A 72,089-nucleotide genomic window follows, 5' to 3' on the forward strand; every position below is an offset into this window, starting at 1 on the left:
ATTACACGTGTTGACGCTTCATAATATTTTTATTTTTATTTTTTAGTCATTATAATTAGTATGAAAGTGTTTCTGGATTTAATTTTTTAAAAGTGTAATTTTTAATTTTTTTTTATTACAGTGATAGTGATAGTGATAGAGAACGAATTTTTAAATATATCATTTATTAAAAAAATTTATAACTTTCAATTAGAAACTACTTAGCAATGAGGGCAAAGAAAGACTTGTACTGCTTAAATAATAACGCAATGATTTTTTTATTTTTTATTGGTTGACCATGGTATAAAATTTTCTGGAACATCTCATATTCACCATCAAATTTCGGTTCCAAACGCAACTAAGAAGTACTGGCCTAAGGTGACATGATGAAGGTACTTACATTATTATTACATAGACCTCGACGTCATGGAGTCAATATATGAAATGATATATGAAATGGCATTGCCATGTGAAGCCAGAAATCTCTTTAATTTTACAGTCGATTTGGACATGTCAGTTAGGTTGACAGAAAATGCTTAATATGATTCTTGACGACGAAAATAAGGGGAGTGGGAGTGGGAGCCACACCAACATAACCAAGTGGCCTTAGTAAGAATCACGCTAAAACTTATTCTGATTAAGACAATATATTGTACCATTAAACATTTTCTTAATTTCCAAACACTACTCGTAGAAAAAGGTGAACATTATCTCCAACGTATACCACTTTCTATGTCAATATACATTGACTTTCGTGGTCTGCAATAATGGACACGTAGGTATATGGTGTATTATATACTCCATAAGTGTTCTGGTTCTCTACGCTTAATCTTCATGCTAGGTTCTCGTGAAGGGAAACTAAACCGGGTTTTTCCAACAATTTCAAATGCTTGACGTTTGTTGCTTTAGGGGGCAACGAACTAATAATTGACCCAAGATAAGGACTTGAAAATGCTCTACGAACCATCAATTTATTTTAAGATATAACTTTAAAAAAAAAAAAAACTTTTATAACCTATCACCATTTTGCAAACAAAAATCTCTAAACTATTAAATTGGTAAAAGAAAAAATAAATTATTCAAAAAGATTTGTAATGTCAATTGCTATTATACACCAAAAACCAAATGACCCGGAACAACTTCTACTCCCCTCGAAGGGGAGGCAGGGGTTCAATCAGTAGTCATTGGGATGCCTGGTTTCTACTCACCTTCGGAAAAAAAAGACAAAAAAATTGTTGTTAGATTTTCAAAATATAATGAAAATGCTATAATATTATATGGGATAAAATGCAAAAAATCTACTCTAAACTATTAAGTTTTTGCAAATACAGGTCACATCGCAAACAAAAACCATAATTTATAAATAAATAAAAATACTCCATTAACAAATGTTAACTGTGAGACTCGATCCCTCTCTGTTTTGAAGGGGGGAAGATTATACCAATTGAATTATAAGTTGAGTGATATTCTAGAAACACCCATGCTAAAAAAAGAAACTTAATTTTTCAGAATATAGACAAAATATTATTCATTCACCTATATATAAATTTAACATGGTGCTGATTTTATCTTCTCCTATCGTTTTCCATAGCATCCATGGAAGATACTTGAGCCTCGCTGTTGATATTTTGAGTGTCCTAACTAAGGTCTTTTCTCTTCTTTGGAAATATATCATATTTTTCGTTTGGTCCAATGATGCTTAATTATAATTACCCAAACTCCATGTTGAACTAGCTAGGGCCGGGAAAGAATATTCATCATCCAAAATCCAAGTTGGGAGACTCGAGTTTCTGATCATCTATCATTATTTGTTTGATTGCTTAATGAGGTCACCTAGAACTACAAGCAAACAAAGCATAAGAATCCAACTTACTTTAAAAGTATGTTTATTTGCTTTAGAGAGAGAGAGTAGATAAGCAACTAGGTACCTCCAACTTCATAATGAAAATTTTGACAGCATTGCGAAACAGATATTCTCAAATTAGATTGGATACATGTCAGCTCCTCATTAAATATGTATATATATGTGTGTGTGTGTGCGTGTGTGTGCGTGCGTGCGTGTGTATTATCATCATTCATTGGCACCTCTAAGAAGCTTGTTATATGCATCACCATGAACAAAAGACAAATCATCTGCGTGGAATTTTTAACATTAATTATCAACAATTTTATCAAGGCACGGAGACTAAGTTTTATCTCTTTATTGCTTGTTCTTGTTCTCCACAATGACAATGATAGTCCTGCTTAATTACGTAAACTAGTTTTTAACTGCATGCAATCTACATACCTAAGCATGTCATATCAAATTAAATTAGCGACCAATTGACCGCGCGTTCACACACAGAGAGAGGATTAATGAGTTGCTTTTGTCATGAATCAGTGAATCACGATCCTATCATGTGTCATTTTCGCCGTTCAACAGGAGTCACGTAACTAAGGCACAACACAATAATTTTAAATCGTTAATGCAATAATTTTTAATAATAATATAATAATTATATAAATATGTAAGTGACAATATTACGCAATACTACATGAGAATTGTATCGTTAATATAAATATGTTATATGACACTTGTGGATATAAGTTATGCCACGTCATTAAAAGTCAAAGGTGCCAGCTTTAAAAGAAAGTAAGAATAAGGCAAAAGTGGTCAACACTGTGTCGATATATAGCCAATTGAGCAAAAACATTAACAGCCAGTCGATAGGCCCATGATGAGAAACTTGAAAACTGTCTATCAGCGGATCTAAAACCTCAATCCAACCAAGCTACATACGGTTAATCGATAGGCCTAAAACCTCGATCCGACCAGACTGTCGATCGATAAGCCAAGAACCTCGATCTAACTAAGCCCCAGACTGTCAATTGATGAGCCAAGAACCTCGATCTGACCAAACCCCAAACTGTCGATCGATGGCCTAGAATCTCGATCCGACCAAGCCACAGACTATTAATCGATGGGCCTAGAACCTCAATCCGACAGACCACACACTGTCGATCAAGGCGCCTAGACCTCGATCCAACCACGCTACAAACTGTCAATCGATGGGCCTAAAACCTCGATCCGACCAAGCCACTAACTGTCAATCGATAAACCTAGAACCTTGATCCGACCAAGCCACAATCTATTAACCGATAGACCTAGAACCTTGATCCGACCAAGCCACAATCTATTAACCGATAGACCTAGAACCTCGATCCGACCAGGTCAATCGCCGATTGATGGATCTAACAATGAAGAGTAGTGGTAGGACTCTTTAGAGCCATTGGGAATGCTTAAGGGATTTTTGAAAAAGAGGATGGAAGATTAGCTTCGAGTCTTGCGATAGCAGGCCTAACTTAGGGAAAAGCGAAAAGGCGGCTTGGAATAAGTGCAGAGACCCTTACATCACCCTCTAATAGGCCAAACCACACTCAATGAGGGCCACACCTGCTTTTGGCAGTATAGGCACTAAAGGGTGTAAAAAATATACGTCGACCTGGCAACAGGTCCGGAAAAGTCGAAATTAGGGCATCATGACCCACATAGGGACATAGGCCTTGAGTCACTTTATCCATGGGCCGAATGGGTAAAAGGCTAGTGATCTAGGGCTAAAAAAAGGAGGCTGAAGGAATAGAGAAGGCCAGAACAAAGGAGTAGATCATGAGCTCAGGATCTATGGTCGGTCTCCGCCAGATTCTAGTAATCGTTCTTTTCTACCTCCGCTTCAATCCCCAAAGTTGGACTGATTTTTTCTCGCTCAATCCTTTCTTTTGTATTCCTCACATTGTTTAGTGATATTCCCATTTATATATATTCGATCAAGAAAACAAACACCTACAACTGTTACATATTGTTGAAGTGTTTTTCATAATGTTGCCGAGTGAACTTCCCTTGAATAAGATAAGTACTTTGAAAGTCGGATGTATTCGACTGATTTATGTGAGTGTGACGTCATTAAATATATTGATGTCATCATGACGTCATACCTTACGCACATAAATTTAGTTGGATGTGTCAGTGTCAGATTCCCTATCATTACTCTTTTTAATTACCATCTTTGAAGAAAAATGAACCAATAGACTTACACTTTTTTTTTTTATGTGGATAATTCCATCATTTCTTTAACTTCAATTTTTTTTTTTTTTAAAAAAAAAATAATAATTTGAAATATATATATTTGATCCAGAAAACAAATACCTACAACTGTTACATATTGTTGAAGTGTTTCTCATAGTGTTGCCGAGTGAACTTCCCTTGAATAAGATAAGTACTTTTAAAGTCAGATGTATTCGACTGATTTATGTGAGTGTGACGTCATTAAATATATTAATGTCATCATGACGTCATCCCTTACGTACATAAATTTAGTCTGTATCTGAGTGTCAGATTCCCTATCATTGCTCTTTTTAATTACCATCTTGAAGAAAAATGAACCAATAGACATACACATTTTTTGTTATGTGGATAATTGCATCATTTCTTTAGCTTCAAATTTTTATTTTTTATTTTTTATAAAAAAAAAAAAAAAAAATTTCTCTAATAATTTTGAAAATTACATCAATAGATATACAAAGCAAGTGTTTAATTTGGGTGCACTAACATTGACAATAGTGAGGGCATCTTTTTGTTTCAAATGGCAAAAACTCGAGTAACTTCAAGCCATTTATAAATAAAAATAACCACCCTCTTTAATATTTCACCAACCTATTCTGCATTCACATGCATGCACTTCATAATTACACTATAAGAAACGAATTAATGTTGTCTGAAAGCATATAATAAAAAGACACAAAATATATATCCACCAGAGAGAACATGTGCTCATCTTTTTCTTTCTTTCTTTGTTACACATTATGAGTTGTGCCAACATATTCCAACATTATCCCAATCAATCGAAATAGGTGGCCCTTCTCTTGTTCTTAGATTACCAGTAGAGATGTAGGCTTTCATTAAAGTGAAGGAAAAAACAAGTAGCCTCAATCCCTACCATGGTACCTCACTGCCATTCCCACTCAAATGCCCTATATATATATATCCACCATATCTTCTATTATATATGTACCTATATCTATAGGACAAGTGTAATCTACTAAAACAAATATAAGTATCAAGATAATGATCCTATTCTCTTCTTTAAAGCTTTGGGAGATATTTATTTAATCAATTTTTATAATAACAATATTTGAAAACAAAGATAAAGCTGTTTGGAAAATAAGATCAACCAAAAAGCAATTGTAATGGTGGTGGTAACCCACTTCATTTTCAAATAGTTAAGCAGCCAAAAATAACAAAAAACAATCAAATTAAAGTGGTGGTAATCCCACTTTGGCAAAAGTAAATATTGTTTAATTGTGGATGACATTGCGTTTAATATACATAATATAAGTGGAGATGTCACGTAAATTTTAGGTAATTATTCGAATGAAGCCATTTTTTAAAGTTATCCTTGTGATTGATTTATTAAAAACTGTTTGATTCCGTCCTTATGTATTATTAATTAATCAGTTTACATTCATGGTAATGTGAGGGAATGAATATGAAAGGACATAACTCAATTCATGCATCTGAAACAAAGTTGATCGATTATACATGAATATATGCTAATGATTCCATTTTATTTAGTGAAGATCGAACTCATCAAATAAATTAATAGTGAATTCAAACAAGTATGTTTTATTTTAAGATCTGTATGTATGTTGTTTGTTTACTTATGATATATAGCAACTTTACTAGCTATCAAATGTAAGCAATTATATATAGTTTCTTCATTTAAATTTAATTGGTTATTATGAGTTTAATAACATATACTATTTCTGTTTCAAATTAAAAGTTCACCTTTTTATTTTTAATTATTCTAAAATTACCAATTTAACAATCTTTTATATATATGTATATATATTTATGCAATGGTAGTATCACTTTATTTCAACAAATTAAAATTGGTAAAAGTAATTGCAACAGTAGTATCATGTTTGTACGTATGACATGGAAAGGAATATCCTCATGTCCTTGGCGTGTACGTCGGGTGGTGGAAGCTGACAAATTAGTGCACTTTGGGTAGGTGGGACCCCATATCAACACCATCTGGGAACATGTTGCAGGGGTAGGTCCCACGCACTCCGTGACTGTAACTAGCAAAAAACCATACCAGACCTTAAGCGGAGAGAGAGAGGAAGTGGATAGAGTTTGGTTTCTGGTGCTTGCAAACTCTGCTTTGCGTAGTTTGCTAAACTAAAAATATGGTATAAATGGGAGTGGTCATATGATTTATGGGATGCCAGGCTAAAGCTTTATGGGTCCCACTCTTCAACCACTTTTCTTGTGAATGCTTTTATGATTAAACCACCTGATTCTTGCCACACACATAGATACAGTCTATATATATATATATATATATATATATATAATTTTTTTTGTTTTTTATACATATGGCATATATTATTTATTGATTCATGAATGGATCGAATTTACTAATATATATTATATATATATATAGATAATTGTTTGTTAAAATTCCTTATGTCGTGACTGATATCGTGGCTGTAAATTATGGACGAAGGCAAAGTGACGTACACACCTAAATCTAAATGTAAATCTAAGGTTGTAGAGCATATTCCTTTGGATGCATTAACTAAATTAATTTTATATTTTACTAAATTTCAAATATAGAAAAAAGGTATTTAGATTCTAGAACGGACCTTTTTTCTACTATTTTGTCAGTGAAATAATGTATTTTGAAACTGTAAAAGTGTGTGTAACTTCAAAGCAAAAGCAAATAAAGCCCCCATAAAAGTACATGTCACGTGAAGTTCATTTGTAGCTCGAGTGAAAGCCCAAAACTTGCGGCCTTGCCAAATGAAAAAGTTCATTTCAATAAAAACTATTACTCCGTACATGGTTTTGAGACTACTAGTACGGGATTAATCCCTAAGTTAACACGTAAGTAAATAATTAATATTATATTAATTTTATTTAATTTTTTGTTTGCATATCAATAATTTTAAAACTAAGCAATATTTTTTTAAAATTTAGAAGAAACGTGTAGAATAATTCTATCATGAGCAGTGCAAAATTAGTGTTTGAAACAAAATTTGTTAAGAAATTATTAAATGAGCTTAATTCATTTAATACGTAAATTTTTCTTAGACTATTTTAATAAAAAATGACCAAGTTAAAATTTATTTGTAATATATTAATATATTATTTTTAATAATTAATAATACATTTTTATAAGATCAAGTGAGAATAGATTAGAACTATCTACTATTAATAATTTATGTCCGGTCGTCTATCTTTTCTGAAGCTCTTTAAAGATTGTTTTTCTGGCACAAATAACTATGTTTCAGTTGAGGAGCTTCAGAGGATATGCCATTATGATGTGCATGATACCTGATGCACCCTCATCATGTAGAAGATCCATTCTGAAATATATATATATATATATAGAGAGAGAGAGAGAGAGAGAGAGAGAGAGAGAAGGTCCAAACAAACATGGTTGTTTGTTTTTCTGGCACAAATAAATTTTTGTACAGATTTTTAGTTATCAAATTTTAAAAAATAAAAAATTATTCTTATAAATCCAAATCACACACTAATTATAATCTCCATTTCAGGTAACAATTTCCAAAACAAGGTTTTGCCAACTTTCACAAGAAATTAAACTACCAAATTTTTGGATAATGGATTGAAAGCGATCTATTGTAATTCAAGCAATAAAAAAAAACTGCGATTATTAATTATTTTTTCAAGAGATCGAAAACTAACACACATGAAAACAACTCATTTTGAATCTCCAACAACATAACAATGGATGGAAAGTGAACTAATGAGAATAATAAAATATTTAAAAAATAATAAATAAATAAACTGAACAAATATTTTGATTTAATTGGTCTATCGTTGTTGATTACCTACTAATTTCTGGTATAATAGAAACTCTTGTCCTAATACATGGAGCACAGAAAAAGTTAAGGAGAGAGTGTCCCACAAGTTAATGTGGGACCCACTGATTATATCGTCACTATATAAATCATTACATTACCCTACCCTTGTGCTCCTCCTATGTGCGTTTTTACTGTATACCCAGATTTAAACAAAGTGTTGAGGTGGACCCCACTATGACGGCTTAAATTAAAAGATTAAAAAAAAAAAAAACAGAAAAATTTTCTCATCTTTTCTCTCTATAAGTAGCAGCTGAACTTTACAGTCTACTCCACCATCTCTCGTCTTCTTTCCTGTTTCTTTCTCCCTTTCTGTTTTTTAAACATTCCTAATCTAGAAATAAAAATGACGACCACCGAGGCTTTTAACTCGCCGGTACCGACACCGGTGCAACACTCGGCCTGGCACTCGCCGGTCCCCTACCTCTTCGGCGGCCTGGCGGCCATGTTGGGTCTCATAGCGTTCGCTCTCTTGATCCTCGCCTGCTCTTACTGGAAGCTGTCCGGCTACCTCGAGAACGGAAACGGCGATGGCAGCGCTGATCCGGACCTTGAGACCGGCGAAACCAATTCCGATGAGAAGGTGAAACCCCAGCCGGTGTGGGAAGAGAAAATTCTGGTGATAATGGCGGGACAAGCAAAGCCAACCTTCTTGGCCACACCCATTTCGAGCAGAGCATCTTCTTTCGGAAGTAACAGTAGTAGCGGCGAAAAAACAGAGGAAGAGTCCGAAAAGCCGAAACAGGGGAGTGATGATCCGGTACAAGAAAGGAACATGGTGAACCGTGAGACCTCAGATCAGGTCCCTTGATTTGTTTCTTCTTCCTCTCTCTTTTCCCCCCAAGTTATCATCACTTTATGATTAGTTTGGTTCTCCAGAGATCGTATTGCAGGTGTTGCTTAGTGGGCTTTTAACCGTGATTCGGGTGGGCTTTTGTAGGGTAGATTTTTTTTCATTTTTCTTTCTTTCCATTTTTTTTTTGTTTTTTTTAATTCCAAGTTGCGGAAATGTAAATTGTTTTCGGAGAATGAAATGGAAATTTAGCTGTTCTTACTCACAATTTTGTGAATTTCTTCTGTATTTGTGTACTAGGAAGAAAATTAAGGTCCGATTGCCCAAAATTTTGACTGGGTTGGTTTTGGTAAATCCAAGACCAGCTTGAAAATGAAGATGCATCATCAGCATTGAGTTTGACACTCAGTCAGATGAAGAAGTACACGTGTAAGGCATCCACGGTTATGTCTCTTATGCGGCGAGAAGAAGCGGTGCTAGCAAATGTAGTACAGCAGTAATTAAATATATGTTTAACTATATGCTGTACTGTACTGTTTGTGATCCTCTGCCGTAAAGTTTCGTGAGGTTACAACGCTAGATCCGACCCCATTGATAAGTCGGATCAGTTTTGTTCCGTTACGGCATTAGATCCAACCACATTGATAAGTCGGATGTTATGCACTGCCACTATACCATAGAAGGTTTTAACAAAATTAAAATATAGTCTTAACTATTTACTTTTATCCCGAAGTAATAGTGTTGAAATAGTAATAATTCGTGTTCTAACATATTATTTACAAAATTCAGTGTAGTTATGTATATTCAAAGATCGTGTTTAAGTATGACCCTTGTAATGGGATAGCTATAGGATTCTAATTTTTTTTTTTTTTTTAACCCCTTTTCATTTTTTTGTTAACAATTCAAGTACGCACACACATTATTCACGTTGAAGTTCTAACTGCTCCTCTTCTTATTTAAAACTATGAAGGTTATGTCTTCTTTAAAAGTGTGAAGGTTATATCATTTAAACAATGAGTCGTTCATATAACAATATTTAAAAACAAACGAATTGAAATGGCATATTTGGCAATTGTCATTCTATGAACATCTTATTTATTAATAATCAATAATGTTAGCAACTTTAAAGGCAAAAAGCCATTTGAGTAATGAGTATGGTAGAAGTTTTGAGACCTAACTAGGAAACGAAACAAATTTGTGGTGAAATTTGACAGTTTTATCCTTTATAGGAATTCTCTTTGTTTGGGCACACATCGATCAATATCTCACAAGTGGTACACAAAGACAAGCATTGTCGCGCTGAGTGGTATATACATATACACACGTACGACACATACACTCATTTCCTTTATTTTGACGCCTTTACTTTTATTTAAAATTTCTTGTTCTTGGTAGTGCACGTTGGTGTCATCTATCTAAGTTGTTGGAAGCTCCACTAGTGGGATTATTTTAAAAATTATGTAAAAAGCAACAATAATTGAAGGAAGCTAACTGCTCATTATGCTTTCTACGGATTTAAAATTTTATGTAATGGTACTAAATTAATTTAAAATTAAGTTGATACTTTAAAGACAACACGCTAACGTAACATATACTTTAATTTTAATCGAAAATAGAGTTAAGCATAATCAGTTGGATCGATGGGGTGTTACTACTCAAATTCTAACCCTAAAACAACAAAGAAAAAACAAACATCAATAATGAGTCCCCAATTGTGAAATATCTCAATTCAATAGTGTTACAATATAATTTAGATTCAGATTAAACAACAAATCTAATCGCACAAGAAGTGAAGAGATTTGCTATGCGCAGGCAACGAAAGCTCTTGTACTGCACAATCATTTCTTATTTATTTTCTAAATAAAATAAATAAATAAATAAGAGAACCTTGTACGGCCATTAAAGTTTTTAAACATTAATATCAAGTCCACTATTTGTTTACTATATAGGGGAAAACCAATGTATATATGACTAGTGTTTTGGTGTGACATTGCGATTCTAATTTTTGCTTTAAGCAGGTCTCAACTGCCAAGTGTTTTGATAAAACACTGTGATTCTCATTTTTTGCTTTAAGCAGCTCTCAACTGCGCGCCTTCCATTCTTCCCAAGAAGAAGATGCTTCTTCCTTTTCTCTCTTTTGAGAATTTTCCTTGTTTCCTATTCAGGGTTCCACCTTCTTCTTTGCTTTGACTTGCGGTACTGTGATTCTATATTTAAAGCAACCTTTAAAGGTGGTGGTTGTTGATAATTGATTATTTTGAAAGTAAGCCCATGAACTTTTGTGCTGTACGTGTTTTTGTGTGTGTGTTTCGGCTATATATATGACATACGAGAGGCGAAAGGTTAATGGAACCTAAGGTAGAATTAGCGTGCATATATATTAAAGTATGAAAGGGCTCTCTATCCCAATTCTCTCCTCTCCAATGGAGGAAGTGAAGAGTTCGATTCTTACCCAGGAATTATTATGAATAATGAGTGTGTGTTTGCTTTAACTTTTAAAAAAAAATGAAAAAGTACCAACTCTGCAAACAAAGTTTTCTAGCACTATAAGTCGCATTAATTATGATCGTGGCACTACTCATGTCCATATTTCAATCAACAGATGTGGTCATGTTTTCAATCAATAGGATCTCTATGTAGCAATTAAACCTTCATACACATGAATAGCTCAGAGCATGGTGAGGAAGTGCCATTACAGCAACATCCATTAGGGTCTGCATCAAATTAAACACAAATTCCATCATGTTAAATTACTCAACACTCCCCCACACTGGCCTGCTGGAAAATTTCCATAGGCTGCTCCCGCGATGATAGACCTCTTGAATTAACCTCCCGGAAACCAATCCTACTTGCCGCGGAATGGAGGCCTTCGAAGAAATCCAATATCCAGTTTTTGTGGCGTAAAAGACCACTTCATTCATTGGCAAATAAAATATGTGGAATTGATGAAGATGAGGAACAATGATTGTGACCTGCATTATTTGCTTCACGTCAATTTCACAACATTCCAACTATAATAATAAAGGAGCATATATTGATGAAATCTGCAATAATTTCTTCCATAAAAGTTTTGACAGATTACAACTCATAGAAGTATATCTGGCTAGAAATGAACCATTACACCTAGCTACTATCCAGATTTCTTCGACTTCATTGGACAATGGTGATCACTACAACACATAGTGCACACAACATACCCCTAAATTATAATGGACTAGTTTTGAACACGTATAAATCATATATATGCATTCATTTTCTGTTTGGAAATTCAAGAGAGACGTCAAAGGTGACGATTTTTTTTTTTTTTAATCATTCCAAAGTATATCATTGGTCGACATTTAAATGTTTTTTTCAGAACTGTGATGATATTGATATATAATCAGCAAATGAGAAATCGATTATGGAAATCTTTTTCTAACACTAGAGAGCAGCAAATGAAATTCAAGCAATTAATGCCATGCATGTTAGGACACTAGTGGCATGCATAATATACATAGATTAGGTTAGATTCAATAGCATTTGATAATATTTAATAATATTAGCACAAGTTTGGTTTTAACTTATTTCATAATAAGCACGCTTAACTTTAAAATTCTGATGAGTTCATGTCATCACGGCTTTAAAATACGTTATGTTATAGAAAGGTGTTGAACCTTATATATGGCATTTCTCCTTTTTACACTGATATGAAATTGTACACCTATACTTCACCCAATGTGATAACCTACCAATACCTTGCACCCGCTACTTTACATAAGTAGCCACATAAAAGGCCAGTTGTTCAATTCAGAATTATAATCTATAATGTAAATGTAAGAAATAAATAATTGACGAAAGTATAAAATAAATATCTCCATCTGCCAGTAATAAGGTTCTATATAATTGTATGTATGTATAACTATATATATACAGATATATATTTTTCTCCTTTTGTTTTCCTATGCATAATAAAGGTGACAGGAGAAAAATCATCAAATCAAATGGTTGATAATTTAGACACTATACAAAAAATAAGAGGCTACCAAAGCCCAAAGCGGCCCTGCGAAGTGCGAAGCGCCCTCTCTGAGAAATTAAAGATGCAAGCCCAGAGGGCCCACCCCTAATGAGACTACAACAAGGCCACGAAAGCACCTAAACATGAGCAAGAGTGGGTGTGGGCCTCATCCGAAACCAATGTCCAGACCGAAAATTTTACAATCATAGGTAAAGGTGGTTGAGATGTTGAGATAACGTTCAAATCGAGAATTTATTTTGAGTGAGCACCAGCCCAGGCAACAACAGACAAATTCTGGGCCAACCTAGTGCGGATCCAGAAATTGTCAATTGAATGGGTTAATATTTTTTTTGGGTGGACTAATACCAGTAGTAATTTTGGTTTTTTTTTTTTTTTTTTTTTTTTGGCTGTGCTAAAATTAGGTATAGTAAAAAAAAAAAAAAAAAAAAATTTTGGGGGTGGGCTTGAGCACACCCCAGCCCCTGGATCTGCCAGTGGGGCCTACAATATTGAATCTCACAATGGAGTTTTAAACATCTTACGCTAGTGAAAAACAGATTAATAAAAATACAGGAAAACTTATAGTGAAGTGTTTTTTTATCACTTGTATCTCAAACTATCAAACTCTGATAAATTATTGTATGATCCGGGACCATTGGTCCCAACCAATTACATAATGATATGCAAGCAAAAAATGCAATAAGACTGACACAAAGTGAATGTATTTGCTTGTTTGTTACTATGTGATTGGTTTGAAATCATGTAATAATATCTCATAAAGTTCAGAGTTTCACAATGTTCAACTTGGCCCTTAGTGAAGCCCATTTTTTTCTAGGCCTACACTGACTAGGCTGAAACAGGCCCATGTTTACTTTGGATAACCATTCAAGATCATTGTTTGTTTCCAGATGTCCACTTACATTCAACCAAACACAGAATAAGAATTCCTTGTGTTCTCTCCTCCTTTTAGATGCTTATTTGAGATTTCTTGAATTTCAAACCTAAAAGTCTTCCGGTGTGTTTGGAATGCTGGATTTGATGGGATATGGAATTCTTAGTATTTGGAACCAAGAAAATTTAAAATAAAATTGGATTTTATGGGATTTAAAATTCCAAACTTCATAGTGTTTTCTAAACGCATGAAAAATGGTGGAATTTCGGATATAGTAGGAGATGAAATGGAGCATATCTAAAGCGGTATCATGTGAATTCTAATCGAAACCGAAACCATTTTTTTTTTTCTTTTGTCCTTAAAGCACGCGTATCGACCCACATAACACACGCACAATTCAAGTCATAAGTACGATTCAAAAACTTATTTCCCACATCCAATTTGATGTACATGATTCATACACGGCTCATATAACAAAACATAATAATAACATATGCTTGAAACAAGTGAGATATCGAGTAAAACCCGAACATTTAAGAAACTACCCATATACAAATTTGACCAAAATAGTAATGAATATTTCAAAGTAGAATTTGAAATTCGGAATAAAATTCAAATTCAAATACGTTAAAATGGACTATAAGTTGGATCTCTAATCAAACCCACTTGAAATTTTTTTGACTTTGACTAGATTGGCATTGCTATCCTTGACACGTCACACTATCTTCAAAGAAAATTTGAGTGCTTAAGATACTAATGGCATTAATCATTGTTTTTTGTTTTTTTTCTTAATGAGCAAACTACATCAAATTTCACCATAGATCTGTTAAAACTTTGTACAAAGTCATTTTTTTTTTTTTTTTTTTTTTTTCTCGGTAAATCAAGTCATACTTGATGGGTTAGAGTAGAATTTTGCTGTAACCTTAGAAAAAAATTTGATCGATCGAGAACTGACATTTCAATGGATATTCAAACAAATGTAATTGATCTATAAAATCTATACATAGAAACTTAAGAAGGGTTTAGTGAGCCAAACTATAAATTATTAAAGTTACATTCTCTAACAAAGTAACTTGGTCTAATCAGGAAGTGGTCTTCCCTGTGATTAAAGAGAAGTTATTTGTTGCCCCAGTTGTAGCGTTGTCAAGTTTTGAAAAGATTTGATGTTATTAGGAGTATTTATCTCACATCGAATCCGAATGAAAAGTGAAAGAGATATAAATGAGTAAGTATTCAACACCATCCACCCATTACAACAGATTTTTTGAAAAAAAAAAAAAAAAAAAAACTAAATGAATAATTGATGAATTATTTTGGATAGTAAGGTTAAATAGTAGAAAAACAAAATGGCGAATATATTTGCATATATATGCAGACAAAAACCAAATTTTGGTATGATAGTGTTGGGAATCAACACATAATTTACGAAACAGTGTCCTCTCTCGGTCCCCATAAAGAAAACTCATAAACAGCTACTGACACACAAATATGTCCATGAAACTGTATACCGTCTATAAAAAGGACAGGTGCTTGTTTAAGACAATTAGGTACACCAAAGCTCCAGAGTTCAGCAAACCCTTTTACCATCATTCACACCAAACAGGATGATTATCGACCAACTCTACATTCGTTCTTAAGTAGTTTGGTAGCCGAGAAAATTAGTATCCCACGTAGAAAAACGAAAGAAGAATGCACAGATTTAAATGACTACTCAAATCCTGAATTTCGTGGTACACCGTGAAATTGTAGAAATTTTATTATGATGAGAAATGACAAAAGTCACTGGGATAAGATTGGGGTTAAATAAAAAGTGAGAAAATACAATAATACCCTCAAAAGTATTTTCTTGACTTCTATCACAACGAGCTTTCAGGGGCACTTCATGATGTATTACAATTAGAAAAATATCATGTGTTAACAACTAGATTAAAAACTTAAATTGAATTAAGAGAACTGTAACTGGTGATGGATGTAACATATAATTCTCAGTGTTTAATATTTATACATGTTTCACGTTTTGTTGAGTCAATATGATCGAGAATGAGATGTAACAGGGAAGTCGTGGGGAAAGGACCACCAGAATAATGGTGGTTGACATGGAGGCCCACCAGGTGATGGTTTGGGGTGGTTGCGCACGTGAACAAGATGAGGTTGGGACCACCCCATCTCGGTCTGAAGCAGTGAGCCCACTCACAGATTATCACTGCTCAAGTGCTTATGCAACATGTGCAACCATTAACTCTCTGTCCGTCTGTCTGTCTCTCTCTCTCTCTCTCTCTCTCTCTCTCTCTCTCTCATGCGACAGTACCCTTTCTATGTGGGAAAAAAAAAAATCTTCGATCTTTTCAGATAATTCTTGACTCAATGTCCTCATCTATTCGTCACTAAATGTTCTCATCTAGTAATATTTTATGTTTGCTACAAAACCTACATGCTACTTTTTGTTAACATTTTTAATGTTACGGGTGGATACGGTTCAGTTTGGATCAATTTAAGAATTTTTTTAAAATTAAATTAATTTTAATGAATTATTAAAATTTAAAATCAAATCGTGAAAAATCGGTTTGGTTCGATTCGATTATACGGTTCCTTTTCTTTTTTTCTTTTTCTTTTTTATACAAAAGTATTCATATTTCAAAATCCACATGCACAACAATAGACTAAGTTACCAACACATTCAGAACTATTTGTATATGCATAACTTTTAATTCATTCTTTTCTATTACTTTTGGAATTAAAGTCAATACATTCAGAATTACTAATAACCTAATAAATTTAGAATTACTAATTTAACAACAAATAATCCGCCACAATTCAAAATTCATCCATTAAAAAATATATATAACTATCATCTAATAAATTGATAAGACCTAAGAGAATTAAGAGTGGATCATAGAATTTATAATTGTTACAAATTTCGAAGTGATTTAAATTGTAGAATTATATTATAGTATATATACTGTATAATTTAACATATATATATAATTATATATATAACATAACGGTTCGATTTGATCTAGTTCGGTCCTAAAGAATTTCAAACTGTTACCAAACCATTTATGGTTTCACAAATTTAAAATCGTGACTGAATCAAACCATTAGCAAACCAAACTAAATTGTCCTGTCCAATTTAATCCGGTTTGAATTTTTTATTTGACCGAATTTTTGTACTCCCCTAATTAATGTGACCACTTTGAATAATATACCATTCTTTAACATTAACATTAAGCTTGGTATAAAAGTAGGTCAAGATAGAAGCATGAAAGAGAACTGAAAAAGGCATTGTCCAATATCATTCACGTTTCTCCTTGTCCTTTCCTTTCGTCACATATAAAAAGAAGAAAATTAAATAGAAGAGTGAGAAAAAATGATGGATTAAACATTATTAATGAACAGATAGTGTCTTTTTTTCTTTTTATTTGGTTAGATGAACGGAAGAATCTAACAACTTACTTTATTAGTTAGGACTCAATTAGCCAGGAAGGACCAAAAAATTTAAATTATTTTTACCATTTTATTTATCTCTACGTATAATATTATAATTGTGGGGTTTAACTGATGTTAATGAATGATAGCATTGTACTTAATTTAGAACTTTTATAATAGGCTTAATAGCACTACTTGTCTTGACTTCTGAAGGAGAAATGATAAATCATCCAATCTATTATCCTTGTCTCCTTTACGAAACGAATCATAAGAAGTTCGTACATTTGTCCTATCTTCCTTCAAAATCTCTTATTTCCTTTTTACTGAACGAAACTTAAGGCTCGTTGTGGAGGGAAAAAAAATCACGCCAATTGCAAAACACCACGTGGCGACAAAAGGCAGCCCACAACCAAGTTAAAAAAACTAGAAGCCCATAATCAAACATAAGCCCAGCGAAGGAAGGCCTACTTAAAACAAAGGCAGAATGAACAGGCCCAATCTTGACAAGGCCCAAACTCCATAACGCCCACAATAATGTCGAATGCACGATCTGTAGACATAAATTACCTGCGTTTGGGAATAAAAGCCAAGAAACGGCTCCATGTAAATTCCTAAACAAAAATACTTATAAATAGAGCCTGAACAAAGGTGAAGAGCATCGAACTCTGAATATTACTACTATCTCAAAGATTTGCTTGTTTCCCTTCTTGATTTTTTCTGTGTGCTCTCCATAATTGATCTCTTTAGGTGTTCGGGTGTAAAAAATTGCACCCACACTTTGGCGCAGTCTGTGGGAAGTTCGATACAAAAAGTCCGTTCCCTATCCCTTGCATACAGCATCACTCCAAAATGGCAACAGAGCTAGACACTGTTCAACCGCAGCAACAGGAGACCATGCAGAAGATACGCGAAGAAATGCAAGCGCAACTGGGCATCCTGCGACAAGCAAATGAAGCCAGCGCTGAGCAAATCAATATGCTAAGGTAGGCTCAAGAAACCAGCGTGGCACAAATCAGCACTCTGCACAGAGAAAACGAAAAACTCCACGGCAACGCTCGGTGGAATGAACAGCCAAACGACCTTTGGCCCAAACGTCAGAACGAAGATCCCCTCATGAAGCAAAGCAATGATAACCCACCTCACCAACAGAAGGCTCCACGCCAACATCTCAATGGAACGCTGGAGGACATCCACGATGCCGCAAGTCAGTCCCGCACCTTAGGGAACTCTAATATTGGGGGGCCTCGAGTCACCGAAGCCCATCCATCAGATGACGCAGATTCAGGTAGAAAAGAAATGTGGACCCCAACAGCTGATCAGCCGTCTTCGAGGAACGACTTTATCACCAGGCTCCAGAAAGAAATGGACGAACGAATCAAAGGGCTGAAGGCCCAAACGTCCGAAGACATGGCGAGAATTCATTGCATCAATAGTGAAAACCCCTTTCACAGATGAGATAGAACAGGTCGCAAGACCCAAGAAATTTACAATGCCCAAGTTTATCAAATTCAATGGGACTGGAGATTCCCTCCAGCACCTCAACCACTATACCCAGGAAACAACATTAGAGGCTCACAATGATCTATTCATGTGCAAAATATTTACATCTAGCCTGACGGGGGTGGCCCTAAAGTGGTTCAAGAATCGCCCGTGCAAGTCGATCCCAAACTTCGAGTCACTATGCGTCGCGTTCTTGGCCCAGTAATGTGGAAATAAAAAACAGAAGAAAACCATTGCCAGTCTCTTTACAATTCGGAAGATGAATGGAGAAGGCCTGCAAACCTTCCTCACCTGATTCAACATGTAGTCTTCGGGCATACCAGATTGCAATCAAGACACAGCCATAGAAGCGTTCAAGATAGCCATAGTGCAAGGCTCACATTTCCATTCTTCTCTGGTGAAGAAGCCCCAAATAACATGTCAGAGCTGAATTCGCGGGCACAAAACTACATCTGACTTGAAGAAAATGAAGTAACTAGACAGCAGAAAGCGACACTGGTCACAGTAGAGAATTTGCCAAATGAGCGATCGAGCACCTTAAGGGCCCATCGAGAACCCCCGGCTATTGATGGACGAGCCCCTGAAAAGAAATCCCGAATAACCGAAAGAGTCACGCTGCTCAAAGTAACACTGGCTAGACTGTACCAAGAGACCAAAGTAAGAAACATCTTCCAGATCCCACCACCAATCAAACAGCCAATGAAGCAAAGAGACCAGAGAAAACACTGTGCATTCCACAGTGATTTTGGTCACCTGACCAATGATTACAGGAGCTTAAAAAGACAGGTGGAAGCGTTAATAGCCAAGGGCGAGTTAACTGAGTACTTGATTACCCCAGGGCAACAAAGGCAGCAAGATCGAGCCCGGGCAATTCCGAAAGCCGCGATAGAAAGCCATCCTGTCCGAGTAATCAACACAATTCATGGCCGTCCGTAAGAAGACGAGCAATCAGGAAATTCCTACAGGATCTAGCTTAAACACTACAAGAATTAAGGGTATTGGTGACAGTCCTTTAGGGACAATAAAAAAATTGTCCCTAAAGACACCCCTTTTAGGGACAGTCCTAGAAGTTCCGTCCCTAAAAAACTCCTGTTGGGGACAGTCCTGACCTTTCTGTCCCTAAAAGACCAAAAAAATGAAATAAGCCAGTGGCGGCAAAATTTAGCGCCATATTTAGTGAAATTATATTTTTTTTAATAAAAAAATTATCAGAAATAGCCTTTTAGGACGGTAGTACTGTCCCTAAAGACACTACTTTTTTGGGACAGTTCATAGGTCCGTCTTTAAAGCCCAAAAAAAATTATCCCAAATAAATCTGCTGGCGGGAAATATAGCGCCAAGTGATTTTATGGTAATGTGAATTTTTTGTAATAAAAAAAATTAAAAATGCTTTTGGGGACGGTAAATTTACCATCCATGATTCGCTAATAGTAAATGATACATTCATAAATGACGTAGTTTTTGACTATTAAGTATATACATCTCTGCTCTCTCTCAAGTCAAAGATCTGCAATGCCCTAACTCACTCTCTTTCTCTCTTTCTCTCATGGCACCTCAGGGGGCAAACGATTCTCTCTCACCAGCGATGGCGAAGGGATTGTATCTAGGGTTTCGACCGCCGTCTCGTGGTAGCTGATTGAACACCACGGCAAATGAGCGACGTCGGACGCAGCCTACATGACCAAACGCCTGGTGAAGAGCACCGAAAAGGCCGCTTGGATCGTCGGCACGACGTTCCTCATCCTCTTCTTGCCACTCATCATCGAGATGGACCGTGAACAGTAGCTCTATGAGCTCGAGTTGCAGCAGGCGAGTCTACTCGATGCCCCACCCGTCGGGTCAACTCAGAAGTGAGATCTGATTCATTGATCGGTCTCTCCGATGGTCATCTCACATCTCAGGTAGAGTTTCTTGGGATTCATGTTGGTTTCTTTGGTTGGAAGCTGGGACTTTTTTTATATAATTTTACATGTTGGATGAATGTTAGCACGGATTGTTTTGAAAATTTTCTGCGCTTCCATTTGAGTATTAGGGATTTACAATGGATTTTTAATTTGTCTCAGTATTGAAATTTAAAGTTCATTATTATGTTGCAAAAAAGATATTAGATCGAAGTCCAATTTCGCTTTTTTTTTTTTTTTTGCTTTCGATTGAAGCCCCAATCTCTCACTCTCCCTCGCTTCAATCTCTCACTCAGAGGCAATCTTTTACCAGGTATTTATTTATCTATATATATATATATATATATATATAAATACAAATATATATCACACACAAGCACACACTCTGAGAGTATTTTAGTTTATTGATTTTGGTCCTTAATTTTCTTGTTTTATTTTACTTTGGTATGGTGTTGGTGTATGAGATCTTATGTTGTAGATGTGTGGCAGAGTTTGGGTATTTTACGTTATTTTTAGATATTATTTTTCGTGTGTGCGCATATATGTGTGTATGAAAGTGCAGATGTGTGGGTTGTTCTAGGTGTTATTTTCTTGAGTCAAGGAGAATAAAGGAAATCAATTCATACCATTTTTATTCTCTGTTTGCTTGCTTAGGAAACAGAGAAAAAGAGTGAAAATAAATAAATAAAATTGTGTGCTAGTCTTTTTGGAAATAACCTATGTCCTTTAGGTAGATATTTTTAAAAGCAAACAAAAAAAAAAAAAATAACATTCCAATTTGTTGTGGGCTAAAAAATAAAATTATAAAATCATACTCTCTTGATGCGGTACTACCAACAAAATTATATAAAAAAAGGTGAAATTACTTTCTTTTTTTCTTTTGTCAATTTCACAGTTCATTTTATATTTTTTATTACAATGTCATTGGTGCTGGATAGATGCCATTTTTTTGTCATCGAGATTTGAAATTAAAAGAAATCAAATATGGGTTGCTTCAATATCTGAGCAATTTATATGTGGTTATAAACTTCGTATTTTAGAGGGGTGGAATCAAAGTGGGAGGACTTGAGTTTGAGTCTACAGCGGTTAATCTATACAAAACAATGCTTTGAAAAAAAATGAAAATACAAAATAATGTTAAAGGTTAGGTCTTCTTTGTATTCCCTAGTAGCACCCGACGCTAGTAGGGATAGCACTAGGTAATAGGATAATAGCCTTTTGACAGTGGTGGAGGCGAGATTTGGTTTGCCTTTCATGCTTTTGATTTCAGATAAAGTATATTGGTGTAAGATAATATGTTAAATTCTTTGGTAGTTATTGCTGATTTTTGTAGTATTCCTGTGAATTCTGTTAATATGTTTGTCACATTGTTGTCTCCATCCTACATGGTGGTGATAAAATAGGCTTTGTAAGTTGGCAAAATATGTTGCAAAGGAAAAGAAAACAAAATTTGCTTCTTACATGCACAATCAAAATCTATATTAAAATTAAAAATTGATTAGTACTTGCTCATTTATATTTTTACTTATTTATTTATGGTTTTTTGTGATTTTTGGTTGAAATTTGGCCAGCACCGGAGAAGCATATGTTGAAGTTGCAGAAACTAAAGCACCTGATGAAGTGTCAAATTATCTATTAAAAGTGTTTCAATATGTTTTTTTGTATTCCTTATTGCGCCTTTATAAGATTTCAATTGAATCTTCGATATCAGGTGAGTTTCTTTTTTTTATTTCTGTGTTTTCTTCTTTTCATAAATTTCTATTAGATTTAGCTCCTTCTTTAATCTGTATTTGTTTTTTTTTTTGGTACTCTGTGTAGAGATTATTTAGCTATAAATTATTAGTATCAGAAGGGAAAAAACAACTGTAAAATCCTTGTGACATAATGAAGTCCTAATAGAATCTAATAGTTCTCACATCCTAAATTTGACACACCTTCCATGTGTTTCTTTGGATTGATGAAAAAATTGTATACTGTGATTCAGGTGGGACAGTTAATACAGTTAAGTGGGTAATAAGCAGCAGAGGACTGCAAATAGCCTGTAATAAATGTCAACTTCTAGATATCACTACAAATTAAGCAACTAGCAGCGGCGATGAAAATTTTTTGGTAGCATAATTAATAGAGAATTAACTGCAAGGAAAATGACTTTTAGGTGGAACAAACTAACCCATTTATTGAAGTTAAATTATTGTACTTTTAAGTCAATCTTACAGTCAAGGGACTATATGATGAAGACAAAAGCGATCACATTGTACACACAAATTTTGTGTCCCAAATCTAGTCTATCTAGAAACAAAAATAAGTAACAAATAACAATTTTATTAATAATCAAGAAATGAGTACAGGCGATTCTATTACGATCAGAATCTTCCTCTAATTAAATCTTCTTAAAAAGTTGGTGCAAGGGCTTTGAATGCCTTAACGGCACAAGTTTGACAAGTTCGTCTTCAGAAACTTTGGAGTGATTGTTGAATAAGAGATTCAGCAGATCTTTTGTGTCCTCCAATGCATAAAGTGACCTTGCACTTATAAGCCAAGAATTTCGGTATTTAATTTGAAAACTCCTAAAACAATGTGCTAATTCCCATAAATATAGGGGATTTGTTTCCTTTTATATAGAAATGAATTCAAATTTATATTAAATAGCATATTCTTTAAAGATTTGAACCTTTAGAATATTGACACATGTCTATTGGTGGATCCGCATTTATGGAATTTAATTGACTAAGAATATTTGACTCCTTAACCAGACGATCCTTAAACCATCACAAAATTTAAGTGTCTTTAAAAAGTTTTAGATCAAGGATAATAGGGGGGAAAATTTGATATGGGCTTAAAATTTTAAATGAACAAAATTTAATGTATTTTGCCCGTGCTTGAACCATGCACATAATTTACCCAATATCAATGCCATTCTAATAGAATAAACTAGCCCAATTGCTTGATCTTATTATTTGCTACAGTTAGTTAGAAATGAAAAGTACTGGTGCTAACATAGCTTGGAAAATAGTGTGTAAACCTAAAGAAGAAGGTGGCTTAGGGATTCCAAATCTGGAAGCCTCTAATAGAGCATCTATACTGAGATACATTTGGGACATTCATGCTGATAGCAGTGATAGAATTTGGATAAAATGCCTCATCAAAAATAGAAATCGCTAGAGTTTTAAGATCCCTCACTCTTGTTTGGAAAAAGATTTTGCAATTAAGACACCCTGTTAGTGCTAGGCTCATCATTAAGCATAAAATTGGCAATGGCAATGATACAAGCTTCTGGCTTGACAATTGGGCAGTGGGAGGACCACTATATCTGCGTTTCCCCTTACAACTTCTCATTAATAATGGTTTGGATGAGAATACCAAAGTGAGTGATTTTATTGTCAACCACATGTGGTCTTTCCCACCTCCTTTGTCTACAGCTATCCCAGAATTGCCCACTCTGCATCATCCAACACCAAACATCAGTACATTTGTAACCCAAATGTCACATGTTTTTTTATGCTTATTACTGTAAGTAGTTGAGGAAAAACGTTGATTAATTAAATAGCTCCATCAGTGGAATCTGAGTTGATATATATGGTGATTCCATATGCAACATATAATTAATTATTCTTTACAAGTAGGTGGGTTATTTGATAATGACCTCAATTACGTATCAACCGTCTATTTGCCAGTTTTTTTGTCAATTTGTGATCAATGTAAGAAGTTGTTTTTTAGCTCATGCATTATGTTTTCGAGTTTTCATTTCATGTTCTGTTTGGTGGTTAGCACAATTCTCAGCTATGAACTTGACATAATCAAAAAAGAGAATGACAGGATGCTAACCCATGTTCAGATTAAATAATCCTTTTTTTTTTTTTTTTTTTCCCTTCCGAAGTTGATGTTAACCCATGTTCAGATAAAATAATCAACCATGACCATTATTGAAACACTTCTTTATTAGATATCAGGAGGTATTGAAATCCTATCATGTGATCAGAATGGACTCATGGAGTACTCTATAATATTTTAAATGTGATCCCAGTCATTAATAATAACTGCGTTACCATGAGTTGTTAATCCTGAATTTTTTTTTTTTAGTTTATGTTCAATTTTTTTTTAACTCCACCTTATCTTTTTTATTATTAATATTTCTATATATTTCATATTTCATATGCTTTTATTCTCTTTGAAATTCAAGAACTTGTTTGTTGTGATATTGGTTGAGCTTTTTAAGCTATATCATTTTGTTTTTTTCACTTCTTAAGATAGTTAACAAATCACCAAGAGTAGTATCTTCTCAAGTTTTCAAGTTGTTGTAGCCCAAAAAGGTAATTGTATTATTTGCCAGACAAAAAACGAAAAGAAAAAGGAAAAAAAGAAAAGAAAAAGAGATCATTGAACTAGTTCCTGACTTCAAGACTTTGTTTGGGCCAATCTTAGAGTTTAGAGGGTTGTTTGACAGGCCTAGATGCAGCTAGTAACATTGTGTTCTCATTTGTCACTTAGTATTTTAAAGGTATATATATATATATATATTATTGTTTTTCCTTCTTATAACTCTTTCCTTTGCAGTTAGCTAATATAATGGTTTGTGCACTTGTTTTTTGTTTTAGTGTTGGAAACTTCCTGATATGATGTTTGCTACAAGGCGCAGCTTATCTGATGCATGCACTTCTATAGCTAAACAGCTTGAGAATGTTTACTCATCGATTTCGGTAAGTTTATTTCCTCACAACTAGTCCGTTCTTCATTATCATGTTAAGACAAATGGTTAATAAAGCAGTTATAGTAAATGATGAAATTATTTATGCGACAGCATCACCTCGTTATTCACATGTCATAAGGACAATGATGTTTGTTGATGGTTAATGTTTTATGTATGTGTTGCTCTGATGTACTGGAGATAGGGAGCACAGCCCAATTTATCCTTTGTGATATGATTCCGGTCCAGAATATATCCGCTAAGCATGGGAAGCACCTTTGGTTTGGAGGAGAAGTTGGATACAATTCAGAAGTTACTTGAGTAGCAACAACAGCTCCTTGAGCAACAGCAACAACATTTTATGATTGCATTCAGTTTAAAATGATGTTTTAACTTTTAAGGATGTTTGGAACCATTTGATGTTAAAGCAGCTAGTAAATACTTTTAGTTCTTGTTTACAAAACTAGAAAATTTGTAGCTTTTTCATGAGATTAAGAGCTCGTTTGTTGGCACTGTATTGTGGTGATAATCTATTTTTTTTCTTTCTAGAATGATATTGTGGATGTTTGTACTTTTTAGTTCTGATGTTTTGATATATAAGGTTGATGTAGTTTAGTAGTGTTTCTAGAACACAAATCCAGCAGAGAAAATAATAATAATAATAATAAAGCATTATGGACAGTTACAAATTTAATAATAATAATAAAAATAATAATAATAAAATCCTATTAGGGACAGTACAAATTGTGCCTAATAAAAATTGTATTAGGGACAGACAAGTCCGTCCGTAATATATTAACTATTAGGGACAGTAAATACCGTTCCTAATAAATCAAAGGGGGGACAGTCTTATTTGGGACAGTAAGACCGTCCCTAATAAATCAAAGGGGGACGGTCTTATTTGGGACGGTAAGTCCATCCCTAAAGGTTGACTTTTTTAGGGACGGATAATTTTTACCGTCCCTAAAAATCTTTTAGGACACAACTATTAGGGACGGTTGAATTCGATCATCAAGGACGGTCTTAGGGCTTTTAGGGACAGAATGGACTGTCCCTAAAAACTAAATTTCTTGTAGTGAAACAAGCCCATAAACTGTGGAGGAATGGGGAAATCAATACGATTGACTGCAAACCCAATCAAGTGCAAGTTTCTTTTCATAAAGGGGATCTCAAAAGGGTGCAACACCAACACGAAGACCTATTAGTAGTTAGTCTACTAATGGCCAACTGTTTAGTCAGACGAGTACTAATTGACCCCAGCAGTAGCGCTAATATCATGACAAAGTGGACGTTCAATCAGTTAAAATTGGCCGCAGACCAGATTCGTCCCACTAAAAGCCCTTTGGTAGGATTCGATAGAAGAAGAGTGGAGCCCACAGGTGTGATCACGCTATCAGTCACTGCTGCTAAAAGATCTCTGAAAGAGAACTTCGTGATTGTGGATATTAACCTGACCTACAATTTGCTAATGGGTCGATGATGGATCCACCACATGGAAGGAGTCCCATTAACCCTGCACCAAGTCATAAGATGCGTAAGCCCAAATGGTTAAGAGGTCATCGATTTCTAGGGGAACCAAGTAACAGCAAAGGAGTGCTACCACACGACGGTTTATCCTTCCGATAAGGGCAAGAAATTGCTAAAATAGCAATTACCGAGCTCTTCCCCTCCAAAAGAGATGGAGGAACCGGAAGAAGAGCATCTTACTATAGAAGCCATGCAGATAGTCACAGGGGACGAGCGCAAGCTGACCTACATAGGGACTCTCTAGTCAGTTCAGGAGAAGGAGGAGCTGGCAGAAATCCTAAGGAAGAACGCAGATATCTTTGCCTGGAATCACTAGGACATGCCGGGGATTGACCCATGGACGGCCTGTTTTAGCTTGAACGTGGACCCCAGCCACCATCCGATGAAACAAAAGCAAAGAAAGTTTGCCCCCGAAAGGATTAAAATCATTACCGAAGAAGTCAATCGACTTTTAGAAGCAAGGTTCGTCAGAGAAGTCCAGTATCCTCAATGGTTGTCAAATGTGGTGGTTGTCCAGAAAAAGAATGGTAAATGGCGAGTATGCATTGACTTCACCAACCTGAACAAAGCGTGCCCAAAAGATAGCTTCCCACTCCCCAAGATCGATCAAATGGTAGACGCTACAATCGGATATGAAAAACTGACTTTCCTTGATGCTTACTCGGGCTACAACCAAATCCCGATGAACCCTTTGGACGAAGAAAAGACTTCTTTCATCACCGAACGGGGGACCTATTGTTACAAGGTAATGCCCTTTGGGTTAAAAAATGCAGGAGCAACTTATCAGAAGCTGATCAACAAAATATTCGAAGAACAGATCGGCCGAACGGTCAAAGCTTACATAGATGATATGGTTGTGAAAAGCAAAGTTAAGAAAAATCATCAGCAACACCTGCAGGATGTGTTTGATACTCTCAGGAAACATAGAATGATGTTAAACCCAGCAAAATGTTCGTTCGGAGTGTCCTCGGGACAGTTCCTCGGTCACCTGATGAGCAAAAGGGGAATAGAGGCAAGTCCCACTTAGTTGACAAAATTGCTACAAAGTCAAGAGCCCCGAACCGTGAGGGAAGTCCAAATCCTCACTGGGAGAGTAGCGACTCTTAGCCGTTTTATATCCAGACTATCAGACAAATGCAAACCGTTCTTCGACGCAATCAGAGCTAGAAAAGAAGATATCTGGGGGGCAAAGCAGAGAGAAGCTCTCGTGAAACTCAAGGAATACATGACAAGTCCCCTAATTCTATCTGCTCCAGAACCTGAAGAGCCATTGTACCTCTACCTAGCAGTATCTCAGTCAGCAACCTGTTCAGCCTTAGTAAGAAAAATGGGAAAAAAGCAACACCCGGTCTTTTACTTCAGTACGGCCATGATGGACGCAGAAAGCCGGTACTCAATGGCAGAAAAAATCATTATTGCTCTAATTTAGACCAAAAGGAAACTCCGACACTATTTCGAGGCTCATAGTAGTTCCCAGATACATCCTATCAAAGCAATTCTCAGTAAATCAGACATCTCAGGTCAAATCACCAAATGGGCAATTAAATTAAGCTCCTTTGACATCTGGTACGAATCGCACACCGCAAAAAAAGGGCAAGTGGTTACAGATTTTCTCTTGGACTATACCCAGGGGAAAAACAACAAACCACGAAAGAGCCTTGCTCGGAATTATACGTCGATGGTTCCTCAAGTCAAAACAGAGTCGGAGTAGGAATAGAGATAAGAACCCCCAAGGGGACCAAAATCCAACAATCAGTCCGACTAGAGTTCCCAATCATAAACAATGAAGCTGAATATGAGGCGTTGTTGGCAGGGCTCAGATTGGCCAAGGAACTCCAAGTAAAGTACCTCAAAGCCTATAGCGATTCGCAACTCATCACAAGGCAAGTGACGGGAGAATACACCACCAGAGAGGGCAGAATGAATGCATACCAAGAAGAAGTTGAAAAAATGACAAAATACTTTGATACAATCAAATTTCAGCAGATCCCTAGGGTAGAAAACCCGATAGCTGATCGTTTGGCGAATGCAGCATCCATAGCGGACGAGTCACTCACCAGGGTCATCCCCATTGATGTCCTAGATACACCGAGCATCACAAGGGGAATGCAGGTGTTGGTCATCCCATGGGAACCAAGTCGGATAGATCCAATATTGGCTTACCTTGAGAGAAGAGAACTCCCCAATTCTAAGGAAGCAGCCCGACTGCTAAGGATGAAAGCTGCCAAATATTCTGTGGTAGGAGGACAGCTCTTCAAATGATTATATTCCGGGCCCTACCTCAACTGTCGGACCCCAACGGAGTCTCGAAAAGTTCTAAAATTGATACACAAAGGGGAGTGCGGGAATCATTCTGGGGGCATGTCGTTGGCTCATAAAGCTCTCACTCAAGGTTATTTCTAGCCCTACATGGCAAGGGAAGCAGAAGAATACTCTCGCAGATGCGACAAATGTCAAAGGTATTCCCCCCTCGTCCATCTACCCCCGGAAGAAATACACACCATGAGCAACCCATAGCCATTCGCACAATGGGGAATGGACGTGGTAGGACCCCTACCAATGGCAGCATCGCAGAAAAGGTGCGCCTTGTTAGCCACTGATTATTTCACTAAATAGGTAGAAGCAGAGGCATACGCAAGTGTGACTAATGTCCAAGTGAAAAAATTCGTTTGGAACAACCTGATATGCAGATTCGAAATCCCAAAGTCCATCATCATAGACAACAGGCCGAATTTGGATAATCAATACACTCAACGTTTCTTCGACAAATATGGTATCAACCAGAAAGTATCAGCTGCATACCACCCCCAAGGCAATGGACAAGCGGAGATAACCAACAGGACAATCTTTGCCTGCATCAAAAAGAAGCTTGAAGATAAAAAAGGGAAGTGGTTAGAAGAATTGCCAAATGTCCTATGGGTATACAGAACCACCCCGAGAAGTCCCACTGGTGAAACCCCTTTCTCTCTAGCTTACGGCACCGAGGTCGTAATCCCCACCGAAGTGGTAACACCCACCATCTGAAGCTTAGCTTGGAACCAGGAGTTAAATAATCAGCTTTTGGAACACAGTCTAGATCTATTGAAAGAAAAAAGGGAAGCCGGCCATCCGACTAGCAACCTACCAGTAGAAGATAGCAAATAGTTATAACAAAAAGGTTAGAAGGAGAAGCTTCAATCCAGGAGATCTGGTGCTCCTAAAATCAGAAAAGTATGTCAGCAAATTGGAACCTAACTGGGAAGGGCTATACCGAATATCAGATGTGATTGGAAAAGGAGCTTACAAACTTTGACACCTGGATGGCACCGAAATGACCAAGCCGAGGAATGTAATGAACCTGAAAAGGTACTTTCAATAAAGTAGATCGTATAGTGTTTTTTAGTACTATACTTTTTGAATAAATAAAACTGCTGACAGCCTTTTTCAAATGTCCCACATCGAATAAAAACAAAACTTCTGACTATTATTTAAAGTGGAATAACACAAGATCTAAACAGTGGAGTGGACCCCCTGATAGTAGGTGACCCATAACGGGACCCACCATCAGGGTCTCCACTTCACACTTTTTATCTTTTATCTTACCATAAATAAGGTCTTATCACCTACGAGAAACGATGTCCCACATTGTTCAAAAAGTGGAATCTAACCCGTTTTCTTATAAGGATCCACACTAACCTTCTATCAGTGTGTGGGACCCATTGACAATGGGACCCTACTTACGACACTAAAGTGCCCCATTGTCAGAGGTCTCCATACACTTCCCACATATTTTCCCCTTTTTTAGAAAGTACGGTCCCACATCGATAAAAAAGGAAAATAATCCCTTATTATTATAATATGGCCTGCCGGGTATACAATTAGCGGGTGAGGGCCCTAAATTACGAGGCCCATGGATAATCTCAGCTCATTATCAGAGGGGGTCCGTAATTTAGAGTCTTCCCCGCTTTCTTTTGGGATAGGTCACTTCTTTTCAAATCCCTATCTCACTTTAAACAGAAAATGGGTTTTCTATAAGACAGAATCGTTTAAATTCTAAACGTCAGCAATGGAACGCCTATACAAAGAAGGTCTGACACCCATTTTAACCAAAAAAAGGCCCAATAAAAAGGGGTGAACTCGCGACAACACACTCAAGACGAACTTACAAATAGGCAAGGGCCCCAAAAGCTTAACGCCTGAACGGGCTTGACCGGATAAATCACTCAAGTCCAAAAAAGCCGAACGGCCCCAAGAGCCGATCGCAAAATAGGCGAAGGCCCCAAGAGCCTAACACCCGAACGGGCTTGACCAGATAAACCGCTCAAGTCCAAAAAAGCCGAACGGCCCTAAGAGCCGATCGCAAAATAGGCGAAGGCCCCAAGAGCCTAATGCCCGAACGAGCTTGACCGGATAAATCGCTCAAGTCTAAAAAAGTCGAACGGCCCCAAGAGCCTAACGCCCAAACGGGCTTGACCGGATAAACCGCTCAAGACCAAAAAAGTCGAACGGCCCCAAGAGCCGATCGCAAAATAGGCAAATACCCCAAGAGCCTAACGCCCGAACGGGCTTAACCGGATAAACCGCTCAAGTCCAAAAAAGCTGAACGGCCCCAAGAACCAATCGCAAAATAGGCGAAGGCCCCAAGAGCCTAACACCCAAACGGGCTTGATCGGATAAACCGCTCAAGACCAAAAAAGCCGAACGGCCCCAAGAACGGATCGTAAAATAGGCGAAGGCCTCAAGAGCTTAACGCACGAACGGACTTGACCGGATAAACCGCTCAAGACCAAAAAAGCCGAACGGCCCCAAGAGCCGATCGCAAAATAGGCGAAGAGCCGATCGCAAAATAGGCGAAGAGCCAATCGCAAAATAGGCGAAGGCCCCAAATGCCTAACGTCCGAATCCTAATTGCAAAATAGACAAATATATCGAGTCACAAGCAATAATGTAAACAAAAGTAATCCCAAAGATTGTAAAAAGAAAACCTTTATGTTCTTACATGTAGGTGAGGGTTTTTACAAAAGAGGTAGGGCATACCCAACACCTCAAAAAAAAAAAAAGGGGGGGGGGGGGGGGGAAGCTACAAAGGATCACCATCAGGCACATCTCCACCTTCTGTATTGAACCTCTGTGTAAACGCATCAACTAACTCTACTCTGGTTGGAACAAAGGAAGGGGTATCGAGTGACAAGGCAGGTAATCCCTAAGAACCTGAAGGATAATGGAGAGGAGGCGGAACCTCGCCAGACACCTCACTCTTCAGTAAAGCAGTAAACTCTGTCTCTCTAGGGCCAGCCGAAGGCTCGGCATACTCACTTGCAACCAAGAGCCCCTATTTGGCATCATGCTCGTCAGCATCACCATAATCTCTCTCCTCAGAAGGAAGCTGCCCTTGAGCAAAACCAAGCCTGAAGCCTTTGGCATAGCAGAGATTCGCAATATGGGAAAAACGGTTAAACATCTCCAAACCCCCATCCTTGTAGGTTTGAATAAAAGAGTTTGCCTTCCCAAGCTGTAGGTCAAGCTCAGCTGCTTTGTCCTTAAGCTCCCTAGCTCTTTTGCCAAAATACTCAATTGACTTAAGCTGCTGAGCTTTTTCCCTATTCTCCTCGACGAGAGAAGCCTCCAAAGCACTTACCCTCTTCTGAAGTGCAGCAGATTGGTTCGCATGAAAGGAGTCAACTAAGAGCTTCTTCATAAGAGCAAACATTAAGAAAGAGCTCTGCACAAAGACAACATGGAATTATTTAAAAAAAAAAAACAGAGGGATAAGAAAGGGTTAACTCCATTATGGATTTGGGAGTAAGGGACAACAGATCATCAACACTCATTTGTTGTTATAAAATTTCATCTCTGGGAGGCCACATCTCTTTAGCCAAACCCATCAACGTCTCTGGGTCTTCGGCTCCAGAGTCACCAATAGTGATAGGGGACCCATCAGACTTCATTATTTCGGGGAACCACTTCTCGGTAGACCCCGCGAAATCACCCCCAGCGACATCAGCAGCGCCAGGAATCAAAGCATTTTTTCCTCCGAAGGCCCCAACCATTAACTTGGGACGTTTCGAAGAAGAATCATCCTTCGCTGATGGACGCTTAGTCCCTGACTGGGCCCCTTTTTGCTTTTGAGAAGGAGAAAACCTGTTCGCCTCAACAAGAAGGTTCTTCCTTTCTTACAATAACTTAGCGACCGCCTCCCTCTCCTTCTTTATCGTACGGGGTTTTGGAGAAGGAAGTTTCATCACTGATTGAGAGAGGGTAAGAGGGGCAGGCGATAATATAGCCTCAGAGTCGGAGGCGTCAAGATCAATAAGCTCCTCAGGATTTAAAGCACTTACTGGGGGATCTCTTGAGATCACCTCAAAAAGAGAAGAGGAGAGAAGGATCTTGGCAGAAGGAACGTCGCTCCAAACTCTTTCCTGTAAATAGGCAAGACGACTATCTGTAAATTTTGAAGAGAAAAAATCAGTTTTGTGACCTAGGAAGTCATATATACAACAAAAATGCTTTACGACACAAACAAAGCAAGAAGACTCGCCCGAATCATCAAATGCAGGAACAGATGGGGCATGAAAGCTCGATCAGATGAATAAATCCCCAACAGAAGAAGACCGCCACGCCCCTCCAACCTTAACAATTTTGTACTTCCACTCTTTGTTAGAGGTATTAAGATGAGAGAAAAGAGTTCTACCCGATCTAGAATGAAAGTGGAACCTACCCTCTTTTCCTTTCAATCTATCAAGCGAGTAGCAAAACAGAAGATCGGCAATATTCAAGGTTAACCCTCGAACCCTGCTCAAAGCAAGAACACGGGAGAGAATACGGGAGAAATTAGGATTAACCTGAAGAGGAGCCAAATTCAACACTGACAAAACCTGAAGGTAAAAAAGATTTAAGGGGAATCGAAATGAGGGAAAATGCAAAGCTGAGAAGAGCATTTCGCCCTCCTCCAAACCCTCACCTATACTAAAGTTCAAATCATGGTCGTACTCCTCTAGGGTAACGTCAGAAGGAACACGATTCTTCTTTCTCAACTGAAAAATCGAAAAGGACTTCATTTCTACAACATCTGCAGGGAGGACTATGGGACCCTCGGCATAATCTCTCAGACTCACCGCCACAGTTCCCGACTCAGAATCAGACATGTGAACGCTATGAGTTCGTTCACTACTTTCTTGACTCATAATATAAGAAAGATAAAACGAAAAGAAAACTAACCTCGACGGATGGAATGAGATGTCGAAGCAGCTAGCAATCGGATTCTCGCCAAAACTCAGGAACAAAATCACAAATACAGATGCCCAAATCACGAAAACACAGTATATAAGCTAAAAGGGGCGGACAACGGAAGAGCAAACACGAAATCCTAGAATCGACAGCGCGAACGGTAATGATCAGCAATAACAACCGCGAAAACTTCTCCACTTCCCGAAAACGGTTACAATTCCTTATATGAATCAAATTCATCAAAAGGAATCGGAGGCAAAGTGTGAAGGGAAAAAAATCATGCCAATCGCAAAACACCACGTGGCGGCAAAAGGCAGCCCACAACCAAGTTAAAAAAACTAGAAGCCCATAATCAAACATAAGCCCAGCGAAGGAAGGCCTACTTAAAACAAAGGCAGAACGAACAGGCCCAATCTTGACAAGGCCCAAACTCCATAACGCCCGTAATAATGTCGAATGCACGATCTGTAGGCATAAATTACCCACATTTGGGAATAAAAGCCAAGAAACGGCTCCATGTAAATTCCTAAGCAAAAATACTTATAAATAGAGCCTGAACAAAGGTGAAGAGCATCGAACTCTGAATATTACTATTATCTCAAAGATTTGCTTGTTTCCCTTCTTGATTTTTTCTGTGTGTTCTCCATAATTGATCTCTTTAGGTGTTCGAGTGTAAAAAATTGCGCCCCCACTTGTATTCTCAAACTTTCGTAAAAAGAGGAGGTTATACCACCTAAGTCAATGACCTGGGTCATTGTCCGCTATCACACATGGAACACATTTGCCTGAAATAGCTAGGGTGGTGCACTGCAATTCACAGTAGGGCATGCACATTATATGGTTTGTAACACAATTGAAGCAACAACAAATGAGGCTGTAAGAAGTCTTGAGTTCCAAATTCAGGAGTCAAGACCGTGTGGTATGTGCAACAATGCTTCAAAAGTTGAGCAAATTAAAAAGGCAAGGAGTTTAATTATGATAATTTCAAATCTTGTCATGTAGTGGACAAAGACACCAGTCAATATGATTTTTGATCCACACACCTTTGCAAAGATATTATTAGCACGTGATTAGTGCAGTCATTAATGTTTAAGAAAAAGAATAATTGTTTAACCTAATTGGAGGAGATGAGTCAAAAGGGAAGGCCAATGCCACTATGAAGTGAGACCAGCCCACGAGGGGCTGGGAACAAATCAACCTTCTACTTCGGCTCACATCTCCTGTGTGTGTATAGATCACCATCAAGTGTGTTCTCATTAATTGACAGCGTTGGGAGGGATGAATTAAATATACATCTAACCTTGGACATTATTAATTTACATAAAGTGAACCTTTTGAGCATTCAAATACACATTCTCATGCTTGTCAGTCCATAAATCTTCAAAGGACATGTCAAAAACTAGCCATATCTTCGAAAGACATGCCAAAAACTAGCCATAGTTTAACAGGGTGATATATTTAGAACTTTTTAAAATGTTCTATAATACGTTAGTACTGTGAAAATTTTCAAAAAAAACATGCCAAAAACTAGCTAAATATTGTTTAACACGGTGATATATTTAGAACTTTTTAAAATATTCTATAATACGTTAGTATTGTGAAAATTTTTAAAAAAAAACATGCCAAAAACTAGCTATACCTTCGAAAGACTTGCCAAAAATTAGCCATTGTGTAACGCAGTGATCTATTTAGGGTTTCTTAGAATACACTATAATTCACCACCGGACACATATAATCCCCTCATCAAACCAAAAAATTACCCAAAAAAATGTCTAAAAATGGTCAGGGGAAATTGAACTCCCGCCTTCTTATTAAGCTATCATTTATGGTAGAATTTCATTCTAACACAACTTACAATTATAGACATCATATATAGTTTACTTGTATATGCTATTTTCTCATTAAACATCCAACCCTACCCCTTTTGAAAACTAAAACACTTCTTCGAGATTGTGTATACTACTAGATCTCACTTGGTCAAACCTCACACTTTTTTTTAGTTGGTACTCACACACACGTACTTTCATTGAAGTTCAGACCCTCTAACTTTTTTAAAAAAAGTAAGAATCTAGTATCGCTATGTCACTGACGTGTTAAAACCTCACACATTTTTTTCAAAAACAACCAATTTCTCAAGACTACGGCCAAGATTAGGAAAAAAAAAATAACAATTTTTCCAAAAATGCCGTATGGAGGTTTTCTTGCCGAGTTAAAAAAAGAAAAATAAAAATAAAAAGAAAAAGAAAAGAAAAAGAACCAAGCACCCACTTATAATATGAGCTCCTCAGCCCTTTAAGGGTGGGTAGGCAAGAGTAAGATAGGTATTTCTGATTTCAAATTTCAATATCCCAAGTTTAATAGAAGCATTCACTATCCTGGCTTGGAGATAGACCGTTATAATTAAGATTGACGGTTATAATTAAGATTGACCATATACATGTTATGGGTATTAATTTTTCTTTCATGTTTAATTAACCAATTGAGGCACTAACCCCTTAACAATCCTTCCAACAATTAAGAGAAACAGAGTGAGAAAATATTAAATGATCTTATAATTAAGACCTTTAATTATATACATAAGAAATTAAGTAAGATGATAATGAGGATCTGCATGAAGTGTTGATTCTCTCTCATAATTTATGTGTGAACACATCATGTCATATGGTAGAACTCACACAATACACAATCAACATAGTTCGAATTTCGAGGATGTATCATTTTTTAAGAAAATATTTGGAGTTTGCAAATTTTTTTCTTTTTTTAGGAAATTCCAAGCCTTAATCATAATTAATTACCACATGTTATATATAGTGGACTTATATCCTGCTTGACAAAGAATATCCTATTTATCAAGTTGAAATATTGAATTATAAAGTTTTATTTCTTTTCAGAATGTTAAAATGACACCAGTCGAATCAGCTTGTAGGAAGCTGCTCATTAGATTTTTTTTTAAAAAAAGTTTATTTTTTCATTTTTATTTAATACACTACTTTTGACTCCACTTATTAGTGAGTAAATACATTTTACCAAACGAGGTAAGGATAAAATAAAAAAGAGGTTTACTATGACTTACTACTATTTTTGTTTACCAGTTCATGTCATCGTCTGGGCGGTAATGGTCGGTTTGTCTTGTAAGAAATAATATGTCATGCTATGCACGTGCGTAACACCAAATTGATTATAAAATATATTGACTTTTCACATAATTATCTGAAGGGAGAAGATAAAAAAAGAGAAGGAAAGACCATAATTGTTTTTTGTTTTATTTTATTTTTGAATAAGAATACTCGATGAAGTTCTGAGAAGAGGAGAGACTACCTCGGTTCAGATTTAGTACTCTGTATGATGATACAAAAGTGAGAACTTTTTGCTTTGTTTTTTTTTGAAGGTACAAAAGTGCGAACTTTGAAAGTACGAAAGACATATTCCCTGAATAAAGTAAAATATAGTACTATGTTAGTCTTATTTTAAATGTCAATAATGTGAGTCACAATTTTTAAAAATAACATTTAAAATGAGACGGAAATAATATCTCTCATGAGTAAAAAGGTAACAAGTAAGTAAGAGGAATGATCTTCATGAAAGATTTTGTTAAGGTTGTGAAGGTTATTTCACTTAAGACTTATTATAAATTAGTTGAAGATTTTAATTATTGACTAAAATAAACTTTGTTCAAGTTTTTCTTGAACCTGTTTGTCATAATTGTAACTCCAATTGAATCTGTTCAAAATTTTCTTGAACTTGTTCAACGTGAATGTAATCTCAATTAAACATGTTTAAGTTTTCTTTCTACAGGTTCATCTTTAATGAAATTTTTTTTTAATTAATTTTCAAATTGATTTTTGACTCTCCGAAAAGGCTAGAATTATGGGGCAAGTTGTATTCTCTTTTTATGGGACTATTTATACAAATTCTAATCGAATTTTAGGGTGTATGGTGTGAGTGAGAGTGAGACACAAAGTGACATGTATGCAAAAGTGAGTGAAGATTTTGTGAGAGACAATCCATGGACAATTGTGTGAGAATTGTGAGTGTCTTAATTTTGTGCCTACACAAGAAAGAGTAGCAAATTGAGAGTTTGAGATAAAAATCTCCATTGTAATCCTAATTCATATTCACAGTGAAATTTATTCAATGTATTTCTAAACGTAGTCGTAACTTTTGATAAACCACGTATATCTTGTATTCTTATAATTGTTCTTATCTTTTGATTATTTGTGATTATTCCTTAAACATCGGTATTTTTTGGTTTTTATCATAACAACATATCAGAGCATTCAATTGTTTTGTTTTTCCAGTTGGTAATTATACAATTGCAAATATTAAACAATTTAGAACTTAGAATTCAAGAGGATGCCCTCATGATATAGCTGGACCAGCAAACTTTTTGTACATGCATACTTATACACTTATTTGTTTGCATTTCATAAATAGATCATGGGTATATTTATATACATATGTGCATATTGGCAGATATTATAATAGATTGACAAGGCAACAGAGTCTTTAAGTGACCCTACCCCTTCCGTGCAAATGAACTAAATTGTTTACAAATAGCGGAGACTTCGCTCGTACTCGTTCTCTTAAGAAATGAATCGAGTTCAAATTCAATTTCTAAGTTCGTTTAACAAATGAGTCAATTATAAATAATATTGGGCTTAACTCGTGCACACTCATAAACAGAAGCTCTTATATGTTCGTAAATATATTATTTTATTAAACACGTTCATAAATATAGACTTGTATAAATTCATGAACAAAAATTTATGAATCAAAAATATTTTAAACACAAGCTCAAATCAAGTCCGGACAATTTTTATTATTAAGCTAGCAGAGTGCGCAAATTTCAAAATTCAAGTGACTTCAATATTGATGTGCCAACTCCAAGCTCAACTTTTTGAGCTCGTCAAGATCCCCGTAATACACTGAAGCTCTCCTTAGTTTATTTGCAACTCTACCTCTCTTCCCTTTTCAAATCAGTTTAGCCTATCGGCTTTAAAGTGATTATATCCCTTCCCTCCCCTTTTCAATCCAATTCAGACTGTCGAATTTTTTACAAATCCTACCTCCTCTTCCCTCACCAGGGAAGGTGTTCTCCTTTCCTTTTCCCTGAATAAAGGAAACATTTTTTTTTTGTTTTCTTTTTTAATCCGGTACTTTTGACAAATCCGGATCTCTCTTTCCGTCTTTTCCTCTATTCCACACCAAAGAAAGGAGTTATCTTTTCCTTTTTCCTTTTTCCTTTTTCCTTTTTCCTTCATCCCTTTTTATTTCTATTTTTTTATTTTGTTTGTTTGTTTTACCTTCTACCAAACATGGCATAAGAACCAAAAGACCATGACTAAATGCCCTTTTCGTTTTATTCAACTTCAACAGTCATAAGTTTAACCCAAACCCAAACCCAATTGTTAGATTCAGAAAAAGTTCCAGAAAAATGGGAAGCTTTTGTTGAAGCATATGCATATTCTTTCACTAATTTATTCAATTTTCAAACACGAGAAACCAAACTCCACCTAGTTTTAAAATAATCAACGGTTTAGAAAATCAGAACACTAAAGATCCGTCAAACCAATCAGAATTCAGAAACAGATCTACTCATTAGAAAAAGAAAAAGAAAAAGAAAAAGAAGAAAAAGTTGACTAACACTTGCAACAACCCCTTCAACAAAAAGTAGTTGGGCTTTTTTTAGCAGCATAATAATCACTTCCAAAAACACATGAATACCATACTCTTTTTCAGATCAACGGTCAGAACGCCCTCCGATCCAAACATCAGAAAACACTCCGTCCTCAAAAATTCAAGATACCAACATTAATCACCGTCCGATTATTTCAAATTAGAAATATATATTACAGTTGAACGTAGAATAGTAGTACTAGAGTCAAACTCTTCCCCTCATCCATCCGTCAGAACGATGGAACGACGCCGTATCCAGCCTCTACCATGAACCCTGAAGAACCAGAGCTGAACAACATCTGATCAACCTCCGAGTCGACCTCGGTCCGCTTCGCGAACCGGCCTTTGATTCTCGGCCGAGTCTCGGCGTATGCCTTTCGAGAAGCGTAGCGAATCGTCTTCTCGAACTTCCTGTTCTTTCTCTTCTCCCTGTACCTCAAAACCCTAGCTTCCCTGTCCAGTCCCGACGGCTGCGACACCTGACTCATCGCAGACCCACCCAGATCCATGCTGCTGCTCATATTCTGACCAAATGAGTACGACATATCCGACATGGAGCTCCCTTCCGGTACCACTCCCACGTCCATTGACGACGATGACATCTGGAAAAACCATAATCAATTATATAATTATTTCAATTTCGTTCGTGAGCAGAAATGGTATTTCATAAGTATTTAAGAGAAGTAGTTTCTAGATCTGATATTTTAAAATTTGAGTGTGAGATTAACCTTGGATTGAGTAAAATCGATCTCGAAACAGTTATCCGGCGAGTATTTCATCATTTTTTCCGGCAGAGGTGCTTTGACTGTTTGAACTGGAACTACGCTATCTGCGCCAGAGTTGCGCTGTTCTTGGTGGAACTGTGTGTTGAACGGGATCGGATAATCCAAATTCAGAAATTGATCGGAATCGGAAAACAAGAGTTCGATGGACTTCATGTCCGGAACATCGGTTAAAATTTTGGGATTAGGGTTTGGGAGGTCCATCCAGGAGGCCGGAGCTTCAGCATCCGCGAGGCCAGAGTGAACATTTGGATTGTCGTCGGCCACGGTGGTCCAGTCTTCGGTGGCGGGAAGAAGGAAGGCGGCGGCGGCGGTGGACTTGACGACGGCCTCAGCAGTGTCATAGAAGGGCACGACGGGGACGCGCTCGTGACGACGTGCGAGTGGGTTAGCGGAGTGGATGTCGCGGTCGCACGTGACGCAGAGGGCGGCGGCGTCCGCCTTGCACGTGACGGCTGCTGGCGCCTGCTCGCACACCTCGCACATCCACACGCGCTCGTGCCTGGAGGCCAGCCTGTTGGCTCCGTGGATCTTGGAATCGCAGTCCATGCACATGAACGCCGAGTCAGCTCGGCAGAACAGCAACGCCACCGCCAGTTTGCACGAGTCGCACGGCTTCGTCGCCATGTTCCACCCCGCCGGAAAACTCTTGCCACCGGCTTCTTCAATCCCCATGTCTCTCTCTCTCTCTCTCTCTCTCTCTATCCTCCTACTTTCTCGCTCTATAATGATACTAATAACTCAGTAGTCGTGTAATGTAATGTACTACTACTGTTGTAATAATAATACTAACAGAGTCTTTCTCTAGCTAGTTGACAGGGCTAAGAAGCTCTTGTTGATTTCATTTGCTGGATGAGGATGTTTGGTTTGGTTTCTATCTATCTATCTAAGCTGAGTCAGAGAGGCGAAATCTAGTTGCTGACGAGTGCGGTCTGGACACGTGCATGGGCCTTGGCCACATGAAATTAATATCAAATTTTATTATGTTAAGTAGTTGTCAGTTGTCTGTGCCGACGTAGGGCCCACGTGGCTTGTCTGATAAAATCATCGTCAAACGCACTGTGATGGGGCGACCTGTTCTTCATTTCAAGTTGTAAAGTTACAGCCAATTCAGAGATCCATCACGAGATTTTTACCTTCTGTAATTTACTTTTACGCCAAATATATTATTCTTAACCCATAATAATATCAATATGAAAAAGTAAAAATGATTTCAAAATTGTGAATACATTGTGAAACTCGTCTCGAATTTTAAATGTGTGGCACATGTTAATGTTTGCTTAATTTTCATCATTTGTCAAGAAGTCAATAAATGAAACCCATTCCTTTCTTTTTGGCCATTAACATATCTCAATATTTTATTAAATTTTATATGATCTGCACCATGGGAGCAAAGCCATTTTGGATTATTTTGTTTTTAATTTTTTGTTTCTTGAATATTGTGTCATACATTGATTCTGTATGCTTGCACAGTTGAGATTCACAATAAATAAAATTTGACAAATATTATATAAGATTTATGACGAAAGCATTGTGTGGAGCAGGGGCCAAAAATTCTCAGGATATTTAGGTCAATAATTTTATTTTACTATGTAAAAGAATCACTTAATACAAGGATGAATCATTTATCATCAATTGTTTTTAAGCCCACTCTAATTATATGCTAAATTGGATGTGTTTTGTACATGGAATATAAAGTATTCATGATTAATGCTAACGAATAAATACTTGCTACTTTCTTTGATAATTAAAAAATAACTACTCACAATTAACCGAGAGTATCATAATACTCAAATAATATCATACATTCTTTGATAATAAAAAAATAACTACTCACAACTTATTCAGACTCCTGAATAAAATATTATCAATATTTCTCAGTATCAAATAATTTCTATTATTTGCACAATTCTAATTAGCTCGCACTCAAAAGGTGAAGAAGTCATTTATGATTAACTTTTTTTTCAAATTTTAATTATTTTTTTTTATTAAAATAATAAATCAAATACATATCAATTGCATATTCCTACCCTCACAATCCCCACTCACTCTTGTCTTTTTGTACAAGCATACATATAACTTTTTGTGTTCACTGATAAACTGAAATTTTGTTTAATTACTAAATTAAAATAATCCAATAAGATCAAAAGCTGAATTATGATTGGACCATGTGTGGTGCCAAAATAGGTGGTCTTAGGTTAGGTGACTCTTCAAGACCTCTACGGAAGAGCTATTGATCCTTCTCAAAATTCTTAAAATTTATTTAAAGCCGACCATCTTTAATTAATAATAAACCAAATCAATATATCATTATCTTCGCACTGTGTCCCAAATAAATAATTACAAGTATAATAAAATAATAAGTGTCCACAAGTGACGTTTCCGATTCCAGAAAAGGTAACCCAGGAATCGGGTAATCCGGTACCGTCCTCTATACGTCATTCAGTGCGTGAGCCGAGTTTTTTTGTTGGACGAAAATGCCCTTGAGACCTCCTTGGTCCGTGTCCTTTACTAGCACTTGTGCAAATCAATGGTGTCGCTGTCAGATTTTGGCAGTAGAAGTGGTCGGTCGGTGTACCGCGGTTGCACTAATTGATATGCATCTTGTGCTTCACTACTATCGAGAGGGTAATTTGGGGAATTCGTTGTCTAGCTGCCCTGCTGACCACAGACCAACACGTGTCAACCCAAATTATAAATCTTTAAACTGATGTTGATTTCTTAGGAGGGTCAAGATACGAACAGGGTAATTTAGCTTAACATATAAATATGATCTACTGCTAATTTATTTAATTCGACACCGTTTAAGTGACATGTAGATCATCTAATCTGTTTTTTTTTTTTCTTAATTATTAAATACGCATGTAAAAATAGAAATTGAAATATTAAATGACAAATTATAGAATAGTTAAGTTTTTCATTATTTCAAAAAATCTCATGATTAATTTATTCAGTGTTTCATTATAGTACAATGCAATTGTATCGATAACTCAATGGGTTAATGTCTCTGCTAAATTTTAAAGTGTCAAGTTTCGTCTCGTTTCGATTCTCTACATTTACTAATCTAACGTCTAACATTTCTAATTTTGTTAAAAAAAAAAAAAAAATTAATAAACCAGACATGAATCAATTTGAATCAAATCAAGTTTGAAGATTTTGTCTCTAAATCCTGAAGCAAAACAGGACACATTTTTAACAAACATTTAAATTTGTCACTAAAATATATGTATTGGCAAGTGAAAAAAACAAAACAAGGACAACCCATTTAATACATGAATGATGCATATAACTTTTATATACTACTATATTTTGTGTAAATAAAACCATCGTTCATTAAAAAAAAGTATAAATATCACCCAACTATTTAAAAATCCCTTGTAATATGGAATTTGTGCATATATTATCAGCTCTACAAAGTGCAAAAATAATCCTTATGATATGGATTTTGTGCATATACACTCATTTTCTTATGTGTGCAAGTCCATTTTAATATAATATGGTAAAAATAGACCTGTCAAAGATTCAAATCGGATTTAGTTTGATATGATTTATTATTTTAATAAGTTATCGAGTTTATATTGTTACTATATTATCGAATTAAATATTAAATTATATTCGAGTTATCGAATTATCAAGGTTGGATGCAGAATCTCATAATTAATTTATTTACTGTTTCATTATATTTTGTAAATTCAGATCACCTTTATAGTAAGATTTATACGATGAGTTTATTTAATTGAGTCAAATCAAGTTGAAGATTTTTAGTCTCTAAATCCTAACACAACTAGTTTATTTAGTGAATTAATTGGATTAACACATTTATAACACAAACATTTACAATTTGTCACTAAAATATATGTATAGGCAAGTGAAAAATAATAATAATAACCACCACCACCCTTTTAATACATAAATGATGCATATAACCTTTATATACTATCTATTGCGTAAATAAAACCATCATTTACTGAAAATAAGTTTAAATATCACCCAACTATTTAAAAATCCCTTGTAATATGAAATTTGTGCATATATTTTTTTTTTGCATCAGCCCTACAAAGTGCAAAAAGAATCTTTATGGTACGGATATTGTGCATATACGCTTATTATATTATGAGTGTAAGTCCACTTTTAATATAATATGGTGAAAGTAGACTCGATTCAAACTTGATTTAGTTTGATATGAATTTAACAAATTATCGAGTTTGAATTGTTAATATATTATCAAATTAAATATTAAATTATATTCGTCTTATCGAATCAGAAATCCATCCAAGTTTAACGCGGGTTCTCAGATTTTTAGTATTGACAATATTCAATGCATCAAACACATCATTTTATCCAATATCCATATACAAGTGGATATGAATTCACATCATTTTGTGGGCGAGCAATGATACTCCGCGCTGACTTGGGAAGGTGCTAAGATTTATTGGATAGGGAAAAAAAATATAAAGCCAACTTGTGACCTCAAGTCACGGAATATACTCCCAACAGTGTGGCACGAGTTGGTGGGAGTAGAGCCCCTAAGGCTCCATTTAAGATGTGTTTTATTTTTGTTATTTTTATTTTTAAATTATTATAGTGTTAAATTTTGTAATAAAAGCATATTTGATGCGATCTTATTTTATTTTACACAGTATTAAAACACTTCGTGAATAGTCATTTAAAATCAAAATATTAATGGCCCAAAACCATAAAAGTAGCATTACTGTTTCCGACATTTTCACAACAAAATATCATTTCCAAACGTGCTTTCACGCCCAAAACAAAGTGCATGCCAAACGGCCCCTACGTGGTTAAAATGCTACTTTCACCATAGGGTCTACCTGATAATTACAAATTCAAATAACAGATAATTGCGAAGTTTTGTCATCCTTTAAAAAATAATAAAAATAAATAAATAAAATTTCATTGAAGATATGAATTGGGTAATGTGAGCTGAGCTGGTTTGGTCGTCACCAAGTTTATTTTGCCATTTTCGGCCCAAACCACATAAGGTGGCCTGTCACGAAGTTTAGTATTTTTGGGATACGTTATTTTGAAATTCAGATACACAAGGAGACATGTTTTAGTTCATTCCACTTGAATTCTATCCAAATGTCCCTTGGAACAGCACTGAAATTGGGAGGGTGTTAATACCTGATTGGCTGGCGAGAAAGCGAAGGAAAATGTGGCGTCAAGTAATTGATGAAATCCCAGTTGGGTATGGAGACTTGCTGTCCATTTTGCCATTCTAGGGCCAAACAACACAAGCTGTAACGAAATTTAGGGGTTTTGGACGTATTAAATTGAATTGGGATTCATAAATTAGGTCACTCCACTTAGGTTCTACCTAAAATATCTTTTGAAATTGAAACCTTCTAATAGGAAAAACATTAATACTTAAGTGATAAGGATGCAAACTCAGCAAGTCACTTCTAGAATGTTCTTGTGAATTAACGCTGCCCATTGCCAACTGTCTCGCTGTCAGAGGTTAGATAGTAGGAGTATTGATTGGGCCAATTGGGCTCAGCCCAGAGGCCTCACGGCTAGGCCTTTGAAATTTAAAATTCTGGGCCGATCTGGGCCTCCCAATTAGTGACTCCTCTTGACAACGTGACCCGCTAATATAAATGTAGCACATGAGAGGCCCAAATATATTAGGCTTTGGCACCAAACCCAAATATTTTCCTTTCGTTTTTTTTTTTTAAAATACTAATTTTAATGTTAACATTCATTTAAAATTATTGTTAATTTGCTTTGATGTTTCTTGTCAATAACAGTTTTCACTAGTACTAAACACCTCCAAGGCAAGGCACCGATCATCTCCATCAACAAAACAATTGCGATGAAGTTATCTTAACATGGAATTGTGCGATGGAGTTATCTTCAGTAACATGGAATTGTGCGATGGAGTTATCTTCAGTAACATAGAATTGTGCGATGGAGTTATGTTCGAACATTAAACTAATTTTTCTTCAAATCCTAACACAAACCACTTTGTTGCCCCCCTGCTTTGAAAGGGGGAAAAGTAACACTAGACTGTAAAACTCTTTTTACCTACATCTTGCCTATGCCATATTACCGTCATCCATTCTAGATTTAAGCAAAATTCCATACCACCCGCAAACTTCTGCACGCGGACACACGAACATGGGGGGAGAGAGAGAGAGAGATGATAAACGGCTCTTTCTAATAACTGGTTAATTGCATTGGTTGGTTACAACTTGCAATATATTTTTCAGAAAGATATGAAGCCAACTTGGGTGCAACTGCTGCTTCTATTATTGGTAAACTACAAGGCGCTACTATGAAAGAACTAAAACTTGTACTCATGTGCAAAGTGCTGATCTACAGCACAGACTGGAAAATCATCTCCGCCAGTTCCTGCAACATTTTACACACAGCTAATGTCAGGTTTACTTGACACCATACGTATAAACTACTCGTAATATAAGATTACTCTACATTTAGAGCAAAGCCAGCAACAAATGCTTAAATATGTAATCACGTAACTATACTCAGCTTCGCTTGGCTTGTTTACACTGGGAGCAACAGAAATAGCATTGAGAGATATTAGCGTGTGTGTGACCGTGTGTGTTGAGAGGTGTTCCAGATAGTTGTTAAAACTAGTGTTTATTGTTCATTTTATCTCCCCTTTTGTCAGAGCCACAGTGGAGTCTTCTAAAGTTTCATTCTCTCATTTCAATCATCAAGTCAAGGATTTCTGTGATTTTAAAATTTTTGAAGCAGCTGTATTGCGGGCAGCCACAGTAAAAATTGAACGTCAATACTTTGAATTACCTGTTTAGCAGAAGGAACTTTGGGTTCTCCCCATTCCATGGCCGCCTTCTCAAGCATTTCAAAATCAGCCTTGCCAGCCTGTTGGAGCATGCGTGATTGCACTGTGTGTGTTAGACGCAAAAGAAGACATTTGAAAACAATAAAGAGAGAAGTGGTGCTAGAAAGCACATTACCTTTATTTGAGCCCCAATTTCAGAGTCAAAACTTTGATATCGCTTGCGAACAAGTTCAGCCAAAGAACCATCCTTTTTTTGTGACAAGAAAAACCATTTTAGTGGCACAATCATGATAAATTAAATAAATAAATCTTAAATGGAATAAAATTGGTAAGGAGGACATATATTACCGAAATCAGTTTGTCAACATTTCTTAGTCCACGGGCTAGGGTATCCATTCCGGCAATGTGAGCAATAAATATGTCCTCAACATCTGTGCTTTCCCTTCGCCTAAATGGATAAAAGCATAAAGTAAGTGTGTTCATCCTTCAAAACCATAAATAGTAAGAAAATTAACAAACTACATTAGATGCCCACAGAATTCAAACAGAAACCCACCTAACTTCTGTGAAATTTTACCATCTACCCTCAAATTTAATGATGTTCTCAGAAACTTCATTGCACCATTAAATCCGACAAAATAAACTACTGACATCATAAGAAGCCTTGTTTCAAAAGGAATTTTTTTGCTTTGTCTAATTTGATGACAAAACTTCAGTGATATTACCACATATTCATAGCTGATTTGACAGTGAAAGAAGACAATCATGAAATTACATTACTAGAGAAAAGGAAGCGAAAACCTCAACAAGGCAAAATGTTATTTTATGTTGAAAAAGAAAACCTAATCCATAAAATCACAAGCACTTGCCCAATGCACACAGAAAAAAAAAATAATAATAAAAAAAATAAAAAGGAGGCTGATAATGAAAGAAAGAAACTGACAATTTGGCATCAAAGTTGAAGCCTCCTGGTGCTAATCCTCCCTGTGATTGATAGAAAAACAATACAATAACCAGTTAAATAAATCCATCAACAGAAACAAGTTCTGGATACTTCTACGATTAAGTGAAGAAAAGCCAAAATTTCACATACATTTCTGACAACGCTGAGCATAACCAAGGTTGCTTCCCCTATATCCATTAGGAACTGATCTGTATCCCAGCCTGAAGTGGTGACAAAAGGTTTTCGTCAAAACTAAAATTGCAGGACACTTCTATGTCAAGTCTTTAACTGCAGATGAAAAGGTTACAAAATTCTGGGAAAGCAGATTTGCTATCAAGTAAATTCTTGGAAAGCAGGTTTGCTATGAAGTACCTATTTGAGGATCGCCAGTGTTCGCATCAATATTTCCCAGCAAACCATTGATTCTTGCAGTTTCAAGATCATGATGACAGCTGCAAAGCACAAAAGTGTAAAAATTTGTAAAGGAACAGATTCATTTATGCTCGAGTGTAATTATAAAGGGTACAAACATCTATTTGTTGTGGATCTTGTCAAATCTGATGGATGTTCAATTCACCAATAATAATCCAAGTTCATATCTCATTTTTAAATAGTCAAAATAAAATAGATTCATTCATTACAGTCTAAACCGTAATATAACTAAATATTCAATGGTGATTGATAAAATTATAACATTATCCTCATAATACATAAACTTTACTTGGTTCTTATATAGAATTCTGCTGACGGATAGCGTACTTTTCTTTTTTGGTACTTTGAAGGAGGAACTCTGATCTCATTTGAGATCGAATCCATCAATATTTGAGTTTGATTTGATTATAAATTTCATAAATAGGATGCACATTTCAACAGGTGGATGCAATTTTATTCCATTATTAGATTTCAATAAGGTCGGACTCAAATAATAGTCCATCTGTTTCCATCCCTGTGCATGGATCACCAGAGAATAAACTGAGAATTGGGAGACAGAACATTTCAAACCTGTGACCGGATAAGGTGGCATGGTTGCATTCAATGTTAAGTTTAAATTGTCCTGCAAATGAATAGGTCAACAAAGAGGTCAAGGATAACCAATTAACACTTAGTATTTGATGCATGATCATTTTTAATTACTTAGACAATATTCTTCAATAAACCGCTTTCAAAATAGGCCATCAATTCAGGATATGAACTGTTGAACTAGACTAACATTTGGGATGGTCAATAGCAAGATCCATGATAAAGGATACACAGAAAGATCAAAGCAAATGCACCTAATGACAGTTGGAAATGAAGGAAAATTTCACAATAGAATTTCAATTATAAATTGTTTGCCTCCAGTCAGAAGGGGGAAAAGGTCTTGTATTGCATCTCAACACTTAGCTTAAAAAAATTTAGACTTAGCTTGTATTATTTCAGACACAATTTTCCAATATTGTGCTTGTTAGATTGTAACTGCAGGGGCTATCACCCAAGGCTCTGAGGGTGCGAATGTTTAATTAGACCAAAAGAGGGGTGTATATGACTTATGGATATTAATTCTTATTTCAGTTACTTTTAAGTAGTTACGCTGACTGTGATTTGGATTTTAGTTCTTATCTGTTGCATTCATAAAAGTAAAGAGCAGAGACACCAATTTTTTACATGAAAACCCTAAACGAGGAAAAACCACGGGGACCTTATCCAGCCAGGAACAACAATCCACTATATGAGAATGAAGTAACTAATTTAATGCTTTACTCTATTAGAAACCTTAGTTACTTATTGACGAAGACTAAGAACTTTCCACTCAAGTCTCCAGGCCATCATCTGCTCTCTGTCAACAGACTTCGCTCCTCACGAATCTGCTCCTCCAATGGTTGTCCTTCCTTCTGCTCAAATTTCTTGAATTGGAATGCCTTGATACACTGAGGAATTCCTCCTTGATGAATACTCAATCACTTATGATGATTTCTAATAAAACCCTAGATTGAGCAGAAACACCAATTTCTTTATCACAAACAAGGATTTTCTTTCTGTAGATGATTAGAGGCTTAAAATCATACCATAGATGGACTATAACGTCATATTTATAGCCATGATAGTTAACTCACATGTTTTGGTAAGTTGGATGTGTAGATCCATTGCGCCAAAAAAAAAAAGTGGAACGAATTTGGGACAACTATGAGATATTAGACTGCACTCAGTTTGTTGGAATGTGATAATATGAGTGTAGGATCATTACTACTATGCTTGATTAAACAGACAAACAAGCTCATGAATATACCTATCTGCATTGTTAATATCTGGAGCACATGGGAATTTCAAGAAAGAGGTCAATCTGGAGAACTTAAAGGCCAAAACATCATCATCACTCACATATGTAAGCTAAATTGATGAAAGATTAATAGACCATGAGAGGAGTGAAACATGAATGTGATGATGATGATAGTTGACAGAAAGGGTTTATTCAGTTCTGCCACTTGCAGTTGAGTGAGGCAAGCGCACTCCAGAAACAGAGTGTCAAAACTATTTATATCTAGCACTCTAACGTTAAATAACATTATAAGGCTAAGTGGAACAACAAAGTAGAACCAACTAATCATCATTTGTTGTTCTACTGTACTTTTTGCAACTCACAACATTCAACCAATTGATCTGTATATATACATATATTTTTTTTTATGGCATCTTATTCAGTAACAGTGGCAAGGCTATCTCCCCATGCTGATATGTATGCAAATTCATGCATACACCCATAATAACACGGTATATCAACCTTTTTATGTTGCCCTATGGGACACCTCGTGCTATCATCTGCATTTCTCATATTTTCGTGATGGAAATCATAAATCATGTTTCGCTTGGGGATTATCATTAATTAACTAAAAAGAAAGTTGAAAATTTTCTTGATACTCAATTCATTGAGATATTAATTATCAATATAATTTCACATATTCACACAATATCAGTTTATTCTATACTATAAAAGACGAATTCATGGGAATGATTAGACACCTCACCACCCCCACTTCCCCCAGTTCTTCTTACGATTGAACTTTAAGCAATCAAAAGTGAACAGTTAACTGTTATCCATTCTTCTGAATTATTTTGCACACATGTAGAGGTAATTGTAATTGTCCCAATTATAATCTACAGGGGGACATTGAAAGTACACATGTTACTTCCCTGGGTATTTCAGCATGGAATGATTCAGAAGCAAATTGTAATTAACCATTTATTTAAATGCCTGAGTTTTTTTAACATCATTTCAAAAAATTCTACACTTTGGTAAGCCAAACCCTAAAAAAAAAAAAAAATACATTCATTAACATTGAGCTAATACAGAGAACTCTTTAACTGAAAGGAAGACGTTAAATTATAATGCTTGCTTTGCAAAGATACCAAAGTAAAGAACTTGAGGGATTTGGTAACGATGGAGTAAAACCTGGATAGGGTAAGCGCAAGTAGATTAGAGACTCGAGAGTATGAGAAAGTACCTATGAGGCCATATTTTCGCAAGAAATTAGCTGTTGTGGCAGCATCCCAGTCATACCTGATATCAATTGCAATTTAAGGCAGAGAATAATATGAGCCTAATTATCAAGAACAAGAAACAGGCAAGAACCATACTGGTGTTTGGTGGGTTCTTGAGGTTTGGGTTCAATAAGTAGTGTCCCTGCAAAGAACAAGAGGAGAAAAGAAGAAAGGGGGGGGTGGGTGTTGGAGAAAAGTCACTTCAAGTTTGGGAAAGTAATGAAAATAATAATAATTATGGAGACTAAAAGAAATCCAATTGCGAAAACAAATTACTCATATTATCTGTCCAAATAGATGGCAGATTGATAGCAGCAAAGCAATGTTTAGTTCTATAAAGTTATTTATTTTTCACACTACAATTCTATACTGCTAATAAATGGTGCATGACAAATTGAACATAGAAGTACCGTTGAATCCAATTTTCTTCTTGTAGGCAACAGCAGCTTCCATAAACCTTGCCTGTAAGTGGATAACCAGTTAATCAAATGTAAATTAAAGAGAAGAGAAAATAAAGAAAAACAATATTGAAGATGTTAGACAACAAATCACATGAAAATAAGAAACCTTGCTATACAGTTATCTTCTTGCAAAAATAAATTTTGAAAATTAAACAGTACTAATAAAGAGACAAGACTGTTCTCAAGAATACATGGGGAAATTTAAAATTTATTCTGTAATTCAGGGACTAAGAGAAGTAGCTGGTGAGCCTACCATATGATCAAGCTCTCTTTCCATATCTGTGTTTAAAAGGGTCTGATAACCCTCCCGACCACCCCAGAAAACATAATTTTCGCCCCCTAGATAATGCGTAACCTGTAGCATGTGCAAAATAGCAGACTTAGCATTTCATTGAAGTATTGACGTTAGAAGTGCTAGTTATGAATACATGAAACAACCCATCTTAGGTTTAAAGGATGCCAGCACAAGTCACCCACCTCCATGGCTTTCTTGACCTGCGCTGCGGCAAACGCATATACTCCTAATTCAGAGCTGTAATCAAAATGCCCAAGAATTATGAATCCTGACTAGAATGTGAGCGCAATAATCATATTCAAGTAGCAAAATAGAAATAGAAATAACTACCTAGTAGCACCACCATGCATGTAACGAGGATGCAAAAACAACTGAGCTGTGCCCCACAAGGGATGAATTTTGGTCCCCTGTACAGTAATAAGATATAATTGAGAAGAGAGGCAGGATAAAAAACATTAAAATTGATCAAGGTATAATATAATTAACATATGCACTTAAACCATTTATTGAAGAAAAATAAATTTGCATAGGAAATTTAGCCTTCAAAGAGAAGCAAACATTCTTGGTGCTCTCACATACAGCCATAGAGAATTAAGATGCATGAAGTCCTGCTTGAATATGTTGTAAATTGCCATTTGCCATTGTCATTGTAAAATTACCTGAAGCTCTTTGGCAAGCGCTACCACCTCATCCAAATTTGCATTAGTTTCCTGTGACGGACATAAAATACTACAATGAATTTATTCGTAATAAAATTAATAAACCTTAGAGACACAGTAGTTCCCATTATGAATTAAGGAATAAAGGACAAAAAACTACATTTTTACAACTTATGATGCTTATTTTAAGGTATTAAAAAATGCAAGGAACCATTTCCCTTCATGCACTTCCACTTGCAATTATCATTCTGAAAAATCAAACATGAAAATACAATAATATCTAATCTCTGCTCACCTTTAGGGTTTCACCATCTGGAGCAATATCCCTATCATGGAAGCACCACAGGTCAACTCCAAGCTTGTCTAAGAACTCAAAGTTAGCTCTCACTGTGTCAATTAATAAGAATAAGAAAAAGAAGTTAGTTCCAGCTGTATAACAGTCCGAACTAACTAAAGAAGAGTGCAGCTCTATAGATTGATATTACTCCTCCTCTTGGCCATAGCCAACGAATTGGTGCCATCTTCCCATGGCCAGTTCTTTGTAGGTGCACCAAATGGGTCACCTCCCATCCCACGAAATGTGTGCCAAAACGCAACACTGAATCTCATCCAATCCTATGGACAAAAATAATTTTGTTGGTGACAATCATCTCTCTTCAAATGCACATAAGAGAAAGAAAATAAAAAAACTAACCTTCATTTTTTTCCCAAGAATTTCTTCTTCAGCATTATACCATTTAAATGCAAGCGGGTTCTTGGTTTTAGGACCCTAAACATATATAAAATGATACAATTCCAGGCATAAGAATTGTATCGGAAAAATAAATAAATAAAAAAACCTGTGCATGCAAATGAACCAAATGCATTGTCTTGAAAACTTTCTGTTTATATCTTTCAAAGTATAAAGGTTTTGACTCTCTTACCTAGGGGTGGCAATTCGTGTCCATGGATCATAATCGTGTCGATGTGAGGGTATTATACTAAATAGATAAACCCAAACCCAACCCATTTAATAATCGTGTCAACAACCCTCAACACTAACCCAACCCGTTTATCAAGTTTATTAAAACAAGACATTTAATATTTAATCAAATACTAAATAATAGAATCATAAGGCATATGTTGAAATGACTTAATTATCCATAGTGATTAGGTTTAAATGGAGAACATATTACATAGGTAATATTCACGATTATAACATGTTGAGTTAAATGGGTCATAAACAAACCCCTCCCTTAACTCGACAAGATTAAGTAAAACTTAATCGCATCGATCCTTTTATGACCCAAACCCGTTTATGCAAAATCCAAACCTTTTTAACTCGTGTTGGTGCTAGTGTTTGCCACCCCTACTCTTACCTCATACTTAATTTTGGGGATACCAGGAAAAAATTCGCCTTTCCATTCATCAGAGTCACTATCCTTGCATTTACTACCCTCGTTAGCAGGACAGGTCGGTGGAGCCACAGCAATCTGAATGTAAAGTGTTTCAGCATATTAAAAAAGGAAATATCATACCAATGGAAGTTTAAATTAAAACAGAAAATTTGATTGAACTTCACAATATATATATATAATATGATAAAGTTAATTTATATATGTATTATGCAAAAGACCAAAAAGAGAACTTCTTACCACTGGAAAGGAGACCACGATTAAACAAAAAAGATATAGAAAGTAATTCCCCGCCTTCATTTTTTCCATCACATGCAAAATACCTCAACAAACCTACATTAGTAAAGGTACAAAAGATCATCAATCAGACAATCACTAGAGAAATGATATTCAACAGAATATATTAAATTCAATAACAATCATAGCCAAAAACAAGGGCTTGTAGAGAGGTCTTACGCTCCTCAGTCCTCAACACTGTTTTGGGCCATTCTAATAAGTTGAAATGAATCAAAAGAAATCTTGAAAATCAAAATCTTATAATTTTGGCTTTTATGGTACATGAACCTACAAGAACTAAGATACAAAAACTTTGGTTATTTTTCAAGTACAACGAACTATCTGAAAAATATATATCTGATATCAAGAGTTCCTTTTAATTTTAGAAGCACAAAAAATGTTTGACTGATACCACATATTGATGCTGAACATACTCTTGAGTCGAACTGAAACAGATGATCTAGATAATAACGAATATACATACATATGTATATAGATGTATATATGTGTATGAGAGAGAGAGAGAGAGAGAGAGAGAGAGAGAGCTTACAGATTGAATAGAATTGATCGCTGTGATGGGCTATGGCATTCAGAACAAAATCAGGCACTACCAAACTCTTATAAATACATGTATATGTAGCAGAGTTTAAAGGGGTTAATTTGGGGAAATTGATACTACTAATTTTATTCCAGAAGGGAAAATAAATTTTGGATAAGTATTACACGCCAGACGTGTCGGACTGAACCTCGACGGATTCTTATCCATTTTGCCCTGGATTTTTAAAGTACTGAGTAGTTTGTTGTCTGATAAAGGGTTAAATCTGTCATTCTAACGATAAAGTAGGAATCGGAGCGTTGTTCTAGGAGGAGAGGAAACAGTTTTTTTTTTATTAAAATGTTATGCAATTTATCAATATTTTGACTTTTTGAGTTATGATATACAGTGTAACAGTCCGTGCTGACTCAGGTGCTTTGACTTTTTCTAAGATTTTGTGAAGCAAAATCATGGTAAGGCACCAAATGATGGTGATGGGGCCTGATGGCGAATTTTTGTCATTTCGTATCAAAGGGAAAGTAAAGCCTATTTTTTTTTAATTAATATTAAAAGGAAAATTATGTTTACAGTGAAATACCCAAATGACAAAGCCGAGAATTCAAAAAATAAAATAAAAACAAATCGTTTATGAATTATTAAATCATTCTTATTTTTTTCAATTTTTTTTTCCTGTGTGTGTGTGTATATATATATATAAATATATATAGTTAACCATATTGTAAATAAACTATGAAATTTTTTTTATTTTTTTTTTACACATTAATTAAAATTCAAATTCTATAATTTTAATTCAATTAAAACTTAATCTCATAATATTACTTTAATTAAAACTTAATAATGATGAAAACTAAAGATTCCATCAACCTCAACACGCATATATATATATATATATATATATATATAAAAAGATAATTGTACAAAAAGATAAATAATGAAGGTTATATGCATGTATATATATACAAACGGAAAAGAAAATAAAGATGTTAGAATTTTAAAGGTTAATTTGGTCCTAAAATACTAAGTTTCAAAGTTTCATTAAAATTGAAAAAGTATATTAATTATATCTTTTATGATTGGTTTTTCAACCAATGTGAGACGCAATTGTCCTTCTACAAACTAATCATAAAAAGTATAATTAATGCATCTTTCCTATTTTCATAACTTTAAAACTTAACATTTTAGGACCAAATTAACCTTTACAACTTAACGTTTTTCTTTCCTGCCATGCATATATAATCTTTCTACTTTCATTTGTTACATTTATATTACCTTCCTTCTTTATTTTATTTTTTTTAATAGTTCTTAACTGTTTATTTATGTATATGTGTCACTCAATATTGTGTGAACGGAAAGAAGAAGAAAAAAAAAACTGATGTGAATAGATTATTTCCTTTCTTTTTTCTTTTTTTCAATTCTTTTCCTTTTATTTGTTTATATATATATATATATATATATATATATATATATATATAAACATATATAGTTAACCATATCGTATATGAATTATGAAACCATACTTATTTTTCTTTTACACATTAATTAAAACTCAATCTCATAATAGTACTTTAATTAAAACTTACTAATGATGAAAACTAAAGATTCTATCATCGTGCGCGCACATATATATTACCATATATATATATATATATATATATATATATATATATATAAAGACAATTGTACAAAAAGGTAAATAATGAAGGTTATATACATGTGTATATACAAACGGGAAAGAAAATAAAGAAGTTAGAATTTTAAAGGCTAATTTAGTCCTAAAATGTTAAATTTTAAAGTTTCATTAAAATAGAAAAAATATATTAATTATACCTTTTAATATTGGTTTTTCAACCAATGAGAAAGTAGTAGTGAGAAACGCAACTGTCCTTTTACATTCACATGCACACTGTAACTAGCAATCCTCTTACGTAGATCATACCTATTGATTAGTTTGAATTTACACTGTTTAATCCGTCTAAAAATATTTAGTTCCCTATAGCATTGTTGATGGGTGCATTCGATAAAGTTTTTGTTTCTGTTTTTGCAACCTCAGTAAAGTAGAAACATAAGTTTGTTTTCTTGATTGACAAGAAAAGGCAAAAATGACATTTTTGGCCTATTTGAAAAGTGTTATGATATTATTTTTTTTATATTAGTATTTAAATTTGGACTCATATCATATTTAGGACGGTTGATATTGGTTTAAAATAATTGATAATATATCATATTTTTTTGCCAAAACCCATATCACCAAATTGGTAATATTGTATGTTTTGGTACGATAGCAGTGGAAGTAAAACAAGTTTTGGAATTTTTCAAAACAAATTTTCTTTACCAAACATGGTTTTGATTTTTATCCAAAACACTCCTACAACAAAATGGTTGTTTTGGTATTGATCAAAAACATAATGCATAATACCAAAACATAAAGCATAAAACACAGCGCATGCCAAACAAGCCTTATTAACATTTGTTGTTGTCACAATTTTAAAAGCGAAAAAACAATAACATTGTTTAATAATACATATTTGTTACAAATGTACATAACATTTTAAAATTATTTTATATAATTTTTAATTTAATTCATTATTACCAAAAAGCGTTAAATATGTATGCAATTTAATTATTTAACAAGTATTAAAAATACCCAATACAGGATAATAAACTATAATTAATATTCAATTTAAAATCACAAATCCTAATAATACCCTATACATAAGTACAAAATAAGGTATATTAGGACCAAAAAAAAACTCTCACCAATTTTGTATATAAGTGTATGCATATGCATCATCTATACATTTATTATATAATATATTTAACATATACTATATTATAATAAATAAAAATGTTAAATAATATATTTCTAATATAATGTAGATATGGTATATAACAATATATTATATGTGTTGCATAATAATTTAATAATATTAGATAAAATAAATAATAAATAAATCATTTCTTTTGTCCCAAAAAATAATTTACAATATTATATAATATATTATATTTTTAAAATATATTTTTGTTAAATAAAAACTAATTAACACTGATATTTAATACAATATAATTATATATTAAAAATATAACTTTTATTAGTATCTAATATGTAGCCATTATTATGTAACATGAATAACATACCTTTTATTTGAAATGAACTACGTATATATAATAGTAATAATAGTGGAAACTTTTTTGCTCAATAGTGTCCAGAACATGAGAAACATATCTTTTTTTTATGTTTTCTCCTTTTTTCACAAAAATAAAAAAACGTTTTTTATTATAGAAAAACAAAAACATATTATTAAACATGATTTTTGTTTATGTTTTGCCCTTTTAGGGGCTGAAAACAGAAAACATATTACTAAAACTCACCTTTGTTTTTTTATTTTTTTTATTTTTTATTTTAAAGGGATGCAAGCAAGAAATGTCTACTATAGCATAATACGAAGTTGTGATTTATGCATTTAATCTCATTATTCATTATTTTTTTGAGGTGTGTTGGCGGGAAGAAGGCATGCTTCAAACATAAATTAGAGGACATCAAAGTTTTCAATTCAGAACATTGCCATAAACTGTGTAAAAGAGGGTAGGACAAATTCCCAGACTAGTTTACACAGAGGAAATAGAAGTTATCTCCAGGATTCTCGATCTAAAAACTAAAAGGGTAAAACTCCCTATCATATGTTAAACTAAAGCATATTTCCGAATTAAAATATAAAAAAATGCAATGATTTCTGTTTGTCGCTGTAGCAAATAACAATATTGGAGATCTTTTAAAATCAATGGTTTCAAAAAAAAAAAAAAAAAAAAAAAAGAGATCAACATGCTGTGCAATTTGAATCTGATGAAAACATCAACTTGGATGATTGCCATAAAGCTTTCAATTCAATGAATCTGATGATTACATGAAGTAGCAAATATTGAGACGAGTTTCATCAAAGCTTTCAAGCTAGTAGTAATGTTGCATGTTGCATGACCTTGATTTGTCAGGCTGCTTTGAAGACCAGGCAAGTCTTACCTATCAGCACCCGAGTTCATCAAACACGCAAGCTTCCTTCTTCCAATACAGAATATTTTCATAAACCTTTGTGTCAATTTGGGATAACGGAAAGCAAAATGCTTGTGTCCAAGCATACAATCAACGAAACCACAAGAAAAATGAAGCTTTTGCAGAGGATGTGACTCTATAGGTTGAAAGCTAAAAGATTGTCCCATGCTCTCCCGACAATGCAGGATATCGGATTCCCACCATTGTACGTGGCAAAAACTCAGGTAATTGAGGTAACGTCCACATGTCATAGAACTATCAAAATCTGCAGAGGAGCTGATCATGATTATGGATTTTGGATTACTTATTCCTAAATCAACCATAGTGACTAGTCTGTAAAAGTTATATCAGGTGCGCTGGAAGAAGAATTGAAAATAAAAGGGGCATTACCCAATTCTGGTTCCACTACAGCAAAGTCCCGGGGAGGAAGAATCAACTGATTCATCCAAAGAAACAAGAGCACAAGGAAGTCAGTGTCAACGGAAATTTTTTTTAAATAAACTGAATGGTGGTCTTAAACCTAATCTGAAATGTTGATCAAAGCACAAATTGCTAGTAAGGTCAACAACATTTTTCAATTATGCAGCTTAGGATAGAAAGATGACAACGATAAAAATAACCTGAATGACTATTCTTCCTCTTAGCTCTCATGTCTCTAAATTCGGCTCCAGAGAGGTTCTTGATGGTCCCTAAAAGAAGAAACATAAAGCACATTATATAGTAACCACAATCTGTGAATGTAATAACATAAGAGAAGATCAAAGAAATATTACATAAGGTTAGGATTTCACTCAACTGGTGTTGATTTGTTTTTGTTTGCTCAAACGATCTTGATAAGTAAACTAACACATTTGAGAAAAAAATATTTGATGAAGGAAGAAATTATTCAGGTATTCTACTTACTTTTTCATAGGCTATAGCTTATTTGTTTCATTATCCATGGCTTAGATTCATATTCAAGCATGCAACAGAACATAATTTCTCAAGGAAATCAAGGTAGTCTGTTGAGGCAGTTAGGCATAATTTGCTTTAAAAAGGACTTCCTAAACAAGTATCAACATGAAAGTTGACATCCACTAATCTTATGCCAAAGCAAATAATGCCTCAAATCACATTCCTATATATATAATCCAGTTCATAGCCATTCGAGATGGGCAAAGACCCTATCCTTTCTTAGTCAGTTGAAGGCCAACACAGTGATGTGATTAAAGCAAAGGATGCCAAATTTCTTCTCCTTAATTCTATATGTCCAATTTGGCCATCCACCCTTCCTTTTAGCACATTTAAAATTTCTTAACAGACATGTCACATAAGCCTGTCATTTGCCAATTAAATCAGTCTGATTATCACCAAACTAAGAGAGAATACCCAAAAAAAGATGGACAAGAAGAGAAACATAACTAATAAATGTAATACTCAAGACTATGGAAGAAGACTCAAACTATCTTAACCTACTGTAGTCTCCATATGGAATAGCAAAATTATATTTTTTAAACAGATTTGAAGACACCATCATTCTACATGTTATCCACAAAACTGAATACAAATATTGACTCTGCTGACTTGCACAAACCATCCTGCTATGTTATCTATCTATATGGCATGGGTGCCAAGCGCCAGGGTATGTTGCTCTACAGTCTCCGCAAGTCTCGGCATGAGGACAGACTATGATATGGATTAAAAATAAATTGTACAGATAACAAACAAAAATATAAGACTGGTGAAAGAACAAATAAATAAGAGTACTCATCGTCAAACGTAGAAGGCAAAACATGAGAGAGAGAGAGAGAGAGAGATCATTCTATTTTTATTTTAAAAAGTAATGGCATCCCATTTTAATTATTAATTCTCAAATGCCCAAGTCATGAAGTTATTCTTATGGGTAAGTAGTAGTGAGATATATATATATATTTCAAAATCTTAAAGTTAAAAGTATCAAATTTTAACAAACAACTCATGACTTGAGATGTATATGTTAAGTCATGATATGATAGCATTTCCTTGGCATGTGTCGCCCAAGAATCCGCTTCACATTACCTCATCTCGAGTCAAGGGGCAGATCAATAGGCTAAGAGTAATCATATGTATTTCCAAGTATTATATTAACAAGAAGGATTGTTGACTGGCGACTTTCTAAATATATCCCATAAATATTATATCGCAATACTGTCTGATGCCTATATATGAAACCATAGGCGACTGTAATGTATCAAGTTGTTTCATTCCGTCAAGTTCACAAAACAATAACTAATCTGTCTCCACTACTGAGAGCCCCAATCAATAAATGATATCTTATGCTCCAACAGGCACAATTAAAAACACTGAAGTCTGCAAAAACAAAATCCAACTTGATATACCTTTTTTCAAAAAAACAAAGCCCAAATTTTGGTTAATCAAGTTAGTGACTTTGTTTCTATGGAGACATTCCCATAGAAAAGGCCCTTCCAAAGACTGGTGTATGCTACTATCAACAGTGAGCACACGGTATTCTTTAGTAAAAGGCGTAAGAATAGTTTGCTTTGTGCTTACCGCGCGGCTGCATCAGTGTTAGTGACTTAATTGTTCTAAAATTTTAATTTTCAAGGTCACTTGCCAAAACAAAATAAATTGAAGCAAAAAGGAAAAAGGGTGACAAATATTTAATGGTAATCAAACATTTTAAAATTAACCAGTATGTTTCAATTAATAAAGGGTTCTGCTGACAAAATTGATTTTGATAGACCAACCCCAACAAAATAGTTGTGTCTGATCAACTGGGAACTCTTAAAGTTTGTGTGGTTTATTTCGAGGTAGACAATGCTCCATGAAGATTGCTCAAACGCACAGATTAGTCTTCCAACACACTGAAAAATTGATTGAAAATCAATAACAAAAAACAAGTGAACCTGATGAATTCTTATAGTAACTGCTGAATGTAATTCCACACAAACTTAAGGATATCTACTTTTAGATACACTGGTTAGCATTGGGCCCTCTTAAGATGGGCCACATCAAAATGTTACACAAAATATGCTAAAAATGATATATGTATGAAAATTTCGGCAAAAATCATTATGTTTCCAAATTTGGCATTATAACATACAGTGGTCATTATGTGTGACAATATACATGATAAACAAGGAACAAGTAATCTAACCCATCACCGGATTGCCCACTGCAAGACACCAATGTGTAGATAGTCACAAAAGAAAGTTATCTATCATGTGGAGAACCACATCAGCACCATCAGAGTTCATCCAATAGCTTTTCACCTGAATTTATGGAGAAGAAAGAAGGGAAAGGAAAAAGGAGAACAGGAAAAAAGTAAAGGAAAAATGTATAGCATGGTCAGTAACCTTCATCTTGCATGACAATAGCACAATACGTTTGGTACATAGGAAGGACAAACTAATATCAAATAAATTACCAGCAAGGTCTTGGTAATCATTCTAGAAAATGGTAATCATCCAAGGAGGCTCATGGAAAAACAGTAACTAATTGTTCTCACTTATCTAAGCGGAAAGGATTAGAAGTTCATTGAAAACTTAATAGATATGGAGACATACAATGGAGTCTCCACATTGAAAGGAATCCAAAGAAGAGACAGATAAATTTCCAATCAAAAACAGGATATATCTAATGTTGGAATTGATCCCCTAAGCATTCTGGTAAGTGCTTATGCACAACAATGGGAGAGACTGCTAAGATTTGAGTCAGTGTTGGCAAAATACCGTAGCAGATTGTTTGTAGCGTTGAGCAGATATTAGCACGAATCTTGTGTGGGTCTGCCTACCATGGAAAAACATTGATTGAAAGAAGATTAGAAGATGAAGATGGATTCTGTCCATTTATCAACTTGGATATTTCATCAAACTCAATCACATAAAAGTGAAAGAAACTTTTACAGACTTAGGGTTTTGGTTGATTAATTAATTAGTTGGACTACCCTGGATCCAGGTGATAGGTACTGTTAGGGCTGCAAATGCACAGAGTTGTTCATGCACAGCTCGGGCTCGTTCGTTAAGCAAATGAGCCGAGCTCGAGCTTGATTTTTAGGCCCATTTAGTAAATGAGCCAATCTCGAACAACATTGGGCTCAGCTCGTGAACATAAGCTCGTGTATGTTCGTGAACACAGGCTCATATAGGTTCATGAACACGTTCATAAATATAGGCTTGTATAGGTTCATGAACGTAAGCGCATAATCATGTTCATGAACACAGCCTCGTATAATCAAAACGATCATGAGCACAAGCTCAAATCAAGCCCGAACGGCTTTTGTTATTAAATGAGGCGAGCCCAAGCTTTTCAAAATAATGACGAGCCGAGCCCGAGATCAGCTTTCGAGCTCGTCATGATCCCAAGCTGAGCCCACAAACGAACGAGCCGAGCCCAAACATTCCCAAGCTTGGCTCGGTTCAGCTCAACTCAGTTCATTTCCAGCCCCAAGTAATGTTATAGCGGTCGTAACTAAGTGACATCCCACTCTATTAGCTATGCATTCAAAATAACTAATTGTTAAAGGTCCTAATCAAGGTAACCAATTTATATGGAGCAGAATGCTGGGTACTAAACAAGAACAATGCATCTAATATTGCTGAAGTAAAAAAGTGGAGATAGATGATATGGTAACTAGAAGAAATCGTGTTAATAATGAACATGTTAAAGAGAATTAAGAGTTTGCACTAAAGCAGAAGGAAATACTAATTAAAACACAAGGCAAGGGGCAAGGAGGTGGACCAATATTAAAATGAAATGGAGAATAAGAAAATACATTGAGAAATGAGATACAACAGGAGAAATAGCCTCTAGTAAAAACAAAAAAGTGTAGGAGAGGAGAATTCATGTGACTGACCTCATTCAACTTTAACCAAGGTAGGGATAATCAAGAGGATGATGAAGACTCATTTTTGGCTCAATAAGAAGATTTTGGCTTCACACGAGGGCGTGTCTCAGTGATATACATATTTAAGTTAAAATCTATCTCTATCACTGTAATGTTTCAGTGCAGGTGCTTGTTAACATTGAGCAGTAGTTCTATTTTTTAATATAAAGAATTTGAATATTGTACAAAAAAATGGAAAATATATTTTTTTTACAAAAAAAAGTGAAAACAAGAATAAATCCGCTCTCTTCCCCCCAAAATAAGATTGGAGTTGTAATCAGTAAGATGATGATGTATCTATACTTAATTCTTTTTTATAGTATAATTAGTTCTATTATTCTATTAATTTTTGTTTTCCATTGTACAAAGTGGATCTTTTATACCAAAAATTGTTTGTAACTAAATTAAAAATATCAAGGCAAGTCACTCAATAACCAGTTATATAGAATATGCAGTCTGCACCATAGGCCACAAAGGGAAAGTGATTATGCAGGTGCTAAGTCACCTTCCGCCATGTGGTATATGGTTAGATTTCCAACATATATTTTTGGGAGGCTGAAGTTCCATGTCTAGCCAAAAAAAAAAGAGCTAAAGCAACCCACATGATCGGTTATACGTGATATGTACCTTAGGCCATTCCCAAGTCTTGGCGTCTAAGATAGCATCCAAGAAACAATTATTCATGGGCATTTGAATAATTATGCATACATTTCATATTTTAAATGAAAAAATGATCATTATTTAGCAATTACTCTTCAAATAACTTACACATTGGCATCAAAAAAAAAAATTTAGCCCTTAATAAATTGTGCATAATGCAGTTCAAGAGGTGTAACATCTTTAAAAAGAGGAATGCACATTCTCAAATAAAGGGTGTCTCCGTATCATGATACCAAAAAATCTAAGAAAGTAGAAGTTTAAGTGTGTTAAAAATAAATTAAATGCAGTACATGCAACAATAAAACTGCCCAGTTTCAAGAGCTTGCCTGAATGGTACTGTGCGCAATATATCGTTGTCTACTTTTGTGAAAGCTAACATCAACACGATGCCAAGGTACTTGAGTGAGACCTCTAATCATCTCCTCTGCATATAAAAATAAAGTGATTATAAAAACCTGAAAAAGCAAAATTGTATTCCAAAGTATATGGAATAGAACAATGTTAACATGTATAAGAAGCCAGCTGCAATAATCATTTAGATTTTTACCAACAGAACCTCTTCAGGCTGCAATAATCATTTAGATTTATACCAACAGAACCTCTTCAGACAAGCCCAATAGATATTTCATCGATCAACAAGTTGACATTTTAGCACAGTAAATTGAAAACATTTTAAGATTGGCATCAGCTGGAGGTCACGATTATAAATGAAACTTAGGTAAATTGTGCAAGACCTTGAACTAATTAGGAAAGCCTCAGGCTAGAAACTGCCAATTGATTATTTTTTTCGCATTGCAACAGGGTACACCTTTCCATTAAACTATAATCCTTTTTAGATTATAATGAATGTTAATCCTTCTCCTCTGGCAAAGTTTTACCTTCTACTGATGAAAGCCATTCAATGTTTATGAGCATAGCTAAGTCATACATTGATTCACAAATACATTTATGTGCCAATGTTTCAGATTCTCAACTTCAGGTCGTATTAGTCACCCCAGATATTTAAAAACTTCAAAGTAAATATATGCACTAATAAGTAAACAAGGTGAAAACTTAAGTTTGATTCCGCAGAGGTAGCTCAAGGCTCAAACAAAATTACACAAATAAGAATAAAATTAACAAGAAAGAATATGTGTTAAGAAAAACATATCCTGTATCTGCTACATTTTATTTTCAATCTTATATCTTTTACTATTTCCTTATTGACAATTAATTTTACTTCCACATAAAAACAACATCTTCTGTTACTTAAGCTTGAAGGGAAAGGATCCCTTAGCAAAACATCATGCTCCACCATCTAACCAAATGGTTATATGTCAATCAAATTTCATCAAAAAAGCAATCGGGCAGATTTAATCAACATGAATATACTTCCTGAAGCAAATGAACTTTGACAAACCTTCCAAGTCTTTTGCTTGTTTTTCAACCATGGATATTGCTTTATTATGGATGTCTTCAGTAGTTTCTGGCTCTATATATACAATATGCGGGTACTTCTCATCCTTTACAAGAAGATTAGACTACAAAAGAGAACAACAAAGAATATTCACTGACGCTCTGCCTTTATAAGGGATGCATAACAGTGAACAGTCATGTGACACAGAGAAATGCATGAATGAGAAACAAACCAACCTTTGGAAGTTCATGTTGACGGCGGATTGATGATGTTCTCCACCCAACCACATCTTAAAAATCAGTAGAGTTAAGCATTGAATTACATAGAGGGTAAAAGAAAATGCAATGCTTGCACAAGAAACCAAAGTTCAAAAGCTAAATTGAGTGGAAAAAGGATACGGTCGTAATTTGCATTTGCATACGCTACACGACGCTTAAAAGAGCGTAAAGCAGACCTATACAGGTTATAAATGATGCTATTACCAAACAAGCAGAAATTAAAATTAAAATTTTTTAATATCTGCAGACAGTATATTGGAAAGAAAACAATACTAACATGAATTTTAGGTCATCAGAGTCATTAACCATCTGAAGGAGAAGGGGGGGTCTCCCATCATCATTGTCTGTAAGGAACAGATGCTTCCCGGATCTCCCAACAATCCAGTGTGCAGTTTGAGGAGCCCTTCTTTCCAAAAAAGGAAGGCCGCAAAGGAATGGCAGCTGTGGAAGTAAAAACAAGGTAAAGGACAACTGTTGAAATATGCTTGAAAGTATTAATGAAAATTTTTAAATGAAAATTTGAATAGCCTAAAACAGAAGGATTCTCAAAGTAAGAGTATAAGAATAATAGAAAGAATAACTTCCTAAAGCAGCACCAGGTTCTAAGGCATACAAATTTGGAACAATACACTAACTGAAATATGAGAACATGGATACCACAAAACCACAACTTAGTCTTTCGTAAGGACAGTCAATAATATTTTTTTCCCTTATGTTCATCATTCTCCAGAATCCATGCTATGATAGAAAAAAGCAATATGATTAAATTAAAATCTAACAACTAAAATACAAAAGAAGGCATCACAGATGCCACAAAAAAATTGAAAATTAATATAGAACTCAAATTAAAAAAAAAAAAAAAAAAGTATATATAAGCACAACTGATCTACCTGTTTATGTCCCCTTGAACCAAGATGTGGTGTCGCAAATGTTATAAAATTCATAGGTTCCAGTCCAGCAACTCTACCATCATAATGATGCTTAAGATCTCGCTTTGAATTATTTAAATGCTCTCCACACGAGTAGCTCCCAGTAAGATCTGAGGATCCCATTTTGGGAAAATTTTCATACAGTACCCCAATAGCATACCTTGCAACAAGGCCACCCAAAGAGTGTGCCACAAAGGAGATCTTCTGCACCTCAGGCCAACGCTTGACAACGGCCAACACCTGCACAGAAAAAGTAGATAAGTGTTTAAATTTGTATCCATAGTAAGAAATTGAAAATAAATCGATAGCCAAGTCTAAGGGAGTGAATGATAATCAAAGCATGCCAAGAAATATGAGGATAAAAAAATACTAATGTGGAATACCTCTTCAGCTAGCCTCTCACCCATCCTGTCTACACCATCAAAAGTCAATCTTGAACTATTGCACTCACTGCCTGCTCATAAAAATCAAGTCAAAGACAATTTCCGTAGCATGTCAACCGACAAAAGTAAAGAAAAAAGAACAACATAAAGATGTATGACTGAATTGGCAGCCAGAGAGTTGATTAAATGCAAACAACAAAAGGGAGCGACAAGTCAGAGAATTAAATAATTTAAGGATGAATTATTTCAATTACGTGATCAAGAAATCTAAAGAAGAAATGAACCATAGCACAAAGGCCAATAATCCATCAGAAAAAGGGCTATATGCAAACATGAGTAAGAAAAGGAAGGGAAATCCTAAGAAGATCAGCCTGTCAAGGAAACATAAAGAAGAAATATCCCTAACCGAAAACTATGCCCGCAACAAAGACAAGGACAATAGTTTGCTGATTGTCTAGGGTATATAGCAATAGGATGCATGCAACCTTGCAGTCATGTAAACACAAATAACTTTACCAATATTCATTTAAATACAACAACTTACATTGATAAGGCACTTAAATTTCAAGGACATAGATGCATACGTACACATCACACATACGTGAATGTTTAAATGTTAAGCATCTTCCCAGCTACACCTACACAGGGATCTTGAACCAAAAAGGGACATGTAGGGCAGAAAATTTTATGGAAAATGTATTTTTGTATGAGAAAAAGATAACACGTGTTTTTACCTTTCAAAAAAAAAAAAAAAAAAGATTACACATGTTTCTAATAAGCCCCCAACACGATTGGCCAGAATCATCAAATGCATGCGAAAGTACTGCAAGCAAAGAAGAGCACTTACAATGAACAATAACTTTATCAGGAAGCCTTTCAACAAACTGCTTAGCAGCATATCTCCAATCTGCAGCACTGGGGAAATGGTACGAGTACATAAATAACATTCATGCAGACCCATTACTAAATTGTATAAGAAGTGATTTCACTACCAAATCAAATTTATATTTAATATTTCGATGAGTTGCAAAACTAGGAAATTCAAAACCATAATTCAGCATAAAAGAAAAATTAGAAGTAAACCACAAGCACTAATAAAATAAATTGAGAGTCAACGAAGAAGAGCAGACTATTTGCAGAAAATGTTGAAGGGATGAGCATCAAGAAGATAAACGGAAAAGAAAATATGAATGAAGCATGGCTTTAAGTTTAAGATAGGGAACAGAAAATGAGGCTTTAAAAAAAAAAAAAAAAAGGTAATAAGAGAAAACAGAATCTACAGTATCTCCACATGCAGTTGAGTTAATCTATATTACCTAGTATATATCTTGCACAAACAGTTTACTAGGAGGAGAGGACTAGAGCCAGACCTAACCTTTTGCATTTTTTTTCCCAAAAAAGTGGCTGCTCCATTACCCGAATTTGCAATCTCACGCTTATCAAGTCAGTCTGAGTTTATACCATTGCACCAGAAAGTGATATTTCAAATACAACAAATTGCCTTCACTTTTCAGGAGAAGATTTCTCAAATGAAAAAAAAAAAAAAAATTATATATATATATGTGTGTGTGTGTGATTATGAAGCCCTTTTTATATATAATGGTTATAAATCTAGAACAATGTAATAGGATGACCATTGACCTAGTATGTGTTCCATGATTTTTTATTTCATGTGTTCAAAAATTATAATATTTGATATCATAGCCAATTGTGAAATAAGAAAATGGACCAAGTATGTGTCCATCCTAAGTTTAACTTTCTCCTTTTCCTTTTCTTTTCCTAAAAGAGAGATTGTTATCAAAGCTAACCTAAGTCATCATCATCCTTGCCTTTTTGCCTTTTTTCCATATGAATTGGGTCGGCAAAAGATAACCTGAGTGACGCAAAATAATCATATATGACGGATCCAGCAGATATAAAGAAAAAGAAGAAGATAAAAGAAAAGCCCTGATGACAAGACTAATCAAGCAAACACCTTGCAAAAGAAGAATGTGGTAAAACAATTCCAGAAAATCAGTTCAACAACAAATGCAGAACACTTTGTTGATCTCAAGAATCACATTCTCCAAGAGCCCAAAACTAAAGCTCTTCTTATCATTGCATAACACCAAATACATAGAACCTGTTTTTATCTCCTCGCAAACTTCCTATACCAACTTGCATAAGTCTCCCACGCTGCTCTAGATTACAAGCGAGCACTATTTTTTATCAAAAGGTGACAAATGAACCATAAAACACACCCTCCCTCAATGCCATGTGAAAAACTAATGAATTAATCACTTGGATAAAATGGCTTTAGTGTCTAGAAATAACCAATATAAAAAATAGAAATAACAGAAGTGATCACCATAACTCCTGCAAACAACAATGCAAAACAGGAAGATCTGCTTTTACATATTTTGTTTGCACATACGCTACTAAAGTGGGAGCACTTCACCACTTTCCTTGAACTTTCAATTTTCAAAATCTTTCTGATGCAGCTGCTTTGAAGCTGGTCAAATCTGTTTGCAAGGGAACTCATTTCTGCCCTGCCCAACTAAAATTCCATAAAACGCTTGTCCTCAAACCTACACCTCTTAAACATTCTCTGGTCCTGCTAAAACCCTAGAAGCCACCATCATCTTTTCGCTCTTTAATCTATTGGATTCTTGAATTTCTACCCATTACTTACATTTTATTTCTTTGTTTCCTTCATGAAACTTAGTATTGAACCATATTCCAATCCATCTTCATATCTACTGTCGCACCCTGAACACCAGGATCTGAAAATGCAATGCTCTTTTAGGCCCTTGGACTGTGATAAAATTATTTAACAACCTCTAAATATCCAAGAACAGTAACGATATGCAAAGAAATAGTTTTAAAAGCCATCACATAGTTTGCAGTCCATAAATTCCAAAAAATAAAAATGCCAAACACAATATATTCAATAATTTGCTAACCTGGTAATCATCCTAATAAAAATAAAGCCAATATCAGTTACAAATTATCCAAAGTAAAATGACAAATGACATCATGATCAGTCTTCTAAATGTACATAAATTTAAAACCTACTTTGGTATCTCCTAAATATTCGAAACCCTTGTTGTGCTTTTCCTAACATCAATACTATAATATTATACTGAATTGCTACATTATAATACTAAAGACATGTGTCTCAGAATATTTAAGAAGTACCAGACCCATGTTAAAAATAAATAAAATTATTTTCAGATTAATGTTTAGAAAGTAATAACATGTATGTGCAAGTATTTGAGGAAAGTGGAGAACGCAGAGAATTATCAACTCAATGGCCATTTTCAAAAGGGATTAAACAATGACTATGGTCAGTGAGAGATTTCTGGTCCAAAATGCATCAAGATGTGAATCAACTAGTGATAAGTTGTTGAATATGTCATTGAGATTAGTAATGAACTCATTAAAAAATAAATAAGTATATGCACAAGTCATATATGTTAGAACAAAAACCTAAAGAGTTGAAACCCATTTTCAGTGCAACATCTCTCTTTATCCTGTTGTGGACCACTTTGAGTTTGACATTTAATACAAATTTCTCAAAATACTTCAAGGCATTAATGAGTAATGACACAGATTATTGTCATTTCTCTAATCCTGTTTAATGACAACTCTATCTTATTCCAAACAAAGGCCAAACAAGTTCCCAACAACCCAAATGTATAACAACATTGCATAACACATGAGTTGCAATAAACACAAAAAATTCGGGAAATTAGAAAACTATACATCTTAAACATGTAATTAATTTCATTTTATTACACTAGTTTATGTTCATAAACAATCTTACCTCCCAATAATCCCATTAACCATGATTATAAGGTGCTCGGGGCGAACCTTTGACTCTGCCGAGGCCACATCGAATCCATCTTCGTCGTGGTTGACGGATTCAACCCCCTTCATTGACCGAACCATGAAGCAACCTCTGCTCAATTTTCGAATCAGTTCCATCTCGTTACTCTTCCGATCCAGTGATACCTTATATTGTTTGGCGCCAAGTTCCGATCCAAACCCTAGATCGGAACGGACCACTGAACCGGAATAATAGCGTACAGTGATGAGTTTTGTGAAAGCATTAGAGGGTGCGAACAGAGAATTCGCGACGGCAATCATGCGTGGCGTATTTAGTAAGCGTGAATCATGGAGATTTTAGAGAGAGAAAGAGAGGAAATTCGAGAGAAGTGTGAAGATGAACGAACGATTGAAGAAAATGAATCAACCTTCCTGAAAGAACAATTGATAAAGGAAAAAGGAATGTAAATTATTGTTACTGCAGTGGATGCTTATGAGAGATGAATATATGTGTGTAATAACACACATATGATATGATATACCATACATACAATATA

General features: G+C 35.1%; 4 protein-coding genes and 1 non-coding gene across 14 annotated transcripts in view; 1 reads left to right on the top strand and 4 right to left on the bottom strand.

The window, feature by feature from the left end:
- Window positions 1-8,166: 8,166 nt before the first annotated feature.
- Window positions 8,167-8,966, top strand: LOC132279253 (protein GLUTAMINE DUMPER 3-like). The gene has a single exon (XM_059781185.1). The coding sequence runs from the start codon at window positions 8,252-8,254 to the stop codon at window positions 8,714-8,716; it is 465 nt and encodes a 154-aa protein (XP_059637168.1). The 5' UTR covers window positions 8,167-8,251; the 3' UTR covers window positions 8,717-8,966.
- Window positions 8,967-39,406: 30,440 nt separating this feature from the next.
- On the bottom strand, window positions 39,407-41,150 carry LOC132279221 (zinc finger protein CONSTANS-LIKE 4-like). The gene is made up of 2 exons (XM_059781146.1): window positions 40,233-41,150; window positions 39,407-40,106 (listed from the first exon to the last, which is right to left on the bottom strand). The coding sequence occupies exons 1-2, from the start codon at window positions 40,959-40,961 to the stop codon at window positions 39,735-39,737; spliced, it is 1,101 nt and encodes a 366-aa protein (XP_059637129.1). The 5' UTR covers window positions 40,962-41,150; the 3' UTR covers window positions 39,407-39,734.
- A 5,294-nt stretch (window positions 41,151-46,444) lies between these two features.
- On the bottom strand, window positions 46,445-55,374 carry LOC132279226 (xylose isomerase-like). Of its 2 annotated transcripts, none has more exons than XM_059781151.1 (21): window positions 55,165-55,374; window positions 54,579-54,671; window positions 54,303-54,416; window positions 53,639-53,713; window positions 53,430-53,559; window positions 53,240-53,331; window positions 52,945-52,995; window positions 52,616-52,692; window positions 52,468-52,522; window positions 52,244-52,345; window positions 51,940-51,991; window positions 51,626-51,671; window positions 51,493-51,548; window positions 49,016-49,067; window positions 48,386-48,465; window positions 48,164-48,234; window positions 48,014-48,054; window positions 47,419-47,518; window positions 47,246-47,317; window positions 47,073-47,150; window positions 46,445-46,655 (listed from the first exon to the last, which is right to left on the bottom strand). In XM_059781151.1, the coding sequence occupies exons 2-21, from the start codon at window positions 54,645-54,647 to the stop codon at window positions 46,620-46,622; spliced, it is 1,449 nt and encodes a 482-aa protein (XP_059637134.1). In that variant the 5' UTR covers window positions 54,648-54,671; window positions 55,165-55,374; the 3' UTR covers window positions 46,445-46,619. The 2 variants fall into 2 exon arrangements, with proteins under 2 accessions (XP_059637134.1, XP_059637135.1); XM_059781152.1 differs by lacking the exon at window positions 55,165-55,374 and adding an exon at window positions 54,795-54,911.
- A 3,635-nt stretch (window positions 55,375-59,009) lies between these two features.
- LOC132279227 (uncharacterized) overlaps window positions 59,010-72,089 on the bottom strand; it is a 13,156-nt gene continuing 76 nt past the window's right edge. The window contains exons 1-14 of one of the 9 annotated variants that reach the window (XR_009471260.1): window positions 71,531-72,089; window positions 68,573-68,640; window positions 67,726-67,796; window positions 67,304-67,582; window positions 66,691-66,854; window positions 66,534-66,589; window positions 66,372-66,424; window positions 66,139-66,259; window positions 65,066-65,163; window positions 62,926-62,979; window positions 62,352-62,466; window positions 59,836-59,904; window positions 59,606-59,651; window positions 59,010-59,480 (exon numbers count right to left, since the gene is read on the bottom strand). The exon at window positions 71,531-72,089 is cut by the window's right edge and continues 75 nt beyond it. Coding sequence is in view for 1 of the 9 variants with exons in the window: in XM_059781154.1 (XP_059637137.1) it covers window positions 62,395-62,466; window positions 62,926-62,979; window positions 65,066-65,163; window positions 66,139-66,259; window positions 66,372-66,424; window positions 66,534-66,589; window positions 66,691-66,854; window positions 67,304-67,582; window positions 67,726-67,796; window positions 68,573-68,640; window positions 71,531-71,853 (1,359 nt within the window). In the remaining 8 variants the exon portion in view is untranslated. Of the gene's footprint in view, window positions 59,905-61,941; window positions 62,467-62,925; window positions 62,980-65,065; window positions 65,164-66,138; window positions 66,260-66,371; window positions 66,425-66,533; window positions 66,590-66,690; window positions 66,855-67,303; window positions 67,583-67,725; window positions 67,797-68,572; window positions 68,641-71,530 lie in introns of all 9 variants that reach the window. The other 8 variants (XR_009471262.1, XR_009471263.1, XR_009471259.1 and 5 more) reach the window with 8 other exon arrangements.
- On the bottom strand, window positions 61,639-61,753 carry LOC132280259 (U5 spliceosomal RNA). The gene has a single exon (XR_009471527.1). It is a non-coding gene; the product is annotated as a U5 spliceosomal RNA (small nuclear RNA).

The sequence above is a fragment of the Cornus florida genome, unplaced genomic scaffold (assembly GCF_030987335.1).
Source record: "Cornus florida cultivar Cherokee Brave unplaced genomic scaffold, ASM3098733v1 CherokeeBrave_3.0.0_Hap2_Chr10, whole genome shotgun sequence".
In the NCBI taxonomy this organism is placed as follows: domain Eukaryota; kingdom Viridiplantae; phylum Streptophyta; class Magnoliopsida; order Cornales; family Cornaceae; genus Cornus; species Cornus florida.

What these genes read in the sequence shown, in the direction of transcription:
- LOC132279253 (XM_059781185.1), top strand. Translation starts at nt 8,252, where the DNA reads ATGACGACCACCGAGGCTTTTAACTCGCCGGTACCGACACCGGTGCAA.
- LOC132279221 (XM_059781146.1), bottom strand. Translation starts at nt 40,961, where the DNA reads ATGGGGATTGAAGAAGCCGGTGGCAAGAGTTTTCCGGCGGGGTGGAAC. An exon ending in TCGATTTTACTCAATCCAAG is followed by an intron (nt 40,107 to 40,232) that starts GTTAATCTCACA and finishes TGGTTTTTCCAG; the next exon opens with ATGTCATCGTCGTCAATGGA.
- LOC132279226 (XM_059781151.1), bottom strand. Translation starts at nt 54,647, where the DNA reads ATGGAAAAAATGAAGGCGGGGAATTACTTTCTATATCTTTTTTGTTTA. An exon ending in TTCAACTTTGATGCCAAATT is followed by an intron (nt 47,519 to 48,013) that starts GTCAGTTTCTTT and finishes TTATCCATTTAG; the next exon opens with GCGAAGGGAAAGCACAGATG. An exon ending in ATGTTGACAAACTGATTTCG is followed by an intron (nt 47,318 to 47,418) that starts GTAATATATGTC and finishes TCACAAAAAAAG; the next exon opens with GATGGTTCTTTGGCTGAACT.